This window comes from Babylonia areolata, chromosome 22 (assembly GCF_041734735.1).
Source record: "Babylonia areolata isolate BAREFJ2019XMU chromosome 22, ASM4173473v1, whole genome shotgun sequence".
NCBI classification, from domain to species: domain Eukaryota; kingdom Metazoa; phylum Mollusca; class Gastropoda; order Neogastropoda; family Buccinidae; genus Babylonia; species Babylonia areolata.
The window spans coordinates 34,716,961-34,789,049 of NC_134897.1; the positions used below are offsets into that span (position 1 = coordinate 34,716,961).

General features: G+C 40.7%; 5 protein-coding genes across 5 annotated transcripts in view; 3 read left to right on the plus strand and 2 right to left on the minus strand.

The window, feature by feature from the left end:
- LOC143296917 (ceramide transfer protein-like) overlaps positions 1-288 on the plus strand; it is a 36,200-nt gene extending 35,912 nt beyond the window's left edge. Inside the window, exon 14 of the mRNA XM_076608927.1 lies at positions 1-288. This exon is cut by the window's left edge and continues 5,650 nt beyond it. The gene's annotated coding sequence lies outside the window, so the exon portion shown is untranslated.
- A 52-nt stretch (positions 289-340) lies between these two features.
- On the minus strand, positions 341-13,435 carry LOC143297253 (putative oligoribonuclease). Its single transcript, XM_076609494.1, has 6 exons — positions 13,229-13,435; positions 8,280-8,363; positions 7,286-7,363; positions 6,377-6,597; positions 2,763-2,816; positions 341-1,672 (listed from the first exon to the last, which is right to left on the minus strand). Exons 1-6 carry the CDS (start codon positions 13,421-13,423, stop codon positions 1,585-1,587), a joined length of 720 nt encoding a protein of 239 aa, XP_076465609.1. The 5' UTR covers positions 13,424-13,435; the 3' UTR covers positions 341-1,584.
- A 9,147-nt stretch (positions 13,436-22,582) lies between these two features.
- Positions 22,583-37,724, minus strand: LOC143297357 (uncharacterized). The gene is made up of 2 exons (XM_076609664.1): positions 37,671-37,724; positions 22,583-25,274 (listed from the first exon to the last, which is right to left on the minus strand). Exon 2 carries the CDS (start codon positions 25,234-25,236, stop codon positions 24,361-24,363), a length of 876 nt encoding a protein of 291 aa, XP_076465779.1. The 5' UTR covers positions 25,237-25,274; positions 37,671-37,724; the 3' UTR covers positions 22,583-24,360.
- Positions 37,725-38,962: 1,238 nt separating this feature from the next.
- LOC143297110 (uncharacterized) lies at positions 38,963-55,623 on the plus strand. Its single transcript, XM_076609282.1, has 6 exons — positions 38,963-39,080; positions 40,932-41,106; positions 42,204-42,276; positions 46,210-46,331; positions 53,254-53,541; positions 55,524-55,623. Exons 1-6 carry the CDS (start codon positions 38,963-38,965, stop codon positions 55,621-55,623), a joined length of 876 nt encoding a protein of 291 aa, XP_076465397.1.
- A 13,263-nt stretch (positions 55,624-68,886) lies between these two features.
- LOC143297111 (uncharacterized) overlaps positions 68,887-72,089 on the plus strand; it is a 3,354-nt gene continuing 151 nt past the window's right edge. Inside the window, exons 1-2 of the mRNA XM_076609283.1 lie at positions 68,887-69,575; positions 71,512-71,638. Coding sequence (XP_076465398.1) covers positions 68,887-69,575; positions 71,512-71,638 — 816 coding nt within the window. The remainder of the gene's footprint in view (positions 69,576-71,511; positions 71,639-72,089) is intronic.

Genomic DNA, 72,089 nt, shown 5'->3' on the forward strand with positions numbered 1-72,089 from the left:
CCGTGTAGAGGAGAAGAGAGGACTGGCCGTACTGAGTGAGTTAAAAGTGATGTAAGTTGTGCTTAGTCTAAATCTCAAAGAGAAATATGAGGGGGTGGGGGGGGTAGCACTGGCTCACCCTTTCTACAACACTTATGAAAACCTAACCAGATCATTTGAAAGGACTCTAAAAGCTATGTGTATGAATTTGTTTCATCAACTAATGCCATATCAATTGATTACATCAACTGATTTTTTAACCCCCCCCCCCACACACACACACAAAAGTACACACTTTCTTCAACACTTGAGAAAGTCAACAATATATATATATATATATATATATATATATATATATATATATATATATATATGAATTGATTTACTACATCAACTGAATTCTTTTACCTAAAAAAATGTTAAGCATTTCAATTTTTCATATACAGACAGCGAACTTGACCATGGTGTTTACCCCTTTTAATTTAATATATTGGATGAAACTTTTATAGGACAGTAGGCATACTTAATATTTAGGGATGACGGTTAGTTACCTAGGAATATTCCACATTTAAAACAATTATATGGCACACATCATTGGTTGTATCATTCTCTGAGGACTGGATTTGGCAATGAAATAAAAATTCCAAATGTTTGTACATATCTATTATTTTTGTAAGGTGTCTTATGTCTATCATTGACTTTTGTACTTCAAAAACAAGACAAAGTGTACTTTTTCTTTTGACGTGAACAATATATATACATGTACATCCAGTGGCTCTGACTCCTAAGTGCTCAAACTGTACATCGTTTTGTATTCTTGTGAGTAGAGAACCAGACCACGCACAGACGTGTCATTGTTCAATATGTGGAGTATGTTCTGATTTGTTATGCTTGTCTTAATTTCCTTGTTTCTGTTTCATTGTTTTTAAAAATTATAAATTCTTCATTGTTGATGGAAAATAAAGTGTTCTATTTATGAATACAATCAAAAGGCTGGGGTTTTCTGTGCTGATTTTTATTTTATTTTTTTATATAATGAATAATTCAACAGCTGGAAAAAGGCTGGAAACAATATTTGTTGTTGCACCGACTTAATTTTTCTTCTTTCCTTCTTTTTCTGCTAAAACCAGTCCCTTCTCTCTGACCATCCATCTGTCACAGTTTTTTCTTAGATTGAATGCAAGTGCCAAAAAAAAAAAAAAAAAAAAAAAAAAAAAAAAAGAGAAAAAAGAAAAGAAAACAAAATCCAACTGGCATTTGATAAAAATACAAAGTCATGTTACAAACTGTCATGACCCGGTATTCAAGCGCTGTCCACTTTAGGAATTGAGATTATATGCAAACCACAAAATACAAAGCAATGATACCAATCTGATGGCCCAGGATTCTGCCACTGATGACTTGGTGTTTGATAGAATACAAATACAAAATTAAGTTATGTTCCCAGCCTTATGGCCCAGGATTCTTACCATATAGGCATCCTTAATCAGCATGATGATGGAATGCCACCCTTTGGCCACAGGTGTTGGGTGCAATCGCTAGAAGCAGGTAGCGAAGATCTGTGTAGGCAAAAGTCAGTCTGCTGTATGTTCCCAGTCCACTAGTTCAAGATGTCGAGGAGTCTGACAACTTGAAGATGGCTTGTCTGTAGTACTGCAGCTCCTTGATGCTCTCCCGTATGTCGTCCAAAGCTCTGAGACATCACAACAAACAACTTTGTGTGTACACAGAAGACTTAACAGTATAATCCATGAAAGGATTATCTGTTTCTGTATTTTACCAAACAATGTGCACATCTATTTCTGTACATTTCATACCGTTTTCAATTTTAAGATGAATGAATTTCTTGCCTTCCACCCCCCATCTGTTGTATCTGCCTGGTGTTTCTGCCCAATACTCCTGTTACACTCAGTATGACAGTGGTCTGCAGAAAGCAACTCCTGGTTGAAGGGTTATGTTCCTTTTTGGGAATTCCATTTTCAGGATTCTCGCTGTGAACGGTCAACCAAAAGATAGGAAATGCTGATGGTCTGAGCTGGAAGACATGCACATCAGACAAGTTTCTGTGTCTGTCGTGTTACTTTCTATCGCTAAATTCTGAGACTTTTTTTTTCTTTTCTTTCCCTTGCAATGAAGGTTATATTGGACCAGAAAACATCTATCACATTCCAGAAAAGATCATCACTATCACAAATATGGAAAAAAATAAAAAAAGCAACAGCAAAAATCACACCATGTAATCAGTTTCCATCAAAAATTAGTGAGACGTTTTTTGCACTATTTTTTTTTTTGTGAGTGTGTGTAACATTTGTGGCTTATAAACCTCTACAGCTTATGTGTGAACAAATCCACAATTAAAAAAAATTTTTTAGGGGATGCGGCTTAAAAAATGATGCTCTCAACAGCAATATATTTGAGTACAGGCATCTGTGTATGTATGTATATATGAAAGTATGAATTATGTATGTATAATAAATATAGCAAAGTGACTGTCCTAGAGCCCTCTTGGCCGAAAGAGAGGGGATGTAACTTGGGCAAGACACTCTCCACAATAATCAAATTCTGGTCCAGATAGACGGGGCAGCAGGTGCCTCCTATGCTGTTCTGTTAGTCATAGTTGGAGTTGACTATCATGCATATAGAGAGAGAGAGAGAGAAAAAGAGAAAGATACACACACACACACACACACATATATATATATATATATAATGTTTGTGTTCAGAACAATGCGTGTGCAAAATCCAACCAAAACAAAGAAACTCACTAATGATAATTAACTTACCGATGAGCCAATTCTTTCTTGGGTTTGGAATTGAATTCAGTTGGATACCACCGTCTGCAATGTAACAAAATCAATACAACTTGTAAAAGGAGGCCAGGAACATCACTAATGTAGCAGCTGATGGAAAGGGGTTATCAGCATTAGCTCGAAGTTGTGTACTTTACAGAAACACTAACAACTGACCACTGCATGCAAACACTCAAGTGGTTTGATTCAATCCTTGTTTAAAATCCCAAATGACCATGAAGGCCACATGAAGGGCTATTAATAAATACTAGTATTATTGAAAAGCCTTCACAACATTAATATTTGAACAAATCCATCCATACCCATATCACACCGGAGCCGTGAAACAATATTCAATAATCAAAACATGTAGTTAAACCCAAAAAACAAAAACAAAAAAAAACAAGAGAGGCAAGGCCTTCAAGACTCACTTGTGACACACTTAAAAAATAAAAATCGTTAAAATGTGTTCTGTATTTGTTATTATAAAGCTTCGCGTTTAAAAAAAAAAAAAAAGAAAAAAAAAAGTCCTAACCAGATTCGAACCCCACGTGTTCGGGTGAGAAGAAACTGTCTTATCCACTACACTATCGTGGCTCCTTAACTGACGTTCTAAAATTTAACATTTGAACATACTTTTTTAAAGGGCGATAAATCAATTGCGGTATTCGCAGTGAGAACGCTGTTTAAATATTATTCTGGTGTATCTTGGGCATTCAAAAAATCTTTAAGGGCAATAAAAAAAATTTTTTTAAAAAATCTTTTTAACCCTTTCGCTGCCAGGAAAATAAGATTTAAGTGAAATCTATTTGCCAGGGTTTTTTCACAAAAAACGGGTATAAATTTTCAAAAAATTCTGTGCTCTTTGTTATTGGAGAAAGACCCATAAAAGTATATATTTTCTGAAAGGGAAATGAATAAAGAATACAAAACACATGATGTTTTCCCATTTTATGCATTTTAAGTGACATGCTGTTGTTTTGAAATCAGTGTTTTGTTTTTTGCCACATTTTCAACTTGTTCATTACAAACATTAGTCTGGTAATTTGCACAAAAATATCATTTTCTGGACAAATGGATATCTGCACACACAAAAGCATACTAGAACAACCACAATATAAAAAAACTGAAAAAGAAATAGATGCATTGTGACTTCTGCAAGTGATAATATGGATGTGAGGCCACGCCCCCTCAGTCTCCACCCCCCTCCTCTTCACCCCTCTCACACCGTCACTTCATCAGACCGCGTTGGCTGAGTGCCAAGAAAATAGCTCATTCGGTGCCCTGCTAAAAATTCGTCTGCTAGAGTTGAACAGCCTGCGTCACTCACTGATAGTTGTATCTTGGCCACTCTCTTGATTGCTCCCTTTATTTTCTATCAAATCGTCCTATAAATGTTCACCACTGTCTTCTCCTTCGAATTTATGCTCCAATTCTTTCTGAGCATTAGCTGAAGAAAGTAATCTTGGTTGATTTAGTTCGCCACGAGCGCATGTCTTGAGCACGGAGTCAGTCCGACATTTTGTTGAGCGAGCGAGGAGAGGAGCCAGGCAAAGACTGCGGCCAGTAACCCAACCAAAACGTTCAAATAAAGGACTGCCTTATGACGCATATTGTTTTTCTAGCTATGAATAGAATCCAGAAAGATTCCCCAAGCTAAAGCTACCAGCATTTTTGTCAACGAACTGAATGCAAAGCAGGGAAAAGTCAGAATATTTCGATGACGAGTTATCTCGTCATGCAGGCAGCGAAGCATACATGCTTGCCATGACGAGTTATCTCGTCATGCAGGCAGCCTAGGGGTTAATGGCTATCGCGGCAATCACACTGCAACATTTAGCCGTTTTCACTAGATCTAGATAGATGTACAAGTTTAGTTACACCCGCCGGGAATGTAGTACGACACAGTCGATTCAATTTCTCTTTTATGTTCATTCTAGTTTTATAGTTTTAAAGTTGATATGAAAATTTAGTATTTTGTTAAACTAATAACATGTAGAGCCAAGTACAAGTACTTCTAAACATCGTAAGAAGTGAAAAGGACTTCATTTGGAGAAAAGTCAAGACTGGAAATTTTTTCGTTTCATCGTGATCAGTTCAAGGGTATTAACTCGCATGGTTTACAATTTTTAACTGTGAATTCCGACTGATTCTGTGGATATTTTTATGGCTGTTTGGGGCATAATCCAGTAAGTGATAAGGCGTTCACAAATCTTTCTCTGAATAAATATTTAACGGTCTCCTTCTCCAACTTTCCATCACATGTTATCGTGCATTGTCCATTGAACATAGGATTGAACGGGCAGGTCAACAACTTGAAACAAAATGGCGTCGTTCGCGTTCGTGAAGAATATGAGCACGTGCTTTGAATGTGTATAAATATGTGTAGGTAATTGATTTTTGCCCATGACCTTCAGGGCTCAGCCAACAGATCTGTAAAGTCCACTCGCCATACTGATTTTAGTATTTTCCGAAAAAGACCACTTGGGTGAATGAACATAGTGAAAGCCCTGTACACTGAGAGTAAAACACACAAGCTTTTTATGTATTGAGTATTATTTCAAAATGTAATATTTAAGATGAGAAAGATCAGTTTAAAGCAAATTAAGTCCCCTAGCATTAATTACAGAGTAATTTCCCTTTTTTTACTATCTGCACCAAAACGTTTGCAAAATAAATAGAACTTCCATGCTTAGCAAAAGAAGTTCCTGTTTGAACAAAAAATGATCATAATGACTGCTCTTGTTGTTGTGTCAGAATATCAGATCAAAGTGCCAAGTTTAGAGAATACAAAAAATATAAATATAACAGTAAATGCAGTTTGCATATAATTAGGCTTCATTTTTGACTCACTTGTGTAAACAAAGTACGTTTTAACCCGGTGTTCGGTTGTCTGTGTGTGTGTGTGTGGTAAACTTTAACATTGACATTTTCTCAGCAAATACTTTGTCAGTTGACACCAAATTAGGCATAAAAATAGGAAAAATTCAGTTCTTTCCAGTAATCTTGTTTAAAACAATATTGCACCTCTGGGATGGACACAAAAAAAAAAAAATGAAGCCTAATTATATGCAAACTGCATTTACTGTTATATTTATATTTTTTGTATTCTCTAAACTTGTGAATGTTGAATCACACTGATGTCGTGAAATGTCAAAATATAACCTTGTGTGCAAGGGGGAAAAAAAAAAAAAAAAAAATCGTCAGAAAACACACACACACACACACAAAAAACCAACAAAAAAACCACCTTCGTTCATCGTTTTCAACAAATCCATTTCGATCTGCTTCTGAAGTCAGCCAACAGTGAAGCAATTCCCCGTGTTTGTGACCTCACAACTTATACAAAATGGTGGTTTCCATGACCACTTTGATGCATCACATTTATTCAAATATTAAGACATCTTGCAAAAGTGCATATTCTTGAAGCTCTATGTGCCATATGCATGAAATAAAGCTGTTGTTTTTTTCTCAAGATACAAATTTATTGGCTTTGAAAAGTACTGGAAAAGCCATCATTAACTAGAATTTACTTATGTAATTGTAAACTAAAAAGAACCCACATTGCGTCCCCTCAAAAGGCATGACGGAAACGCTGTGCTACTGACCTGCACAGTTCCTTCACGGTGGAGACATCCACGATGCGGTAATGCAGGTGGCTGGTCAGCGAGGGCATGTAGCGCTGAAGAAACATCTTGTCCATGTGCACCGAGTTACCAGCCAGAGGCGCGCAGCCAGCGTCTGTGTGTTGGCGAACAAAGGCCAGGACCTTTTCCTCCGCTTCTGATGTGCTGATCTGGCTCTCCAGTACTGATTTGGTAAGACCTGACTGGGACAGGCATTTTTATTTTCCTATTTATATGTGTGTGTGTGTGTGTGTGTGTGTGCGCGCGGCGTGTGTGTAAGCATTGAGTGTTGTGTTACATAGTTCCAAACATAAACAAACCTCCACAGCAGCAGCATCCTTATTTGTCGCCAAATATAGAAATACTGCCCAAAATTCTGTGGATTTGTTATATCAAGCCCTGCTCTCATGACGACCTCACAGCAGTCTCAAACTTCCAATCCTTTTAAACATTTGAGGAAATTATGATGATGTGGACAGTGATGATGAAAATCTGACAATGATTCATAAGATAATCTTGAGGAAGAAGGAACAGGATTATTGCTCCTTTTTCTGTTTGTGTCAATGTCAAGTGCTTTTGAGTTTTGTTTGCGGAAATACCCCAAAAAATATTATAAACATGTAATAAATGTAATAAGTACTCAACAAATCACACAGTGAGTCCTTTTGCTTCATTTCCATGTGAAACATTTTTCTTTTATTAGCAAACGTCTGTGTAATACCATGCACAAATACTTCCAAACAAATGCTATAGTAATTTTAGAGTACAAAGTACTGACATAGCTTCTTTCTTTTTGCTGCCTTGACATGGAACACAGCTGACCTCAGTGCTGGTAGTCAAGGGGTTAACAGGAAATGTATCTGCTCTCCAAACATTTGTTTGTGAATTTACCTTTCCATGATGCTCCTGACACCAGTCGTTCATGCTGTCCATCAGTTCTTTGGACTGGTTGATCACGATGTTTGGACCCTGTCACCAGCACAAGGAACAAATGTGCTGTACAATTTAGCATTAGAAACCAACAACACAAATAATGTGACATACAAAACAATTATAAACACACAAAACCAGTTATGAGATGAATGGCATGTCACTGATGGATTCATATTATCATTAATTTCAACACTGTTTTCTGCACCCCCAAAACAATTCTAGCAGTTGCAGTAATTTCAGACACTGAAAAAAAAAAAAAAAAAAAAAAAAAAAGGGGGGGGGGGGGGGGAACATTTAAGTTTCCAGACTGCAGTCTGTCGCACACACACACACACAAATCATCCACAGTACAAATCAAAGACTAAAGAAAAAGCGTGAAAATAATGTAATGTGAAAGGAAACGGTTTGATCTGGAGTTCAAAATATATTCGAGGTACAGGACAAAATTGAAAATCTATATAACTTCAACAGGTGCTCAGGTTCTCTCTGAGTCCTAGGCCACGACTAATATATTGATCTATTGATCATACTCCATAATCATAGCCTAATCGTGCAATGGTCATTTTGTTGTTTGGGCACTTATCAGGCTTGTAATCCCTGGTATTACTGTGCTAGAGGCAATTGAACACTATCATGCACTTCACATATTGCAGCAACATGTTTTCCTTCTATTCCAAGGCAGCATTGCAGATTTTAGTCAACTGTCTTTAGAAAAAGGTCAGATTGCATGTCCTACTTAAATCACACACACACAAAAAGAAACAAACAAGAAAAGGCAAAACAAAAAATGACTCCCCAAAAGAGACAAGATATTCTGTGAACAAAATTATTTTCAAAAGTAACCCTCCCATCCCCCTTCCAAAATGATTGAACATAACTTATAGAATATGAAATATATATATATATATATATATATTTTAAAGGAAAAAGACAAAAGAGAATCAATCATCACCTCAGCAATGACCTTCAGGTTCCCCGACGTGACAATGCAGGCGATCTCGATAATTCTGTCCTTCTCCACATCCAGACCGGTCATCTAGAACAACATCCATCTCAATTTCACATCTGCAACTGTGTAAGTGTTCCAAACTTCTATGCATGACCTGAGTGTTTATTTCATAAAGTGTAGGTGTAGAGGTGTGTGTGCATGTCACTGTGTGAGTGTGCGCACTGGTTTTTTCTCCCTGTATAGAGACAAATATATTATCTTGATCTTTTCCCTGGACTCTGACATAGTAAGTCACTAGTTCAAAAGGTTAAATGACTATTTCAAAGAAAATGCTTACTTTTCAAAATTGCATAGATTTCGTTGTTTATGTGCTACTTACAGAAGTGTTCATAATTCATTTTCATTAACTCATCACATCCAACTTGGAGGTCTTCATCTTCCATATTCACATCATTGTAAGTCCTGTATAATTTTACTGAAACTGACAGTGTATCAACTGTATACTGTTGTATATAACTACTGAGATACATATATCACAGAAATTTTGAAAGGAAAATCTTAAAACTGTGATATTCAAATAATACATTATACAATGCCTTTTTTGGTCTTTAGAAATACCACAGTTTGTATAAGCAACATGTGTTTCCTTCTGCATGAGCACACACACATTTGTTGACAGAGGGAAGTGGGAGGCAGGCATGACAAATGGCTTAACAGTCAATGCAAGACAGATAAATCAACTGAGCCAATCATTTTAACCCTGTCACCACATTAGTCAACAGAGGCTGACCATTTGTGTTCAGTCCAACTGGCACTAGCTGCTAATATGGAAGGTAGGTGGCAGAATGGTTAAGATACTTATCTACCAATACAGTGTTCGTGTAGGTCTGGGTTTGATTCCAGCTCTCACCCTTTCAAGTTTGACTAGAAAATCAAACGAAGTATCTAGTCATGAGATGATACTGAGGTCCCTTGTGCAATGTGCACTTGGCACACTGAAAAAGAACCCCTGACAAAATTCTGAATAACCCCACTCTGATATATGCATTCACTTAAGGTCTGAATTGCACATTGGGTTACGTTGCTGTCAGGGATCTGCTTAGCAGATGTGGTGTAGCATATATGGATTTGTCTGAACACAGTGACTCCTGAAAAAAATTGAAATTCTGAAATATTGCACAAGTAGACAGCGAAGGCAACACGGCTGAATGTGACAAAATCACTCAAGTCATACTGACATAGGCTAACAGAATACTGTTTCATTCTTCTGAGCGAGAGCTAACACTGTGGATTTTCTTTTTCTGGTCTGAAATCATTTTCAAAATTACATTATTTCTATAGTTTTACATGTAAAACTAGTAAAGTGTTATAAATTTCCTACTTTCAAATCATCTCTACATCAGTTTAAGAATATAGTCTGAAAAATCTCACATTTGTAAGGGCTAGTCTTAGAATTAGAATAGGTACAAATTTCAATATAGCGAATCTTGCCCCCTTTCAGTTCTCATTGAAATAACCTTTGCATGCTGAGACCAATACTTTTCAAAGACTCCAAATTTAATACATTCTTCTTAGAAGCAACTACCTTAATTAAGAAAATAAATTTTTTTAATAAGGATGTGTTCCACAAGTTTACTTCAGCTAATGCCGCAAACCCAAGTAATAGTAGTATTTAGAATAGATAAGTTACTGACTTAGTGATGTTTGTCATCAACATCAACATGAGCTTTTTGAGAGCATGGAGAGTGGCCAGCAGACAGACATCCTTGTGATGGACTTCGCTAAGGCCTTTGATTAGGTAAACCATAGCCTCCTATCACACAAGCTCCACCACTATGGGATTCAAAGAGAAATCAATAGGTGGATCACCAACTTCCTAAGTGGCAGAGCGCAAGCCGTAGTTGTAAATGGAGAGTGCTCAGACATTGTGTGACATCAGGAGTCCCTCAAGGGTTAGTTTTAGGCCCATGCCGGTTTCTGGTTTACATAAATGACCTGAATGTCCAGCACACATCTGTTTGCAGATGACACTGCCGTGTACAACACGACCACTTCCCAACAGGGTCATCTGCATTTACAAGAATATCCCATCCAGCTTGCTGAGTGGGAGAAGAGATGGGACATGACCTTTCATCCTGGGAAGTACCCCACACTTCCAGTGACCCATAACAGAAGAGCTCTAACCAACGACTATGCACTGCACGGGCATACTCTGGAAACTGTCACCAGCGTCAAGCACTTAGGAGTTACTATCACCAAAGACCTGAACTTGAGCTTCCACAGTAACACCTTGTGCAAAAAAGTCAACAAGACCCTGGGCTTCCTGAAAAGAAATCTGAAGATAGGCTCCAGAAGCATCAAAGAGATGGCTTACAAGTACTATGTACTTCCCATCCTAGAGTAATGCATGTTCAGTCTGGGATCCTCATACTCAACTGAACATTGACAGACTTGAGGCCATCCAGCGGAGAGCAGCCTGCTTCGTAATAAGCGCTACAGACACACCTCAAGCCCCTGGCCTACCCTTCAGGACAGGAGATGGACAGCACGCCTTGCCATCTTTTACAAAATCCACCACAATTTGGTCCACACTGACCACTCGAGAACAAGTTAGTTCCTGCTCCACCACGACAGTGACATGGTCATACTCATAGCCAGCAATTCAAGCTCCTACAGTGCCAAACCCAGTACCTTCAGTGTTTGTTCCTTCCAAGGATCATTCGGAACAGTTTACCTGATGATGTAGTGGAGGCCAAGACCATCGACACTTTCATGTCAAGGGCCTCCAAATTTCAACTTCAACTGGACAGCATTTTTTCTTTGCCGGGACCCGGGCTCCCCTGGCTGAAAACCGGGGGTGCTTAACAGTCATGGTTCTGTTTTTTTTTTTTTTTTAATTTTTTTTTTAAGATAGATCAGACTCCCCCTCTACAAGTAATAGCCGAGACGGGCGCAACAGCTGAGTGGTTTAAGCGTTGGACTTTCAATCTGAGGGTCCAGGGTTTGAATCACGGTAACGGCACCTGGTGGATAAAGGGTGGAGATTTTTCCACCCAGGTCAACATATGTGCAGACCTGCTAGTGCCTGAACCTCCTTCATGTGTATACGCACACAGAAGATCAAATACACGTTAAAGATCCTGTAACCCCTGTCAGTGTTTGGTGGGTTATGGAGACACGAAAACACCAAGCATGCATTAAAAAAATGTTAGTAATGGTCAAAGTTATGACCGCTGAACATTAATGGAAGAAGAATGAAATTGATGATTGTGGTCGTTAATGAGGAAGAAGAACACTGAACTGGAAACATTTTACTGGTCATCAACCCAGCAATTCAACATGAATCTTGTTGACACAAGTACTAAAACTGAATGGGAAGAACTCAAGAAAAGCATGGATATCGATATTAAAATAATAATAATAATGTGAAAAAAAGACAAAAAAACAACAAAAGACAAGCCATACATGATACAATAGCTTTCAAAGGGGTGTATAGATACATTTATATTAGTAGTAGTAGTAGTCGTGGTGTATGGACTGGCATTTGACTGCCTAGGCCTTTTTTCTTTTTTTTATGTCCCCTTCAATATCAGTCTCCTTTTATTTGTGGAATACATATATGTTTTCTTTCACATGTTCTGTATATCACTCATCAAGGTCAATAAATTTTTCTTTTAAATTGATATTTATGTCAAGGAGGTTTTTGAAAACATTAGTATTTTGTGCAAGTTTAGTTTTGATTGGTAGTGCATTCCATATTTGTGCAATTCTATTAGCTAATGAATTTTTCCTTAGGTTAGTATTACAGTGCTCTTTACAAATTTTCATCATTGAATTTCTTGTACTCTCATAATCTGACATTCTAAAAATATTATTCACATTGACTTCATTATAGCAATTTAACATTTTGTATGTTTCTATTAAATCCCCTCTTAGCCTTCTTCCCTTTAATGAATGCAGATTTAAGTATATAATTCTCTGTTGATAGCTCATAGATTTGCATTCTTTTAATATTTTAATTGTTCTTTGTACCCTTTCTATAGCTATAGATTGTCTCTTGAGGTATGGGTGCCACACAATATTACCATATTCCACTTGTGATCTAACCAACTATAATGTTTTATACAGTTAAATATATCTTTATCTAAATAGGTAAATATTCTCTTATAGCTTAATCATTCCTATAATCTGGTTGGCTTTATTTATTATATTCTGTATATATATGTATGTCAAAAGATAGTTTATCATAAAAAATTATGCAAAGGTCTTTCTCACTTTGACAATGTCAATGTCCTGTGTGGTGTTTTCTAATATCATAATATGGTATTTGTTTCCTGGATTTTTTCTTCCCATGTGCATTACTTTACACTTTGATAGTTAAAATATAGATTCCATCTATCAGTCCAGTCTTGTAACTTATATAAGTCCTTTTGTTCTGTAGTATTATTTTGTGCATTGCCGTAAAGCTTAGTATATACTACTGTCAATGCGGAATGTTTTTCGTTTGGAGCGAAAACAAAATATTCAACATTTAGGTTTGTGAATATTCTCTTCAGTTACAAAAAGAAATATAACTGACAATGGAGTGGTGCTCGTCGTGACGAAAATGAAACTAGCTGATACCGTGTTTTCGGACAAGCCGTTCGCTGCTGCACACCGGGCCCACCTGTGCAATGCTCGTCCCTCAGTGCACAATGCTGGCTGGCCGCACGAGAAGTGTTGCAACTGTGGGCCAAGCACATCGCTTCAAATATGCACGAAAACTTCCGTTAACATAGGTCTCTGAATTTAGGTTACGAAAACTGGACACTATGCTATTGTATACGGATCAGTCCGCAACATTTGACACTCCCTCAAACTGAAACTGGTCAAGATGTCGACTCTTTCCTAAAGTGCGAACACATCCGCGATCCTACTTTCATGAGCTGTGTTCCAGGAACAATGAAACGCACCTCCAAATCGACCCACACAAGTCGCTCTTCCTTCTGGTCGCCGTTGTTCGGCGAGGTATCGTCTGTCTTGGCTTTTTTTGCGCTACTCATCCTTTTAAAACCGCGGTGTTGTAGGAGACTGTGAAACTGGAAGGTGTGAGCACAAAGAGAACGCGCGAAATCTCTAGTCGTCTGCAACAGGAAAAGTGCTGCCATGCTACCAAGGGAGTTAACTGCTTCTGAAATATATCTTTGTACCGAAATCTGAAAAACGAATGTTTCAATGAGAGAAACATTGATAAGCTTAACAGAGAGACGGACAGACAGAGAGAGAGAGAGAGAGAGAGAGAGAGAGAGAGAGAGAGAGATGTGAAAAAAATGCAAGAATTAAAATGAAAAAACTACTGTACTCACCATTTGCAAAATAATGATATCCAAACACACACACACACACACACACACAGTGGCACATTTAAACCTTTCTGGGTCTTCAACAGGGTGATAAGGAACTAAATAAAATTCTGCCTATAATGTCAAGAGAACTGTATAAGCAATTCTTCTTTTTGTTGTTGTTGTTGTTTCAAACCCTGTCACTGATTTGGAATGTGGGGACAAAAGTGGCAGATGTGATTAATGTATGGGAGGGTTGTGCAGCATCAACATGAGAGTAACACAATTTTCTTCCTTACCTGATGTCACTGAAGAGAGAGAGGGAGAGAGACAGACAGACAGAGACAGAGAGACAGAAAATGTGTGTGTGTGTGTGTGTGTGTGTGTGCACGCGCGCACCATCAATATCTGGGTATGGGTAAAGTTTTTGGCATTATCCTTACATTCTTTATGATACTTTTTTTTTTAGCTATCCCATCTTCCACATAATTTCAGTGGCATTACTCTCCATCTGCTTAAAACAACAACAACAATACACTCAAAGAATTGTACACGAGTTTGCTGAGTTGCGGAGTCAGTTATGAGACCACACACCAGTGGAGACTGTAGACTGCTGTTGAGATATTTTAGTTGTGTTCAGCGGCACTTATTCTGATTCAGCATACACAGGACACTACCTATACTAAGCTCCCTACTGAAGGCAATCATCACCCAGTTGCGGCTGGAACTAGACTGGGCATGCACACACCCAAACACACAAATGTCATGCACTTACGCAGTTACATGCACTCTCTCTCTCTCTCTCGTATCTGTCATACACGCACACACTATATGATGCAGTTAGAGAAACAGATGAAGTGTCTTCACCCTTTGTCTGCCTGTCCGTCTGTCAGTGTCTCTCTTTCTCCCCTCTCTCTTACACCCGCTTACATTCACCCGCCCCCACACATGTACAGACACATTAAATATAATCAAAAACACAGCATTTTATTTCACAGATCTCTGGAACTCATATCTATCAGTCTGAGAAAAAAAACAAAAAAAACAAATCGTTTCAGTGGTGTACTTGCAGAGGGGGACGAATCTGAGAAAGACCAGCTGATATGTGCAGAGCCAAAATAAATGGAAGGTAAAATGTATGTACAAGATACATAAAACAAAAGTATGTTAATAAAAAAAATAAAATAAAATGATAGCTGGCTATCTGGACAGATATTGACCATCAGGTGATCAGATCAATAATAACAATAAATAATCAAATGATAATGATAATGTTGACTCTGAAGATGATTCAAAACAAACACGCAAAAATAAACAATTCAATCATAAATATACTATTTCTACTACTACTGCTAATGACAACAACAACAAGAACAATAATAATAAGAAGAAGAAGATAAAGAAATAATATAATATATATATATATATATGTATGCATGCATTTCTATACATATTTCAGAAATACATTTAAATGAATCAATCACAACACAACACTCCTCTCTCTATTTCACACACACACAAACACATACATACAGTCCACTCCTCCCATACATTCAGTAACACATGCACGCACACACATGTATACACATATGTACATAATTATGCACACACACACACACACACTCCTCTCCCTCTCTCTCAGGTGTACTCACTCATGAATGTAACCTATACACAAATGTGCATACATGCCTCATTCATGTATTCTCAAGCTCACCCCGTTGCACACAGTCGAGACATACAGTATACACAGAGAGCACACGCAGAGATATTCTGAACATTTTCAACGATTTGAAAAACTCCCAAGATAGTATTGTTGTCTCTGTTCAAGAAGAAGATGCAATGCAACAAAACGAACGAAGGAAAGAAGGAAGGTAGGAATGAATAAAGGATGGAGGGTAACTTTATATATATATATAATTATATACTTTTTTTTTCCATTTAGAAAGGGAAAAACGAAACAAATGAAAGACAAAGAAAGAATTACGGAACAAAATACATTCTAAAAACAAACAGAAGATAAAACAGATGTAAAAATAATTATCTCTTGATAATTACATAAAGCTGAATGATATCATTAACAACCCATGACCCTTCATCATTTATTTACAAAACATGTTTGAAACAAACAAGGAAAATCAATTCACTGCGATGTCTTTTCATTGCACTCCTTGTAATCAGCGATCTCACACACTTCCCAACCCTCTCAAGGAATGAGTCAAAGTGAAAACTGAACAGAAAGACCTCCCCCCCCACTCCTGATTCCATCTCCCCCCCCCCTTCACCCCCCACCTCTCCTGAAACACATGTATCATGATTTGGTATTCTATGTTTTGCTTTTGTTTTTAGTTTTAAAAATTCTTCACAAAACAAAAAACCAAATGTTTCTTAGCTCTGTGAAGACAGCTAGATGGAGAAATTAAGAACACACTGCACAAAAGAGTCTTGTTCTCCTGACTGTGTCTGGCTGGGTAAAAAGTCAAAATAACCATCAACACAATAACAACAAAACCAAATAACCATCAATACAGAAACAATGAAACCAAATAATCTCTTTCATGTTATATGCTGTATATAATCTACAGCATATAATTACAAGCATGTTTGCCGTAATACACATCATTAAGCATTTAAACACATTATGACTTCAGGTTAGTCTAGGAAAGATAGACACTGACTAAAAACTATTCCCATTACACTGTATTGTATTGCATTGCACTTTGCTTTTTTTTCTTTTTTTTCCAAAACAGATTTCTCTGTGTGAAATTCATGCTGCTACCCCGGATGAGAGCTCATTACCACAGTACAGCAAAACATATACAGTTTCTTTTTCTTTCTTTTTTTCTGTCCTCAAGTGTATTTGTTTTACTACTCAAATGGATTTTTAACAGAATTTTTGCTGGAGATGCAACATTTGCTGCCAAAGGTTCTTTTACATGCAATAAGTACGTGCTACACATGGGACCCCGGTTTGTCATCTTATTTTAATGACTGGCAACCAGACCACAACTCAACGTCTTATCGATTCTTGGAGTAAAAATCCTGATCTGTATACGAGACTTGAAACCGTGGACACTTGCTTCCTACTTGGGCAATTACCCCTGACTCTTGGCCACATATATAAAAAATATTATTAGCAGTTTCCTCCTTGACCAGTTCAGTGCCAGAGACTTTTGTAAAAAAAAAAAAAAAAAAAAAAAAAAAGAGGAAAAGTCTCCTCTTTCCAGGGAATTTTGAGGCATTAGGGTTGATTAAAAAAAAAAAAAAAAAAAAAAAAAAATCAAACACAAATACTATAGGAGATAGAGAATGAAAGTAAACATTTTTGTGAGGGAAAATTAATGTGGATTCTGAATCTGGGCATTTTTCCTAATTATTTTGAATCTAGATAACTACTCAACATTTCAAAGTAAAGATAATAATTTGCATGCATGAAAAAGGTCTAATTCAACCTGCACAGAATGACACTCAAAAAGAAAACAAACAAAATACAGCTGGAAGTAGCATGCTTATTGTCTGATATGTACAAAGTGTGTTCAAAAAGTATCATTCCTTAATTTTGTGTGTGTAAACAAATGAAGCTAGGGAGGCATGGTTTGGTGCACGTATGCAGGCGACCCTAACGCGCATATGTGAATTTTTTTCCCACCTGCAGAAGCTGTCAGCCGACAGCAGACCGCCAATGAGTGAGGAAGTGTAAGTGAGCGCCATCGGATTTTCGTTTTTGACAAAATGACAGAAAAACTTGAACAACGCTACTGCATCAAATTTTGTGTCAAGGTTGGCGATTCCTAAGTGGAAATGATCCGCAACATTCAACAGGCCGACAGCAGACCGCTAATGAGTGAGGAAGTGTAAGTGAGCGCCATCGGATTTTCGTTTTTGACAAAATGACAGAAAAACTTGAACAACGCTACTGCATCAAATTTTGTGTCAAGGTTGGCGATTCCTAAGTGGAAATGATCCGCAACATTCAACAGGCCGACAGCAGACCGCTAATGAGTGAGGAAGTGTAAGTGAGCGCCATAGGATTTTCGTTTCTGACAAAATGACAGAAAAACTTGAACAACGCTACTGCATCAAATTTTGTGTCAAGGTTGGCGATTCCTAAGTGGAAATGATCCGCAACATTCAACAGGCCGACAGCAGACCGCTAATGAGTGAGGAAGTGTAAGTGAGCGCCATCGGATTTTCGTTTCTGACAAAATGACAGAAAAACTTGAACAACGCTACTGCATCAAATTTTGTGTCAAGGTTGGCAATTCCCAAGTGGAAATGATCCGCAACATTCAACAGGCCTTCATGGACAAAGTAATGGGCACCACACAGATAAAGGAGTGGTACAACCACTTAAAAGATGGCCGCACATCAGTGGAGAGTGAAGCACATTCTGGTAGGCCCTCAATATCCTGAAATGAGATCGTCATTGACCAATCAAGGACCTTGGTGATGCACACCTGTGCTTCATCAGGCTTCCTACTCTCCCGACATGGCTGTGTGTGACTTCTGGCTGTTCCCACAGCTGAAAATGCTTCTGAAAGGGACCCGATTTCAGTCCAGAGAAGACATCACGCAGAATGTGACGGACCAGCTGGATGCCATCCCAAAAGAGGTGCTGCTTCTGACAGTGGCAGAACCATTGGGAGAAGTGTGTGGCAGCCCAAGGGGACTACTTTGAAGGAGATTAGTGTAAGTTTGTTGTATCTGGATATGAGTAGTTTTTTATGAACAAAGGTCGGATACTTTTTGAACACACCTCGTATACCTGTAAAAGAAAATGAAACGGCTTTTAAGTTTATGGTAACAATGGCAACACATGCAGTCATGTAAGTGAATAACTGTCCCAGCAACAACGTATGTGGGTTCGGTCAAGATAAAAAGTCAATCATGCTCTCAGAGAGTGAGCCATCAAGGTTTTCTCACACCAAAGAGCATCCCCCTTTAGAGGAGAGAGCGCTTTTGTTGGTATTTCCCAACTCCTGGTTGTAACTGGTCTGAAAAAGTTTCTGCTGTGCATCTGGTTTGTCTCCTCAATAAATATACTGGTCAACTGATCAGTGACAAAAAAGGATGAAAAAGTAAAAAAACATGGGATTCCCGTCTATCGTTTATCAACTGGGTTTCGAGAAAATTGTGGATGATTGGCTGCTGCCATTCCCGGCAGTTGATCACTGTGAAAATACAATTCATTGACAGCTGGACCATGCCCACTTTACTCCGCTCTCTGTCTGGCCTTCAACCAAATGTCTTAAACCAGTCCTCGATCTCTCTTTTCACACCTATCAAATTATGTGGAAGTACAGCACCTTCACTTTCAGTCAACTTGCTCAGAAATGATGTCTGGTTGGATAAATAGACTGAAGAAAGATTGGGATGTTGTTGTTAGTTTCACCACTGCTGTTGTCATCACCTTCGAGTTGGAACCAATCATAAGGCAAGACAGATCCATCTTTCATTGTGACACTCATATAATTATAATCATCAGCACAGTTGGCAGAGGTGTGTAAATCTGTTGACTGAGACCACTGTCTTCACTTGACATAGTGTCTGGCACCTTTTGGCATGTGAGAAAAAAAGGGGTCTTGCACCTGATGAATGCTCACTTAAATAGTATGTTCCTAATCCAGACACACTGGACTAACCATTCAGTCTGTTTATGTGTATTGTACCAAACTCAGACGAAGGAAAAATTGAAAAACATCCAGGACGTCAGTGGACGTCTTATAGCCACAATGGCAACACTTTTTGCAGGACATGAGCTGACATCTTATAAGCACTCAACTGGTTAAAAACAACCAAACTTAAACATACATGTAGCGGTGTGTACAGTTAGGTAAAGCACTGTAAACAACCCCTACTCCCCTATCATCAAAAGTTTGTACTGCTCATAGTAAATCATTATACTTTCAGTAAAAAAAAAAAGGCAAGTCATGCATGATAAATTTGGTTCCACTACAAAATTGGATACACACAGACTCCCTTTGTTTACACATTAGTCAACAAAAACAAAAAAACAAAACAATGTATGTTTATCAAGACTTTAATAATCACATACAAACTCTTCCTCTCTCTGTCTCTCTCTCTCTCACAATGACAGATTTTTTTTCTTTAATTTCTGATTTATCAATTAACTCATATTTCTGCTTATTGAATAACTGCACTGTAATGATTTCCAACCAGAATATGAAGTGATGAGGTACTGTCTTCCCATCCGAACAACAGTCTTCTCTCTCTATTATCATTATTGCTTATAGTCCAGCCGACCACACAGGGCCATATCAGGACTGTCCAAGTACAGAAATGTCCAACCACGTTAGACACAAACCTGTCACATAAAACAAAGAATCATTCAGATAACCCTACAGAACACAGTTCATGAGACATTTAGCTTATTAGGGCAAATAAGATTAGGTGGTGCTGAGGACTTCAGCCCTTCTGCATAATTTTCAGCCCTTCTGACAAATTCATCATCCCAAGATTTTTAAAAAATTGTAAAAAAGGAAAAAAAAACAATACTTCAAAGCCAAACATAAATTACATAAAGGAGGCCATACAGGCAAATACCACTGGAGAATGGACAGCTAGCGCCTATCCCAGTGTTCATCTTCTTCTTTGTTCATTGGCTGCAACTCCCATGTTCATTCATATGTACATGAGTGGGGTTTTATGTGTATGACCATTGTTACCCCACCATATACTGATATAGGCAGCCATACTCTATTTTCAGAGGTATACATGCTGGGTATGTTCCAGTTTCCATAACCCACCGAACACTGACATGGATAACGGGATCTTTAACGTGCGTATTTGATCTTCTGCTTGCATATACACATGAAGGTGGTTCAGGCACAAGCAGGTCTGCACATGTTGACCTGGGAGATCAGGAAAATCTCCACCCTTTACCCATCAGGCGCCGTTACTGAGATTTGAACCCGAGACCCTCAGATTGAAAGTCCAACGCTTTAACCACTCAGCTATTGCATCTGTTGCCAGTGTTTATAATCTCACAACCTAACTGCCAGAGCAAAACAGCACAGATAATACATCATAGTCTGTGGAAAAAGAGAAAAAAAGTGTCACGACTTGCTTGAAAAATAAAGAAGAATAACTGGAGAGGCAGAAAAAGGAGACAACAGTGATGGAAGAAAAAAGACAGAAATAAAGAGAGCAACAGAAAAGAGGAAATTTCTAGCTTTCTTGTGCAGAATTTCCAGAAGGCAGGGATGCTATTTTTACTGAAATATCCCCGGCATCCCAAGGGCGCTCTCTCTCTCTCTGTCTCTCTTTTATATATATATATATATATTTTTTTTTTAACCTAGTCATGAACAGTAAACAAAATTTAAAAAATAAAAAAAATTCCAGTAGGTATTCTTCTGTTGTTGTGTGGTAGTATGTTAAAAAACAAACAAACACATTTTGCTCCTATATAATATCATTAACCTATACCTTTGATGTCATCTGGGAAGAACCGTTGAACTAAAGTAAATATGTATAATTCAAAGTATCAAATACAATATGATTTTTTTAGGGGTACCTACGTTTTTAACCTTGTCCTTCCCAGACTAGGTATATATACAGTCTGTTAAATGCACATGTGTAAACAGGAAAAACAAACAAAAAACAGTCAATAAAACTCATAACACACCCACATGAATTACACCCTGGTAAAATGAAATGAAATGAAATTATGGTGCTTAGAGCCTCGCCGACCACTAAGGCCATCTCAAGGCTATCGCCGCGTTAATAACTACTACAAGGATAAAAAAAAACCCCAAACAATTAAAACGAGTCACCACTTCAAACTTTCCACTTCAAAGTTAAAAAAAAAAACTTCCATAGTTTAAAACCTTCAAATCTGGTTAAAAATGTTCACTTCTTTTAAGAAGTCCATCAGCGCCCACGGAGGGACATCACGAAACAAAGTCTTCAAAGAAACCGCCGTGTAATGTCTGTGTCTAACGTCATGCAGATCCCAACAGTCAAGGAGCACGTGTTTCACGGTGAGAGGCTCATCACAGGGAATACATCGAGGGGCCTCTTCCCCCTTCAACAAGTAAGAATGAGTAAAATGAAACAAAACAAAATAAAAACCAAAACAAAATAAACTGGAAAAAAAAGGTATTGATTTTACCAAAACAAAACACTGAGATTTTTCTTTTAAAAAGAGAGAAGAAATGGTTGAGTTTACTATGTCAAATGACATTATTTACAACTTTGATGTATCATGATAATTATGTCTGTCCAGAACCACACAAAGTATATTATGTCTCCATATGAAATATATTTTAAATTGTTTCTCTATCAAAAGAGACTACGCCATACATTATTGCACATGGACATTGGTCATGATCTTACCCCAACACAAAACTTCATCAGTAAATTTCAACTGGAATTAGCACAGAACATATCAAATTAGTGGCACTGGTTATTAGGAATATAATATGAATTGTAGACCTCATACCAAACCAACTGGTAATCAACTTCAGACATTATAATGTCCATATACGTACTGTATGATCAGCTTCAGGATTAACATAATTAAATGCCAAGACAATGTTTTAATTATACAATTAGTTGATGAACAAAAAGTTTAAATATGCACATAATCACTGAGGACCATAGACATGAAACTCTGAATCATTTTTGCCTCAGTAATTAACACAGTATTGTTATTATGACCATGAATATACATGTATCCAAAAGTATCCAGGCAATATCATACAGATATCACTAATATAGACAATGACATGTACTCAAAATGCAATCACAAAGCCATTCCTCTATCTCCCTCGAGATATTTACACACCCACACACACATTTATCCAAAAACAATCTCATGAGGTCTGAAGCCATAATTAAAGGTCAACAATGACTTGCATGCCACTTAGAATAAAATATTTTAAAATGACAAAATGTGTATTTAATTTTTCTAAGGCAATCCACATTTCGTTTCACTGTTTAGTGATATTAGGTGGAAAAAAGTTGTGCATGTGTGTGTGTATTCACATAGGAGGTGTTGAAGGGGTATGGGGAGGTTGGGGTGGGGGTAGAATAGGGGTTGGGGAGGGGGGCAGCAGGAAGAGGTGGCGGGTTGACTGAGACAGAGAAAGTGATGAAAAAGTGAAAGAGTGGCATAAAAGGTAAAGCAATGAAGGAGTGAGACTAAGAGTAAATTAGAACATCTTAATCTAAAACATCCCTATGACAGTACAAAGTGTTCTCCATATAACAAAAACATGAACAATCAAAGGCAGATACCAACTGGACATTGATTCAAACATTCAGAAATTCATTGAAATAAGCGTTAATGATAATGTGTGCGTTAGCATGATGTTCATTGTAAACACCTTGGGTTTCTAACAGTATGCCTGAGAAACATCTAATAATCTGACAGATCAATCTTCTCAAAAGACAGATAGATTAAATGAGAAAGATAAGTGGATGAATAAGACTATAAATATATTTTAAAAAAAAGAAAAAAGTTATGTTTTCTAAAAAAAAAACTCGCTGCAAACACATGCACACACACACACCTGAGTCCAAACAATGCAGCTCAGGAAGATTAAGGAAAATATCATCTTTTGGCACAGAATGAGATCTCAAAAAACTGAAAGACACTCAGGCCAAAATTAACTTGTTTCAACAACATTTACTGTATGGAACACATAACAGCTGTGAAAACCGAGTTATGAGAAATCAGGCAAACAAATTGTGTGTTTGTGTGTGTGTGTGTGTGTGTGTGTGTGTGTGTTAGGTGTAAAACCTGCTTGTGTATGCATGGATAAGCATATGGATAATGTTACATGTCTGTCTGAGTGTGTATGTGTGTGTGCCCGAAATCTGATTGAATGACACAGAAAACGAATGATGAGCACCCAGTGACAGCTATCGGTCGGCTCTACCCAGGTAGGCAGCCTGTTGTGCAAATGACCCCATGTTTGTAAAGTGCTTAGAGGTTGTTCTCCAACCGCGGACAGGCGCTATGTAAGTATTCATATCAATCAATCAATATGTGAGCATGCATTTGCATGAAAGATTCTGTGTGGGGAGTAGGGGGGGGTAGGGGTGTGTGTGCATATCTGCATGTTTGAGGGTGTGCATGCACAAATACCTGGAAGGTTCTCTGCGTGTATGCGTGCATGTGCATGTGTGTTTATGGCCACTGCGTTAAGCTTCACGCTTGTGGATAAATAATCCACAAAACGCAAAAGACCTATGTGAATTTGATGCTGAACATACAGACTGATGCGCTCCTGAAAGAACAAAACAAGTAAAAAGACTGAGGAGTGTGGTCAGGGAAAAAACACAGACCCCTTCGGCATAAGTAAACTTGTGCATATATTCAAAAAGCTGACGAAACACACATAATTCATATGCACACACACACACACACAAGAATCAAGAAACAATATCTAAAATATCAAATGTTTCTTGCCCTGAAGGTGTTACCACACATACATACTAGTTTGCATTCGTCATGTTAAAACTAAATGGACTGACTCTGGTTAAAAACACACACCAAACAACAAACATACGCGCGCGCGCGCACACACACACACACACAGAACAACAACATATTTTCAGCACTTTCCTTGAAAACAACAACAACCGAACAAAACAAACAACCAAACAAAAGAAAAAAAATCACAGAAGGAATCATCAACAATGACCCTGAAACAAGTGTTCACAACTCAGTTAATGGAAGAATACATTATGTGCACAAAACAACACACACTATTGCACATGCAACAGCTGAGGTGGGTTCAGTACAAAAGCAACAGGTAGTCAATGAGGGAGGACGGCAGAGGCAGCTGTAGGATCTTCTTCTGCACCTGCTGCCCTTGTAGACTGCCTCGTATAGACACCCGGCACACCTGCTTCAGACTAGGGGCAGTATGGACATGCTCTTTCAGCAGTTGGAAAACCTCGCTGTCCTCCTCCACGCCTTCTACCTGCTGCTTCCAGTCCTCCGCTGACATATTGCACCCAGCTGCCAACAGCAGCTGAACGTTGGCAATGTCACCGCTGGTGGCTAGGTTACCCAATGGTGTGCCTTTGACAAAGATGGCGTTGTTGTGCACACAGCCGCCCAGAACCAGAGCCCTGACAGAAACTGGGTCACCATGGAACGCGGCGTAATGCAACGCCGTGCACCGGAGACGGTCAATGCCGTTGACGTAGGCGCCCGCCTCCACCAGTTCTCTGACAGCCTCCTGGTGACTGTGCAGGGCCGCCAGCATCACTGGCGACATGTTGTCACGGTCCAGGGCGTTCACGTCCGCCCCGCGACTGATCAGATACTTCACTACGTTTGTGCCCTGCCCCATGCTGGCCCAGTGCAGGGCGCTGCGCCGAACGCCGGGGTCTTGGAAATTGATGGAGGCCCCGGCTTCAATGAGGTAGCTGACAATCTGCAGGTTGCCATAGAAGGCAGCCGTGCTCAAGATGGTGGCAGCCTCCCAGTTTCTGGGGGAATGGAGGACAGCATTGCGGCCAATGCCACTATTGACCATACGCTTGACGGTGGGCAGGTTGCCATCGACAATGGCTTCATACAGCAGGGATTCCATGTCGTGGAGAGACGCCATCAGGACTCGTTCTAGCTGCCAGCACGGCCACCACTCACACACTGTCTGCATGTATATGATGCTGTCAGCCCCTGACCTGTCCCCCACTTCTGCACACAGACCTTCTCTATTCAGTCTCCTCATTGGGAAATACATTCTTTTAAAACATGAATTACTAAAAATAGACTTATCAGATAAATAATATACATTGGTTAAGATCACATTATGCACAAACACATGCAGACACATGTGCGCATACAGTCATTACACATGCCCTCATGCTTACAACTAAGTGAAACATTTACAAGGAAAAGATATGGCATTCAGAACAAAAGGAAATTTTCTGCACTTTTGTGTGCATGCATGTGTACATGCTTGTGTGTGTGCATGTGCATGTGTATGTGTCGATGTAATCTGGCTTTTTGCTGCATCACTGGTCATAGTGTTTCAGTGGCACTTCCCCCATACTAATCTTGACTCCACCCACATGCACAGCCACTTCAAGGCTCATCATCTGCCACAGTCCCTGAGTACAAACAGCCGTCAGTGTTAAGTTATCAACAGGCCACACACAAGAGAAGACTCTGCACTGCTGCTAAGTCACTTTGGTGGTGGTCAGTAGAATGTGTTCTGAGTCAACATGCATGGTATACCATATAGTGATCTACTAAAGCCCCTGAATAACTGCAGATAAAGTATCCATCACACTGAAAATAGCAATGGGGAACAACATTTTATGCAAAAAACAACAAGGGTCTTAAAGGAGAACCAAGAAACTGTCAGCAGAGGTATCAAATGACCACAGCGACCTAGAAGGGCAGTATAGATGGAGAAGGTCTGAAAGATACGGTGACATATTGCTGTGATAGACTCATAGAGACACTGAAAGCAGAGACAAGCTACTTTGTATTGAATTCTTGCTGTAACAGGAAGCCAGTGAAGTGTTAGTAGTGATGCTGCACTTTCATCAGTTTCATGCCTGGGTTTACAGAATACGAGTCAAGTTCAGTGAGTACGAGACCAGCAAGAAGAGAGCTGCAGTAGTCTAATCTATATAGTATGAAAGAAACAGCAATTTTGATCGCAGCAGCAGTGCAAAGGAAAAAGTTAATTTTGGCTAACCTACGTAGTTGACAGAACAGAGTGAGGCACAAGTGTTTGACATGTGCATCCATAGACAGTGTTTTATCCAAGAAGATGCCAAGGTTTCTCACACAGTCACACTCACAGACTGGGAGAAAAGTATGTCACAGCCAGAGATGGATGTATTGGTAGAAGTGACCTGATTTATCTTTGAGTTTGTGCCAAAGACAATTAACTCAGTTTTTTCCTCACACTCATCCAGTTGGCCACATCCTCAATGCAATTTTTCAAACTACTGGCAAGAGTTGAAAAATCTGGGTGAATAGTATTGTTGTGGAGCTGGGAATTACCTGCAAAAAAATGGTATGGCCTGACTGATAAATGGCAGTGCTGCGAGGCTGTGTGAACTTTGTAAAAAATAAAACTGGACCCAAGACTGAACCCTGTGGCACCCCATACTTCAACACAGATGGAGTGGATTCATGACGAACAGACTGGATACAGAAAAGCTAAGTATAATATGAACCAATCCAGGACCATTCCAGAGCAGCCAAAGTGGTACGCAACCATGTGGTAAGGATGCCATGGCCTATGGTGTCAAACGCTGCCAACAGGTCAAGCAGTGACAAAATAGACACATGACCATTGCCTAAACAGGTCACAAACATAACTATCCACAGACCAAAACAACCAAAATGTCCATCCACAAAATACCATCATGGTTTTATACTGACCGTCTCATTAAACTCAATGGATTTGAGTGATCTGTATAATATTAGGACAAGGTTATCAAGATTTTTGTTAATAGAGTCTCCAGCTGCCCACCACACTCCTACACAGTCCACCAGGTGTGAGCTTCTCCAGATGTACTGAAGGGTGCAGCAGCACACTCTGTTTAACCAGAGCCATCATTTACATTGACCAGCTATCTTTAGTTTCAAACACCTGCTGTCACCACTGCTCCTCTGCTGTAATTATCTTCAACATAAACCCACCGCTTTGTTCCTTAGTATGCATACATTAATTAGCACAGCACACATCTGCTGTGCTCAATCGACCTGGATAATGCCCTCCCCCCCACCCCCCTCCACACTCAAAACCCCCTGTATTTCAGTGTACACAACATGCTCATTTTGTGTAATGGTCTTGCTGGTTGAGATTTTTAATGCACAACTCTGCAGTTTATTTTTCTTTAAATTCCAGGGGTCTGATTAATCTCTTCAATGCCCCATGACATATTTCAATGTCACTGAAAATGCTTCACTGTTTGCCCCAGGACGTATATATATATAATTATGTCATCATTATTTCAGGTTTTTTGTTTTTTTTACAACTCTGTTATAAAGTTAAAGTGTTCCAGTAGCCACCAGTCAGTTTCAGTTTCAGTAGCTCAAGGAGGCGTCATTGCGCTCGGACAAATCCATGTACGCTACACCACATCTGCCAAGCAGATGCCTGACCAGCAGCGTACTGCGTAGCCCAACGCGCTTAGTCAGGCCTTGAGAAAAAAGAAAAAAAAAAAAAAAAGGTGAATAAATAATGGATAAGCGTACATAAATAAGTAAATAAATACATAAATAAATAAATAATAATTATAATATAAAAAAGGTAATAATAATAGTAATAATAATAATAATAATAATAAAATAAGACAACAATGATGATAAATAAGCAAATAAATGTAAAACATGAAGACACATGTTCACACATACACCCACTCATGCATAACAGATATGCACCAAACATGCAGTTTCACAGATATGAAAGCACAGTCAAATACACATAAATGTATATGAGCCCCAACACACACATTACCCTGCACCTCCTCTATCCCCCTCCTCCACACACTCATTTCTGGGCTACGTATTGCAGCTTCCATGGCACACACACACACACACACACACAAACACACACAGATGAACACTTACTTGTACAAGCACGCACACATACGCCCATATCCCCCACCCCCACACACATATATACAAAGATATATATATACACACCCGCACGCTCCAATATCCCGTTGGTCCCACAGTGTAGGCATGCATACACTCACATACCTCATCCTCCACCCCCCCTCACCCCCACATACCCCTCACACACACACATACGCACGTGCACAGAACTCTTCTGACACTTGTGTACACTTACACCCTTGCACATGCACAAACGCACTCAAACACACAGACCCACACATACACACAAACACACACATGCACAGAGGCTGCCACTGATTGGCGGCAAGAGGGATGGGAAAGGATCTCTGATGCCAAGAACGTGGCGCCTAGTGTGTTGCTCAGTCTATTGTATTTGGAAAAGCCCACAGAGACTCAATGTTGGTTTGGAAATGATGCCGATATTTGTTTGATTTGCAAAGCATCATGCTCTACCTTTCATGTTAGACTTACGGCCGCTCCCTCTCTCTGCTTTTATTTCTTTGAGGCAATCGATGGTGTGATGGCCTTGTACCTGTTCTTTTTGATATTCTTTGACTTTTCTGAGGATTTCCGATTTTCCTAGATGTAGGCCGCTCGTTGGTGTTGCGTTACCAGCAAGTCTGTCAGCTTGCTCATTTCCCTTAACACCTGAATGTCCCGGGCAGTATGACCATGTGAGTTTTTTAATCTGAAAGTTGCGCATTGCCTTATGCCACTCTGGGCTTCCCATTCTGTTTTCAATTTTCTGTATGAGGTTCAATGAGTTGGTTAGAATCATGGCATGTTGGTTTCTGGGCGTATGGATGGACAATAGCCACTGGAGGGCATGTGTCACAGCTTCAACTTCCATCGTTAGGCTGGAGGTTGTGACTTTGTAAGCAGCATTCTCTTCCCTAATTGTTTTTCCATTTTGTTTCGCAGTGAATCCCCAACCAGATTGGTCTTTAGTGACTGAGCCATCTGTGTATATGATGATGTCCTCTTCTTTACTGTTTTTTTCTATGACTAGCTTCACTTCCGCATCAGTTTTGCCCTCTGGCCATTCCGACAATGTCTTCCTAGAGTGGGTGAAATGGCTGTGTTGAATAGATGGTTGAGTTTTTCGGGGTTTTTCTCCCATTCTTTTGTTTCTTTCAGGTCTTGTAGTCGGCATACTTGCTGGATTGTGTCTTCTGCTTGCCCCATCCATGATCTTCCTCGTCCTAGACAGCTGCCTTTTGGTTCTTTGACTGCGTCATGCAGTGGGTTTTGAGGGTTTTCTAATGCTTTGAAGTAGGTCTTAACCTGTTCTAACTTGTTTCTGGCCTGCACTGAAGAAAGGTCAAGCAGGTATCGCATGGTTTCTGTGGGCGTGTCTTTTGTTGTTCCAAGGATCTGCCGCATAGCTTCATTTTGAACTCTTTCTAATTTTAGGAGGTTGCTTTGAGATGGTGTTGTTAGCCCAAGTCCGTAGTCGATCACACTGAGGACGCGTGATTGGTATAGCAGGAAGAGGTGGCGTTGTTCAATACCTTTGGTTGCCATTGCTTTTAAGACTGAAAGGCCCTTTTTGCATTTGAGAACAGTATTTTCCATATGTTTTCTGAAGGTCAGCATCCTGTCGAACTGTATTCCTAGGTAGCGTAGGCATTCAGTTTTCTCAATCTGAATCCCGTCGAATGACACAGGTGGTGGTGATTTGCTCATGGTTCTGTTGTTGAGGGTGCACAGCAACGTTTGGGCTTTCGCTGGACTGACGGAAGATCCTGTGTCTTTGCACCATTGAGCAATATTGTTTAGTTGTTTCTGGACAGCTTTAGTTCTTTCCTCAGCATCTTTCGTTGAAGACCAGGCCATCATCCGCAAGAGTCAGAAAGCATGATACATCTCCTTTTATTATCCACAAGGAGAAACAGCCAGTCACTCTCTGTATGGTAGTTACTGGATGTTATTGCCACGACCCCTTTCACAAAATTTCAAAATGTTGGACATTGAAGCACAATCTGGCTCTGGTGGCTTGAAACAGCTGTCACATTGCAAAAATCCCATGTAATTTTGCCACCAACGATGTTGCAGAAGCTTTAAGAGTAATTGAAGATGATGAAATTAGTGCTCGTTGTGACAAAATCTTGTCAGATGATCCACTTAAAGACAATACAACTGAGAGAGATGATTTGCAGATAGGGTGGGGAAAATTTTGTAGAGCTAGATGTTGCAATGAAAGAAAAGGTGGCCAAGAATAGCTCTGTAGTGACCCAGAGCTGAACTCAAATGACAAACTGTCCCTTTTGTTGGGGCAGGGAGGGAGGGAAAGAGTTATGAAGGGAGTGGAAGTGTGGTGGAATCTTGTGCGCTGCACAGATCGCTTTACCAGTATGAATTTTCGAAAACCACACTAGCTTTGATCTAAGAAAGGGAGCAATTGCCTGTAGGCAAAATGCTATAACAGTACTCCCCCCCACCTGCATTCTGTGCCAGCTGGGTCACTGTTAACCCGTTTCATGTTGTATGAAAGTAAGAAAGTAAGAATAATGTGAGTGGGTGTTGCACAGGCAGGGGTGGCACCTGAAGACTGGTTTTTGTTGTTGTTTGTTTGTTTGGTTGGTTTTTTGTTTTGTTTTGTTTTGTGTGTGTGTGTGTGTGTGTGTGTGTGTGTGTGTGTGTGTGTGTGTGTTATGAAATGTATTTCATTTTAATAACTTTTTTGTTTGATAGATTTTGAAATATAGTTTTTGATCTTCATTTGGGAACCCATTTGATGTGTTTCTTTTGTTTAATAGTTCAGTTAAGTTCTGATTATTAACTGATACCATGTTTTCAGATCATGTTTATATTAACAGGGTGATGTAAGGTGCTTTAAGCAGCACTGGTACTGGATATCACACCATAGAAAAGTTATGCACTATTGCTATCATCATTTTATATATATATATATATATATATATATATATATATATATATATATATATCAAGATGAAGAGTTTGCTGATTAAAGTAATTTATACTTCAATCAAACCAAACTACTCAATCCTTAATCTCTACTTAATCCTTACTACATTTTTAATGCAATGTTCATTCAAGAAACAAGATCAAAAACTTTCATGGCACTCTCAAAAGCAGCTGAGAAAGCTGAGAGCTAAAAAGAGAAGATTTGGGAATTCATTCATTTTCCAGACAATTTCCAGTCACAGCCAGTCCCTTAAAAACTAATTGTCCTCTGTTTCTCCCTATTTCTTCACTTCATGGCTGGTTGCACAGTATAACTTGCTCCAGTTCAAGTTATTTCCATACTGATACCCATACCACACAGCACCTACAGTGGGATCAAATTAATTATAACAGCCTGGCCCACACCTTACACGTGTTCAAGTTATTGATCACCATCAGAACTAAAACATTCTGAAGCAGTGTTAATCCTGCTCACATAACCACAGATTAATCAGTCCCAGCATTCTAAAACAGCAACTTTTCACTGACATCAAACTGGGCAAACTTCCATGTTGGGTCATGCTGGGGGAAGACAACGTAATGTCAGGTGAGTTTGTGGGAGAAGGGTGTGGGTGATGAAAGGTGGTTATGAGTAGAGTTTATCTGAAAGAACAACATAAAAATAAAACCCACTGGCATTAACACCTACAGCTGTAATCTATATAAATCTATAAATATCTGTCTATATAAATCTATATTCTATCTATATAAATCTATGAATATTCTACTTAAACTTCCTCAAGCTGACAGACAGTATACTAGAAACACCAAAGTTTGGTCAGTAAGATTTATATCCTCTGTAGTCCATGCTATTCTATCCCCTGGTAGTTCCAGGTCAGGTCAGGTCATTAGATCTGCTACTGGTAACCTGTAATCCAGTACAACCTGCTCAGGGTCGGGTTGCTGGCCGACTAAACCGGCACTCCCACCGCTCCCTTCCGGGACTGGTGAGGCGGGTGGCTAGACACCCTTATGGAGATCCATAAAAGGGCGTTGGCTCAGGAGAGCCACCGACGGCCATCTAGCTCCACTGTGCTGTGTGCATGCCATACGCAGTTGGCCCCCGGGGTCTGGAAGTCTGGATCCGGCAGAATCTGCGGAAGAAACATATCGGTTCAACGGAGAGGAAGGTTGGTTACAGCAACGCACTGTGGAGTGCAGAGAGAAAGATGAGACACCGAAAGGATATCTTGGTCATCCACTGCATCCGTGCTCATCCTCCAGTCGTCTCGACTTAGTCTTGCCACTGGAAATTGGTGGACCCGGACGAGAGAGTGAGGTTGACGTTGCGCAACTCCTCTTCACTTTAAACAAACTCATCGCGCAAGTCATCAGTCATCCAAAATGACCTTTCATCCTTCATCATTTCATCACCCCCAAGTCCTGTGGCGACAGGCGAGCGACGAAACGACAGGTGTGGGTACACTGGCAGTCGCAGTCGCAGACCTGCACGCAGGCGGCTCAGGCCATAGGGTCGTTCTTCGCCGACAGGAGCAGCGATGGAGCTCGGCAGCCGTCTGAGTGTCTGAGCAGCCCTCTTTAGGAATGCACTGCTCACCTCCCTGGCATGAGGAAGGGGCTAGAAAAGGTGCCCTAAGGTGCTCCATATCACCCTGGCCAGCATACCGCGGCTGGCGGGGACCCTACATCAGCAGTCGAAACAACAAGAAAGAAAAGAAAAAAATAAGGATCGTTCCTCTCACCATTGGTGCTTGGAACATAAGGACTCTCCTGGACAGAGATAACGCGGACAGACCCCAAAGGAGAACGGCACTAGTTGCATCCGAACTCGCCAGATACAACATTGACATCGTAGCCTTGAGTGAGACTCGGCTTGCAGGTCAAGGCGAGCTCTGTGAACGGGGAGCTGGTTACACCTTCTTCTGGAGTGGACGAGGAAACGAAGAGCGACGTGAGGCTGGCGTTGGTTTTGCAGTAAAAACAGCACTTGTCAGCAAGCTAGCTGGAATCCCAAAGGGAGTCAACGATAGGCTTATGACCATGAAACTCCCACTGGCATCTGGCCAGGAGCACCTCACCATTGTCAGTGCCTACGCCCCAACCATGACCAACCCGGATGAAGTGAAGGCAAAGTTCTATGAGGACCTTCACTCTGTCATTGCTGCTATCCCTAAAGCAGACAAGCTCATCATTCTTGGGGACTTCAATGCTAGAGTTGGCTCTGACTGCATCTCCTTGGATGGAGTGATTGGAAAGCACGGTGTGGGCCACTGCAACCCAAATGGATTGCTTTTTTCTTCAGACATGTGCAGAGCACGAACTGCTGATAACCATCACAGTTTTCTGCCTCCCTACCCGTAACAGGACGTCATGGATGCACCCTCGCTCAAAGCATTGGCATCTCATCGATTATGTCATCGTCAGGAAAAGGGATAGGCAAGATGTACGTGTAACAAAGACCATGAGCGGCGTCGAGTGTTGGACAGACCATCGCTTTGTAGTCTCGAAGCTGAATATTCGAATCCAGCCCAACAGACACCCCCAAGGCCAGAAGGCTCCAAAACGGCTCAACATCGCTAAGCTGAAAAACATCACCATCAAACAGTCCTTTGTGGAGCTGCTGGAAGATCGTCTGGAATCCGCCTCTCTGGACAACCAGAATGTGGAGTCTGACTGGAGGACCCTGCGTGAGCTGATCTATAGTACAGCTTCAGAGACCCTGGGACCCATGTCCAGAAAGCACAAAGACTGGTTTGATGAAAACTGTGATGAAATCAAGCAGCTTCTGGATGAGAAACGCCGTCTGCATCAAGCCTACCTGAGCAACCCAAAGTCCACATCAAAAAAGGATGTGTACGATGCCATCCGCAGGACTGTTCAGCAAAAGTTACGCCAGATGCAGGATAAGTGGCTGAGTGACAAAGCTGATGAGATCCAGGGATATGCTGACAGGCATGATATGAAGAGGTTCTATGATGCCTTAAAAGAAGTCTACGGCCCCACATCCTCAGGATCATCCCCCCTCCAGATGGGAATACCTTGATCACCGAGAAGGAGAAAATTCTCGAACGCTGGGCTGAGCATTTCAACAGTGTCTTAAATCGCCCCTCCTCCATAAATGATGAAGCCATAGACCATCTCCCACAAGTCCCCATCAACGAAGCACTGGACGATCCGCCAACACCTCTTGAGACCCAGAGAGCAATTCGTCTGCTATCCAGTGGCAAAGCACCTGGCTCGGACTCCATACCAGCAGAGGTCTACAAGGATGGAGGCACTGTGCTGACTGAGAAGCTCCATCAGCTGTACTCACTCATGTGGAAAGAAGAGACGATCCCCCAGGATTTCAAAGATGCATCTATCATTCACTTGTACAAGTGAAAGGGGAACCGGCAAGCCTGTGATAACCATCGGGGCATTTCCTTGCTCTCCATCGCAGGCAAGATACTTGCCAGGATCCTACTAAACCGCCTCACAGCACACCTTGACCAAGGTCATTTGCCTGAGCCAATGTGGATTCCGGAAAGAGCGTGGAACCACCGACATGGTGTTTGCTGCAAGGCAGCTGCAAGAGAAATGTCAGGAGCAAAATGCTGATCTGTTCTCCACCTATGTCGACCTCACTAAGGCCTTCGACACCGTGAGTAGAGAAGGACTGTGGAAGATCATGGCCAAGTACGGATGCCCTCGGAAATTTATTTCCTTGGTCAGCCAATTCCATGAAGGCATGTAGGCTCGAGTCCAGGACAAAGGTGAAACATCTGCTCCTTTTGCTGTCACAAATGGTGTCAAGCAAGGCTGCGTCCTGGCTCCAACACTGTTCAGCCTCATGTTCTCTGCAATGTTTACTGATGCCTTCAGAGATGGCGATGTTGGAATCGGCCTAAAGTACCGAACAGATGGTAAGTTGTTCAACCTCAGAAGGCTTCAAGCAAAAACGAAGGTCATGACTAGACATCATCAGAGACTTTTTGTTTGCTGATGATTGTGCCCTAACACTGGATCTGAAGATGACATGCAACTCAGCGTTGACAAGTTTGCCACTGCCAGCAGGAACTTCGGCCTTACCATCAGCACGAGGAAAACTGAAGTTCTCCATCAGCCAGCCCCAGGGAAACTCTACGTTGAGCCCAACATCACAGTCAACGGTCAGAGACTCAGTGCGGTGGAGCGGTTCACATACCTTGGCAGCACACTGTCATGAAATGCGACCATCGACGATGAAGTGAACGTCAGGATTGCAAGAGCAAGCGCAACTTTTGGTAGACTCAGTGCAAATGTCTGGAACAGAAGAGGCATTAGTCTTGAGACCAAGCTAAAGGTCTACAGAGCAGTAGCTCTCCCCACACTACTGTACGCCTGCGAAACTTGGACAGTGTACCAACGACATGCCAAGAAGCTGAACCACTTCCACACAACATGCCTCAGGAAGCTACTGAACATCAAGTGGCAAGACAAGACCCCAGACACAGAGGTGCTGGCAAAAGCCACCCTTCCCAGCATCTTCACCATCCTGATGCAGTCCCAGCTTCGCTGGGCTGGACACGTGGCGCGCATGCCAGACCATCGGCTGCCCAAAAGGCTCTTCTATGGCGAGCTGCAACAAGGGAAGAGATCACACGGAGGTCAGAAGAAGCGCTTCAGAGATACTCTGAAAGTCTCTCTGAAAGCGTTTGATATCAACCCTGACTCCTGGGAGGAATCTGCAGTGGACCGTGACAAATGGCGTGCTGCTGTGCACAAAGGCGCCAAGTTGTGCGAGGCCAACAGGACTGCTGCAGCTGTTCAGAAGAGGCAGGCCAGAAAGTCACGGGCAAACAAGCTCCCTGACAATGGTATGCCTGTCTTTGTCTGCCCCAACTGTCAGCAAACATTTCGTGCGCAGATTGGACTATTCAGCCATCTGCGCATTCACAGATAGATTCATGAGCATCCTCCCCCCCACCCCACCACCACCCTCCCCCCATCCCCCAGCTGGATGACAACGATGGTCATCATCGATCTCGATGGACACACACCACCACCACCAGTTCCTTTAAAAGTTTCCACTTTTATTGGTTTCGTCTTTTTCTTTCTTTCTTTTTTTTTCTGCTTTGTTTATTATTTGTTTTTTTTAGAGATAGATGCAATTGCTACAAATACTAGATTTTTCTTGTTTGACTGTGCTCTGTTTTGATAACTCCCAAATTTTGACACTGTTTACGTGGATGACACCCTTAGTGAGTGGTTGCAGTCTTGTCATTTGAGCACACAGCACTCAATAAATAAAAAAATTAAAAAATCCTATAAAAATGGATTTTCAGCACACAGTCTCCCACCTGCTAATAAAAAAAAGGTGCTACCTTTATTTTGATGTTGCTGTTGCTTTAGCATAAACAAAGTGGAACCGGGATAAACATCAGCACTGGTCAAAACTGATATTCTAATTACATCAGTTCCTGTTTGATGTACTTGTGATAAACACATTATCACTTTGCTGAATATTTTTCATCCGAATAAAATCCTAACCAAAAAATATTTTCTTTCAATGTCAGATTACAATATTTAGTTCCATTTCCTGTTAGCAGTTCTTATCTTTCTTTGAAGAAAATATCCGAATAAAATCCTAACTAAAAAATATTTTCTTTCAATGTCAGATTACAATATTTAGTTCCATTTCCTGTTAGCAGTTCTTATCTTTCTTTGAAGAAAATATGTTCATGGAAAGCAACCTAGTTTTGAGTGTATTGCAAAGGAAGTTAGAAACATGGTTTTACTGACATTCACAGACAAAACAATCTGTGTCCAAAGTTTGAGTGTGAATGTATAGACCCTAAACCTATTTCAGTATTTGCATTTTTAATTTTCTATCACAATTTCTAGTCCATAATCCGATAATAGTTTAGATTTCAGAAAAAAGGAAAAATCAAAACATTTATACATATTTCCCTCTCAGTGTCTTTCCATTGGTAGCACTATTACCAGCACCACACTGCAACTGCTCTACACCATACACATAAATGACATGATTATCTGATGATTATAACCATCAATGATGATCTTCAGTAACGATGATGAAGAAAATAAATTATAAAAAAATCTTTTGATATAATTACAACAGTAATCATGGTGATGGTAATTATCATAACAATAACTATCTCAATACTTCACAAAAAAAGGACTGGAGAGTTGGAGTAGAGGGAAGTTATTCAAACACCTTAACCTAAGGTACCTAAGACTAAGAGTAAGAACTCCACGCCCACAATAATGTAACTAAAATCAGGTAGACAGAAACCGAAAGGAGACAAAGAAAAATACAGAATAGATAAAACCTGACAATCCAATACGACCAGCGGCTGTGGTTAACATCACAATGACAGTCTGCCACAGGTGCCAGCCAAATAATTGAAATGTCATTGAAAGGAGGCCAACACACGCAGTCAAACTAAGCTGAAGAGTGAAATATTCGGAAATGTGACATTCAAAAACAATAAATGAAAAGAAACTGAAATGGAGTGACCTTAAAGCTAATACGGGCAATCTAAAGATAAACATACCCAGGTGGCGAACTAAACATACCTCACTACACCTTGTAAAGCTCGCTTGTTCTTCCAACTGCCAGGTGACTGTTTCTAAGTCGTTACCCTTGGACTGTTAGAGTTGTAGCCCCTTACAAGCGAACTTTGTAGACTTTCTGAAACAATGAGAGTCCGAATTTTGCATGGGGGTCAAGCGATTATGGGAAACAGACTGTTGTCACTGTTAAAAGGAAACCGCTTGTTTCATCTAAAAGCTGTTGAGAAATAAACAGACTTTGTTATTGTAGTTTGGTCACAGGAAGGGTGGAAATGGATCTAATCAGCGAACTTGTTCGTTGGCTAGCAGACGACACAACAAATCGCATTGAAAGGCCTGATTTCAAAGCACGGTATTTTCATTGTGCAACGACCTGCTTTAAAATCACACTGCATACGAGTCAGACTATGAAAGGCATGTGTGTGTATGCATGTGCGTGTGTGCGTGAGTGCTTGTGTGTGTCTGTGTGTATGTGAGGCGTCCACTTGTTTCCAACACTGACAAACACCAGAACAGTCAGCAAGTCCGATCTTCGACTGAGTTACTCTTTTAATTTGATTTCGCACAGTCTGCAATGAGGTGTACACACCAGTTTCTATAATATTTTTTGCTTTATTTTTCACAAAGTTTTTTCTTTCTTTTCTGGTCGGACATAATATAGGGTCTATAAGGCCCCTTCTACGTCTCACTGAGTGGCGATACACTGACACAACACTGACACACGCACGCACACACACACACACACACACACCGATTGATCACCCGGCTAGCTGACCGCGCCGACCGACCGCCACTGAGACAGACAGACACAATAAAGTGGCGTATCCTTCATTGCCGTCGATCAGTAACGCGATATCCATGCAGAACGCAACGCAGATTTCACATGGGAAACTATTATTAAATTGCAAAGTAAGCTGCAAACAAGCCCTTGAACTGCCGTCCACAAATCAGTAAAATCCACACCATACGGATGACTGATACTCTCAGTGAAAGATCTGTTCCAACCAAGACACAGCAGGCAATGATGTACGAACACAATCCTGTCACCGCCTAACACGTCAGTCCCTGGGTAAACTGTGACAGAGCGAAACTGGTATTGCTTTCTTTCTTTCGTCTTGGCTGCGCGCGAGTCGCTTCGAGGCACACGGGCAATCCGGAAATCATTTCTGGTAGCAAACGGCCATCACATTAATCTCCGGCATCGAGCGACAGCCGGCTAGGATGCTATCCCCCCTCCCCCCCCCTTTTTTTCTCGACATTCTCATCAGTCCCCCAGCCATGCCAGGTACCACGTGATGACAGCCCTGCAGTCGGAGGTATGGTGGCTGAGACCGTCACTTATCTGCTGGCGTCAGGTGGTTCCAGACGTGGTACCTGTCCAGCTGCCCCAAGCGTTCACGGCATCGGGAAAAAGTAAGTAGACTTAGCGGGGTTGGAAGGTAAACTGAAACGCGAGCACAAAATGCTAGACGGAGAAAACATATACCACGTTTGAACTTGAATCATGGTGATAAATTATAGAAAAATTAAGATGAAATTAAGATACAAAGTATGATGAAAACAAACAAAACAAAAATAAACTGATATCATGTAGGATATCAGTATCACTCGGAGTAGCTCAAGGAGGCGTCACTGCGTTCGGTCAAATCCATATACACTACACCACATCTGCCAAGCAGATGCCTGACCAGCAGCGTAACCCAATGCGCTCATGTATGAGAAAGAAGCATAATTATGGTCGGATAGGATAAGACAAGTATGTGTTGGAATATGTATCAAACAGCCACAGAGAACAGAACATGGAACAATTGCAATGGCCAGTCCGAATTTAAACACAGACACAGACACAGAGCTGTATGACAGATGATGCAGCCTCAATAGCCTCATGAATTCAAGACAACTTGTTTTCGATCCTGTGCACGACGACAGCCCACAAATAGCACGTAGGCTCCATCATTGGCAGATATGACCTAATTTCATTGTTAGCTGGCAAACATGGAGATCTTTTCATAAACAGTTTTGTGCATAGTTGTGTTTTTATGTATCAATGAATCTGTTTTATGTTTCTACTACTTTTTGTGTGCTTTCTTGTTTCACTTTAGGTACTGGATTGTAAATCACTTAGAGATTGTTCATGCTTGAGTTATAGGGCTATGTAAAAAATTATTATCATTATTAGTATTACAGTATTATTATTATTATTATTATTATTACCTCGCCGCAGAGGCCGTTCTGCTTTAGTCTTTGAATTCGATCTTAAAATATTGTTTTAATTTTGAGTCAAATGCTTCTGATCAAATTATTCTTCGCAGGCACCTGTTCCTTTCTTTCCCAGTTTTTCCCCACTCCTGAAAAAGACGAAATGACGTCACTCAACATCACAGCGAACACCACGTCATCGGCCTCAAGCGAGCTGTCGCAACTGGGAAAGTCGAATATAGCAGAATGGTTGGATTTGATGGAGATACTGAACAGTACGTAAAAGATTGCCTTGTCTTAATATTCACATTGATTTACGACAAAATCAGCATTATAAGCAAACACACACACACACACACACACACACACACACACACACACATACACACACACACACCCTTGTTGATTCAGTCAAGGGACGGTTAGGGAGTGGTCGGAACTCATAACTCAAAACGTTTTTTTTTTTTTTTACTGAAGGATTAAGGATTTTAGGCATGACCTATTCTTCCAATCTGTCTTGCTAATTTACATCCATTATTAAAATATATATATATATAAAATAAGAAATAAAAAATTATATATAAAAAAAAGCGCAAAGGAAAGGGGAAAGTCTTCAACGCAGAAGGGCATTCAAAATGAAAAACACCACCCAGCCCACGAAGAATAACAGATAGGAAAGTGAGAGAGCGAGAGAGAGAGAGAGAGAGAGAGAGAGAGAGAGATGTCATCGGAACAGAAATACCACAAACATCTGGATATCTAAAGGCACACTATTGTTACTGTCTGAAATCCACGTATGAAAAGTGCAACATACTGCAACATACTGTACACACACACACACACACACACACACACACATACACACACACACACACACACACACACACACACACACACACATACATACATACAGACACACACACACACATCCATATGTACACACACACACACACACACACACACACACAAATACATTATATATATATGTGTGTGTGTGTGTGTGTGTGTACATTCTGGTACGATGATGGGTCTAACGCTTCCAATGCGTTTACTTTGTGGAGTCAGCTTTGAGCAGGGACAATGTCACGTGGTACAGCAAGCCCACCGTTGTGGTAAAGAGCACGACGATACCCGAGGTGGTGTATCCGGCCACAGCGGTGCTGCTGGCACCTGGGCTCCTAGGCAACGTCCTTCTCGTCTTCATGTCTCTTGGAGATGAACTCAAGATGTTTTCCTACAGGTATATCTGTGTGTGTGTGTGTGTGTGTGTGTGTGTGTGTGTGTGTGTGTGTGTGTGTGAGAATAGGATGGGGGTGGTAGAACGGAAAGTAGGGGAGGGGGTATCTCTGTTTCTAACATGTTTTCATTTTTAGGCTACGGATCTACCTGTATACTTGAATAAATGTTTTTCCCTGGATGCTTTTGTTTGTATGCGGGGGACCTGGCGACGCATGCGGCTTGGTGTGTGTGTGTGTGTGCGCGCGCGCGCGCCGCCACCACCATGTTTGAGTGCATTTCTTGCACATATGCGCGTTGGCGATGAATGATATTGTGAAAAATAATCTGAGGGTATTTTTTCTGCCATAGAGCATCGTTACAGTCATAATAATTACAAACGAACTGAACACAACAGACTACGTTTACAGTGATTTAAAGAAAGAAAGAAAGAAAAAGAATTGTCTGAATGCCAAACAACATTGCTGTCTTTGTCCAACACGAATACATTCGCTTGTCATCTAGCCGATCGACGACGAATCCTTTCCCATGGCTATTAAAATCAAAATCAAATTTCAAAATGACTGTTTTCAAAACAAACTTCAGTCAGCTTCAGAATAAGTTAATAGGCTGAATGTGAATCCTCCTGGAAAGGTATTTGGCCGATTAAGCTGTTCTCAGCCTCCCCCACCCCACCCCCACCCACCTCCCCCTGAGCCCACCCCATAGCCTCAGTGTCTGTCTCTTTCTCCTTCTATCTACCCCCCCCCCCCCCTCTCGCTCTGTCATGCTATCTATTAAGTGTATGCTCATATCATTGCTATGGTATTCGTGTGATGCTTGTAATTCCAACATTACATTGTACATGTGACACACCCCTTCATAATTTCGAATTATTATGTCATACCCCATCAATTATTCATCGCAGTGTTATGCGTCATATCACCGTTGCAGATCACACCGCATTTCATGCCATGCAGCGTATCCTGACTTCTGCTGGCAACCTCTCTTCCTATCTGTCAGTATCGCTGGTACGGCTTACTCCCGATTCAGGAAAACAGTGCTTTCCACACTCGTTTTAATGATACTGTACAGTGTGTATTGGATCACGTTATGTTGCAGTGTGTACCTCGTCTGTGCCAGCATCACAGATTCTGTGTCTCTTACGTTCATCTATGTCGACATGATACTACAGGTAAACCACAAACACACACACACACACACACACACACGCGCGCGCGCGCGCACACACGCACACTTACATGCACACATGCACGCACCCATACACACCCACACAAACACGTCTAGAACGACCAATAATGCACTGCTTGTAAATAAGCAGAGTTTTGATAATTTATCCAGAAATGAAAGGATCTGTGACATATGTTCCACAAACGCCATTGCTGATGAGTTTCACTGTTTGTATGTGTGACAGGTTCAGCCAAAAATGTTAACCCAGGTACTATGTAACTCGCCCAAAACCCGTTTGATTCCAGTTATCTTAAAAAAGAATCCCTAACAAACGTTATGTATGTATGTATTGTTAAAACGTGAACCCTTTGTCTCTTCCGTACGTTTCTCTTTTCAATAGAATTTTGTCAACTGATAGGAAAATAATTGTAACAGAATTCACTTTAAATACTGGACAAATGTATTTCTGGTTAGAGATGATGAAAATGGATACTTCCTCAGCTACACATGCTTTACAGAAAAATATAACATCAGTGTAAATTATTTAGTGCATATGGATTAATACGTTCGATAAAAAGTTTTCTTTAGTCACTCATAATATTCACCTTAGCGATAAAACCTGCAAAGAAAAACGGAAAGCACTACAAATAATATCCCACATCAAGAAAAACTCGAACAGTAAAATTTAAAAAAAAAAAAAAGATTATACTTCTTGAACCATTTTTATTTACAACATAAATTCTTTTGTGAAATGGGAGCATAATTTAGATACTATCGTTAATTGGGAAACGACCATGAAACAAAAAAAAAATAAAATAAAAGATGAAATTGAAATGGTTTCAAATTAGAATTTATCCTAACATTTTAGTCACAAACAAAATTCTGAAGAAAATGGGCTTTACAAACAGTGAAATGTGCAATTTCTGTAAAATGAGATAGATTCAGTTCAGCATTATCTATGGTTCTGGAGGTTCTCTCAATTGTTTTGCAAGGAACTGGAGGAAGATTTGAAGGAAAGATGTGATATTGCTCATACATTAAGTTAAACATAGAATTAGTACTCTTTGGCAATGATGAAATTACAAAAGTAGATGAAACTTTCAACGACATTCTTTTTTGCAAAATATTTTGTCTATAAATGCAGAACAAATAAAATCAAACCATGCATAGAGCACTTACTGGATGATTTAAGGAATAACCATAAAGGAGAAAGATAATATACATTCAATGGAAATATTAAACACGTCTTTACTTGAAAATGGTGTCCATATTTAAAACTTCTTGAAAACAATAACCCATAACAAAATGAGGTGAAAGATCAACAATAATGAAAGCTCAACGATATATTATTATATTTGAAGTGTAGATATATGTGAATATGTGAGTACGCGAGTATGTAAATGTATATGTACGTGTATTTATATGCATGCATGTATCTGCATTAATAATGTTTATCATGACTATGTAATGGGTGTATTATGTCTTCGTATATGGATAACTAGAGGAAATGTGTTGATACATATGATACTCCAAATGTATTTTAGAAACCAATACATGGATTGTATTCCTATCACAATACGTTGCTGGACCCATATTAATTCAGAAAAATGCCCTTGATTCTATGCTGATGCTAGATATAATGTCTACTACTTGTCATACCATTACACTGCTATCAACACCTGATGAAAATGTGTCCACCTTGACCTCGAAAAAATGATAAAAAAAGGACAGAATTGTGTCTATAGCAAGGGAAAGACAACTAGTTTACTCGAGTGGGCCTTTTTGTTTGTTTTGTTGTTGTTGTTGTTTTACATCACTCAATTTTGTTTGTATGAGGCGTGTAAAGGATACCTGTGTGCAATGTTTGAGTACCCTAAGTGTGCACATGAAATAAACAAAATACACAATGCTGTATCTATAGAAGAGAAGTTCACATTTGATGTATGCTACACAGGCAATGCAAAAGAATCACAAATTTATTAAATACGAATACCTAAAAGACATGAAAATGCTCTAAATGCTAAGTTGATGTCAGCATCACATACAATAGTCACAATCATCCACACGAAATAATATCAATAAGAGAACAGGCATAAATTTCACACTATATGTCGCGTGCAACTTTTCAAACAAAAGTTAAGGCCAACTCTCAAAGCCTGGAATAAACAGATAGAAAAGATTTACTCCAAATACTTTTAACACGAATCACAGACACGATACAATAGGACACTGATACTTAACGATTAGACACCACAAAGAAGAAGTCTGTTCGCTTTCCTCTTCAGCATGGGGAACACCCAAAATTTTCCCTTCGTCACCCTCTTCTGTGACAGTTTGTCTTTTTTCAGTAATACTCAACTTAGGAGGTGTTGGGGGGGAGGGGGGGGGATAGAAACTGGCACCACACCGTTTGTAGTTCGTTGTCCTGGAAGGTGGACTCTGGTGTTGCGCTTGGGGAAACCCGTCCACCAGCGACGCTCGAGCTCCCCAGGCGGAAGACGGCCACTCAAACAGCGGGGATGAAGTCGGGTCTCCACACAGGGAGAATGGAGTTCCCTAGACAACAACCTAGAATCCGCGGCTAAGTTCTAGTTCTAGTTCGGCTAAGTTCTAGTGAACTATCCACGATTTTGGTAGGATTCCGCCGCCGTCCATCTCGGGGCGGAAGGGGAATCACAATAGCACTACGTTCCATTATCATGGACAGTGACTCATTCACTCCCATTAAATCTCATCATGGTCTACTGGCAAAGCAATCTGAACAAATAATTGAACGGTTTTCCAATCTTTCTACGAAATATTAATTCCCGAAGTAGTTTACAAATCCACTGAAAATAATCTCACAAATGTAGGCTAGACCTGTACTTCACTGTTTCCACATTCAGAACTGGGAGAAATAGATTGAGTAATTTTAGCACATCAAACAGAATACGTGAGGTAATTTGAAATTGTAAATTTAGAGTGAAAGTAATACCGAAATAGAGAATAATCAAACACTCAAGCAAAAAACCACGTGTCAGTTTCAAGCAAACTCGTAACGTTCCAGACTAGGAAATAACTGTCTACGACAAAAATGAGAGATTAAGCACATGTAACGTCAGACAGTAAAAATTCAGGTAACAAACACATGAAGAGCAAAAGCGACTAATAATACAGATACGTATATTTTCGGACGGCTGTACAACAAATACTACAAACTGCAATATCATTTTACCAATGCAACGACTCTAAAATAAATGAATGAATACCTCAACGGTTTCTGAGCTCCGGCCAAAATACCGGCTGAGCGTCCCTCTCTATAGGACCCTACACTTGTAGACCTGGCCAAGTGTCTTGCTCTACTGACTAATGGTGCCGGTTTTCCAAATGAAGAAAACTTCCCATAGCTCACAAATCTGAAATTTGCACGTCATGCTTTCCAGTGCAACACGTGCATTCCATAGGAGAGGGATCTACCATAAGTGGCAGCGTTCACACACACGCACACACAACCCTCCTTGTCCGTGACAATCGAAAACATAGACACACGTGATTAATGCCAAACTTCTTGCCTTCTTAGTTTGCTTTGCCCTAAGGCTTAGGGACAACATATGAAACTTCTTGCCTTCCTGCTTTGCTTTCTTGCCAAAGGTTCAGAATTGATACATGAAACTTGTAAACCTCTTGTCGTATCTTGCCTTGCCCTACCCTAAGGATGAGGGACAACACATGAAATGAATTTCTTGCCTTCTTACTGTGCCCTAAGGTTCAGCGGCAACACACGAAATAAACTCTTTGCCTTTTAACCTAAGGTTCAGTGACAGCACACCAAATAAAACCTCTTGCCTGCTTGCCTAAGGTTCAGGGACAGCACATGAAATGAATTCCTTGCCTTCTTGCCTAAAGTTCAGCGACAGTATATGAAATAAAACTTCTTGCCTTGCCTTCTTGCCTAAAGGTTCAGGGATCGGGTTTGAACGCCATTCTCAACAACCTGGCCTCTTGCCTGGTCACCAACTTAGTCTTCCAGATTGCTGTCAGCATGTCACCCTGGATCATGGTGGGATTCAGTCTGGACAGGTCAGTGCCCGCCCTCCCCCTCCCCTCCCACACACACACACACATCTACCCACCCTCTGCTTCCCTCACCGCATCATTCCCCTATCCGCCAGCTCCCTTTTTTGACTCACTTGTGTAAACAAAATATGTCCGTGTGATAAGCTGGTGTTCAATTCTCTCTCTCTCTCTCTCTCTCTGTCTGTGGTAAACTTTAACATCGTCATTTTCAATGTAAATACTTTGTCTGCCAATACCAAATGATGGGGAAAAAATCTTCAGTAGTCATATCAGCAATAGGTTGTAAGTCTTCCGGATTGAATTGTATCTCCGGATCACTGACACGTTAACGGTTTATTTCGTTGTGGTTCCGAATCCTGAAAATGGTTGGGTTTGAAACCAGCATGACCTCAAATTTTCTTGTTCGCAATTAAAAGGAAAAAAAAAAGAGAGCAAATTCTGACAGAACACGTACAGTGACACTAACTACATCATCGACGTGTTTACTGCACATGAATATTTTTAAGTGGATACTGAATTAACAAGAATGTACTATAAACAGAGAAATTGAATGGACCTTGTGTGTAGTTTCTGCCGGAAACTGACCCTGTCCAAAACGATCTCCACACATGTGAAGAAAGCGGATACATGCAGTGTTCTTGAGGTGATGGGGGGGGGGGGGGGGGGGGGGGGTGATGTTTTAGTTCAACAGAAAATAATCAGGTTGGTTGGTTGGATGAGTATTGTAGTCTGTTCACATGATTTGTTGCTGTTGTTCTGGTTGTTTTTGACAAGCTGGTGTTCTTTCCCTCAGTGTGCACGGAGCAGTGGCCTAGTGGTAATGCACCCGACCAGGAAGTGTTCACGGGTTCGATTCCCACATACAGACCTGGAATTTTACTCGACTTTCCACTGGACTGACTTGTGGTATGGGTGCTAGTCATTCAGATGAGTCAGTAAACAAGGGTCCCGTGTGCAGCATGCCTTCAGCGCACGTTAGAAAACCCTCGGCAGCAAGAGGGTTGTCAATGGGGCGGAGGGGGGTGGGGGGGGGGGGGGAGAATGAAAAAAGGAGAAGAAAAATTCACTTGTACAGTGAAACAAATATACTTGCAGACAGAAAAAAAAGAAAAAGAAGAGGGTGATGCTGCATTGTGGCGACGCACTCACGCTGGGGAGAGCAGCCCAAGTTTCTCACAAAAAAATCTGCTGAAACAATTATACAACACAATACATACTATATACAATATAATGGTAATATTGATAATGAATGACATTTGTATTGCGCATTTAGCTAAGTAACGTTAAACTCAATGCACTGGCACTTGCCCATTTACACACAGCCACACCTGAAAATGACAAACCACACACACACACACACACACACACACACACACACACACAGAGCTCGAATTAACAGTTGGGAAATATATGTGACGCAGCACGCGAAAACCCCGCTAAAGTCGGAATTTATCATTTTTTACACTTGTATACCTTCTAAAAGTTTAAGAACCACAGATTAAAAAACAAAACAAAAGCAGAATGGATCTATCTGTCATAGTTTTTTTTAATGATTTTTTTTCTACGTTCTTGTGCCCCAGGAATAGAAATGGAGAAATCGGCTCATGAAAACCCCCCCACATGTTTGTGTGCCTGTGACTTAAAAAAACAACAAGAATTATCCATAATATCTATGTGGTGTCAAAACATTCAGAACTGAATAAACTTTAAATTTCCATATGAAAGAGGCACACGAAAATTCGTCTTTTCACTCTGCACTACTCAAACGAAGACAATTTTGGTAAGTGGAGGAGTGACGTCATGCAATACATGGAAAAACCCACACATTTGTCTGCCTGTAACTTTAAAACAAGAATTTTCCTGGACATAATATGTGGTGTCAGACGATTCAGAATTAAGTGAATTTTAGATTTCGATTTGTCAATTTTTTAAAAATATTATATATATATATATATGTATGTATATATATATATATATATTTTTTTTTTTTTTTTTTAATTTTATTTTTTTTTTTGTTGTTGTCAAAGGCACAGGGAGAATCGTACTTTCTCTCTGTACTCAAACAAAGACAAGAATGGCAATTGGAGGAGTGACGTCATGCAATACAGATTGTACAGTCACAAGAGAGCCGACGTCGACAGTGATTATTCAGATATTTGACGCCCATAAGCTGATACATGAACCTTTCGAACTTTGGTTTAGATCCAGATCAAACTAACGTTTACTAACTGCAGTCATGATGTGTATTGCCACATAATCAGCCGACGTGAAATCAGCCTGGAACATAGACTCAATGATTAGTCTCTATTATGGTATGGAAGCGCAAATCCACTGAATGTTACAACTGAAGTGATGATCATGTCGTTTGTATGCAGCATTACAAACAGTTCCAGTGTCTTGACAAAGATTGAGATGATGTGTGAGAGTAGTTGAGGGAGTGAGAGCACGTGCATTCGTGCGTATGTGCTTGTGTGCGCGCGCGCATGTACACTATATGTGCGCGTTTATGTTTTGTGCATGCTCGCATGTGTACGTGTGCGTATGTGCGCGTGTGTACGCGTGTGTATGTGTGTGTGCCCACATGTACGTGTGCAGTTTATGAACGTTTGTGTGTATATGTTTGTGAATGTGAGTGATGGTAAAGTGTGAGTGTTCGCGCGCCCACGTGTTTTTCCTGTAAGTGTGAAAAACATGGCGAGTGTGCGCATGAACGCATGCGCGCGCACACACACACATACAAACACATACATAGGTCTGTGGGCAAATCCGCACGCTCCCGAACACAAGAAAATCTTGCATTGTTCGGATTGGAAATGCGCGTTTGATCCGCCAATCAGAAATTGTCGAAAGAAATGGACTTGCCCGGTGTGACTGCCGAAAATATTTCACCAGAATTTGCTTATGGCATGTTTGTTACAAGTTAGTAAAGTCGGAAAGTCGCGACAACAGAGGAAGTCTGAAACTTTGACGGATGATTTAAAACAATGAAATAAAGATGGATGTGGGTGATGAAGATAGGATCGTTTCGTTTGCAGAACACAACATGACTTCGAAAAACACTAGTATCGGATGATGATACAAAAATATATGTATCAGATTCATATCAGTTCTGTTAACCCCCGCCCCCCTCCCAACACCAACGCCCCCTCCCTTCCCTTTGTCATATTTGATTCGTTGTTGTTCTGCAGGAATCGCGCATAAACCATAGCTTTGTTGGCAGAAGCAAAGGAATAGCACGAGAACATGAACTGTGTAAGCAAACTACTAATGCTTTCCTGATGATGATGGATAACCAGTGTAAATCCCTGAGTACATCGTTGAGCAGTGTATTGCCCTCTTGTTTGATTGTCTGAGCAAGCTGCGTGTCGTCAGCATGGTCACAGCCTCTCCTCGCCATGGAAAAGAAAACTTTGGAAAATACTCCACCCACATCAGCTGCTCTTGAACGGCACACACAGAGAGCAGTTTACCCGAGAGCGTGCTTACATCTGGAGGTAGAACGGTGGAGATTGCCAAAAGGAGAGGGGAATACCGACATTTGTGGACCATTTTACAAAGCTCAAGAAACTTGATGTGAACTGATTCACTGCTCCTGCACAGTGGTGTGCAGAGAAAGGTGCAAATGGTGCTGGACCAACTTTAGGTGCACATTCTTGTGTACATATGACAGGGATTGTCACAAAGACTAAACATTGCCCAGTTGGAAAGAGACAACCCAACCAGTCGAGAAGGGTTTTTCAGTAACTTTGTGATACCAGCTTGATGTTTTAGTTTTTCAGTCAAGCTGAAACTATCAAAATTGTTTATTTGGCTTTATAGATTATGTACTTTGTAATTCTTGTAACCACACATCCGATGACATGCATGTGGGATTTTCATATCAAGAAACCGTCCCCCACCCCAACCCCCAAACTCTTCATCATGCCTCCTTTTTCATTGCCCTTTGATGTCTCGTGAGAGTGATGACTGAATCAACGCCCGACAACCCCACTGTGACACTTGTTCAGAGCCATTAGTCTCTGCTACAAATCTCCTTAACAATTTCCGAGATATGGCCTGGTGTCCTAATGGTAGATGCAAGCATGCAGCAACCGATCTGGTGCTGTGATTGGAATGGACTAGTCACTTTTGTAATTCTTATGAGATTGTGCCAGCCAGTCATGATCCTGTAAGTGTGTTATTGTATCAGTAGTTTACAGTAAAAATCAGCTACCATACCAGAGCACAATCTGGAAGAACAGGACCTTGGCTGATGGGTAAAAGCAGATTTACAAGTTTTTAAACTTCTGAGGACTGCTGTTAAACATTCATTTTATGTGCTTTTTAGTACCACAGCAAATATGATTTGAAACGAAGAGAATGGTCTCACTGTATTTCCCACATTATAAAATATACAATAGCACGACCTAATAGAATACGTGTTGTTGTTCAGGCATTAGAGATATCTTCCAGGCCTAATTATGGCTGCTGACCTTATTGCAGATTTAATTAATCTCCTGACGTGTGGCTGATAGACTTTAAACAACACAAATTCAAATAGATTCTAGGTAATCAGAGTGTTTATGAATATAGCTAATACAGATCTAGCGCAGCACAGTATTTGTGTGAATGGTTACAAGTAGCGCGATAAACAAACACTGTTTTGAACAGTAGTCACCGTAATGTAGTCAGTACGTGTAGTGACCTAATTTCAAGACAAAATTTAGCAATCTTAAGAAAGTGATGGTAGGTCTATGTGCCTCAAAATGTTCAGATAGTATCACAGTACATGCGTGCAACACATATTTTCATTCAGTTGTCTCTGGCTACAAATTATATATTTGTCTTCAAAACATTTTAAGTGAAAGGGTTTGCCGGTCAAGGTAATCTGGTTTTACTGTGACCAAATTACATGTTCAGTGCTAAATCTATTAAGCAAGTGTCTGAAACGAATAATATAGATAACACAACACACTGATTGTTTGAAAATCAAAGTGATGCTCAAAGGAAAGTCAACATTTAGATCTGCAGTAAGTGACGTGACCAGTGCGTGAAGGGTAACCTACTTTCATAGCTATTTGTAGCCAAACGAGGAAAGTGTCAAGATGCCTATTGCCTGTATCTCGGGTGTCCCCAAAAAAGTGAACCGCTTTTTGACAAGTATATAAAAGCAGTTAACTTTTTTTTGGATGTTCAGATTGAGTCACAGTTCATGTGTGCAATAGGTCCTGCTTTCACTTCACTACCTAACTGTTGGGATATGTTGAGAATTGCTGCAATCCGCTTAGAAGATGTTGTTTCCGAAGACGCCATATTTGTTTACTTCACGTTAAGTCCAGGGCAGATACAAAAATGGTCCAAATGTGAGCAACAAAACCGTTCTTTTTACGATAAAATAGAAGAAATCATACTCATCACACTGATGTAAAGTTTACCGCTGTAGGTGGGCGGGAACATAAATTTTGATTTTCAATAATTATTGTTCACACTTCTGGCCGTGAGAGAGCGCCTTACAAATAGTCGCAAGGTAAGAGCATGCAAGAGTTACGAAAGCGTCGTATAAAGGGTCACCAGAGAAAAGCGTTTAGCGCTGTGCAGTACATGTGACTGATTGCTGCCGCGCTGATGTTGTCCTATACCTCCGTTAGTAGGACACTGCGGCAGACGACAGATACCGTACAGAAAATAATAGAACTCTTTGGGGTCAAAAGAAAAGAAACATTTTTAATTTCATGTACTTTATACTAAATTGGTAGAAGACGCAAATTTGGTTTTATGAATGTTTTCCAGTTTCTTACCAGTCACGACATTTCATAAAGAATGAAAACAGTATTATTCTGACTGCAAAGGTGAATTTTCGAAGGCAGCACGGGATCATTTAGTTCGTAAGTACAATTTTGTTGACATTTTACGCGATGCACAAGAAATACTTCATGTTCTGCTTATTAACGCGTAGAATACAAATACCTAAATACGTGTTAACCATGTTTGTTTGGATGAACTTTGTCCGCGGAACACTGTCCAAACAATTAATTCAGAAAGCATGGAAGGCAGATGATGGCAAAATCGACCAACATCATGTCTTGATGTGAAAAGGACGGTATGAAATACATCTTTTTCTTGGGAAATGAACCAATGTTTGCAAATGTGACTCATGAACCTTGGCGCTGTAGACACGTCAGTTTAGCGTGGGAAAGAGAATGCATGTGGCTGGAGTATGAAGGTGGCAAAATGAAGTGCATCAGATAGTCATGAAGAGCAAAGACTGCCTGGAAGATGAAAATGGGTCAGTCTCCAGAACTTTGTTGGAAATCGGGGTCTCTCAGTCTGAAGTGTTTACAATGATTATTCAATTTTTTCACATGTTATCAAGATTTCAATTGAATAGAGAAATGTCTGCAACAATTTTGTGAGAAACTGTTTTGTTCTTGTGTCTTAAATGTGTTGAAAATTATTAAAAACATCCAAAATTTCAGCGCCATTTTGTGACATGTCTTTGTGTCTGAACTTGAAGTGGTCAGAAACAAATAAGTACAAATCTGATTAAAATCCAGTACATACAGACACGATCTATATTCATTTGGTGTTATGATAAAGCATTGATCATCAATAAAAATGGTATATATTAAGTTTGAAATATTACGCAAAAAACCCGCGTAACAGACGTAAACAACCCGTTCCACTTGACATGTTTTTCATTCATTCAAATGCAAGCAGATTCATGAATACACTACACGTTCTTTACTTGCAGCAGGTGGTCAACACATCTATTTTCGACAGGGCATACTCATTTTCTGGTAAAAAGAAATAAGAAACACAATACCTTGCTGTTTTATCAATGCTGTTCTGCCATACCGCAGAGGGAAAGCCTTAGTGTACCCCTTTACGCGGAAGTTATACAGTACAATACCTTGTTGTATTATCAGTTCTGTTCTGCCACCTACAGATGGGTAGCCATAGTGTACCCCTTGAAGCGGAAGACGTTCTGCACGGTGCGTAACGCTCGCATTGCCTGCAGCCTGGTGCTGGTCTTCTGCCTGGCCTGCGAGCTGCCTGCAGCCTTCGACATTGCCATGTTAAACGTGGGGCGAGAGTGGTTGTGCGGGATGGAAGACAGTGACATTCTGGTGTGGATGTCTGTGGAGACAGTCTTGAACAACATCCTCCCCTGTTTCTTCCTCCTCTGCTTCAACACCCACAGTCTGATCACTATCAAGCAAAAGATGAATGAGAGGTGGGTGATACTACTTTGTGTTGGTGGTATATACATATATATTTTTAACCCAGTATCATATGGAATGGTGGTTTAGTGGTAAAGCGTTCGCCTGGGAAGCTGGAGAGTCGAATCCTGCACCCACCAGTATTTTCTCCCCACTCCACCAGACAATTAGTGGTGGTGGTGGTGGCCTGGACGCTAATATTTCCAAACAGAGGTCCCGTGTGTAGCATGCATTTAGTGTACATAAAAGAACCCACGGCAACAGAAGGGTTGTCCCTGGCAAAATTCCGTAGCAAAAACACACACTTTGATAGGAAGAACATATACACTTACAGACAGAAAAAGTAAAATGAGCGGCGCGGGCTGCAAGCCCCAGGGACTATTCCACTGGTGGGTTGTAATTATTTTTTTCTCAATCACCTCCTCTTCCCCCTCTTCTCGTCCAGTCTCTCACCCTTTTCCATCCCCTTTGCATGACTGTGCATGTGCGTGCTAACAGAAGCGTACATCAGAATCAATGCTAAAAGGAAGAAGAAGAAGTTTACACTTAGACTGTGGGCACTGGTTCATAAGGCATACGTTTTATCGATAACATCATTATGTTCAAATTAAAACGATGGTCATTGAATTGTATTGTATTACTTTTTTTGTCCCATCGGGTTTCTCGGTGTGAAATCCGGGCTTCTCTCCCCGCGGAAAGCGCCTCACCACAGTGCAACGCCACCCTTTTTTCTGCCTGCACGCGCATTCGTTTTCCCATCAAAGTGGGTTTTTTAAAAGAAATTTCCAGGGGTAACGCTTTTGTTGTCGTGGGTTCTTTTATGTGCGCTAAGCGCATGCTACACATGGGACCTCGGTTTATCACCTCATTCGAACGACTAGCATCCGGCCGGCCACTCAATGTCTAGTGGAAGGGGAGAAAATTCTGGCGAGTGTGGAAATAGATCCAGTGTGCTCAGAAAAAAAGTTCTCTCGCTTCCTAAGAAAACGCATTACCACTAGGCCATCACTCTACTATTGTACTAACCGACATACTGTTCATCACTAACCAACGTTCACACCAAGACAGTATGCAAGCGGTGGGATAGTAAGGTGTATTTGTGGGCTGGTGACGAAGATTATTGGCTGGCTGTGATGTTAAGGATTGGTGGGATGATCACCCCCGAAAGCGGAGTATGGCTGCCTACATGGCGGGGTAAAAAACGGTCATACACGTAAAACCCCACTCGCGTTTATACGTGTGAACGTGGGAGTTGCAGCCCGCGATTACAGAAGAAGAAGAAGAGGTGGGATGATCGTGATAAAAATCAGAATTGGAAGGATGATGAGGATGATGCTACTAAACATGAAGTGGTAAACACTGATGACAGCAATACTGGTGATGACAACAACAGCAGCAGCAAGAAAGCTGATGGTGACAAGAAAGATAAAGAAAAAAAGAAAAGAAAGAAAGAAAAAGGAAATAGATAAAAGAATAAAAAGAATTAAAAGCAAACTATGACAACTAAAATGATAATGAAGGTTCAGACTATGTGACTAACGGAATGTATGATAGTCAGCTGTTTCCAGCTGTGACTACCAGAGGCATCTGCTGTCCTGATTAGATGGCTAGAATTTGATTATAGTTGAGAGTGTCTTGCCCAAGTTACATCCCCACTCCTTCGGCCAAGAGGGTTTCAGGACAATTGGCGTTGGGATGGTTCCCAAAGGCCAACTAGCCCCCAGGGCTGCAGCAGAAAGAGCCAGTGCAATGTTGACTCCTATTTCAGGATCATAGTCCTTCACAAAAGACTAAGCTGTAAATGACTTCCGACAGCAGAGGAGAAACCACTGATAGTATTGGAATGAGCAATATAAAAAAAGACAATTACGTCAACGATGACACAGTATTCTGAGGAGTTAAAACAGGGAAGTCTGTCACATCATTAATTTTCTTATTCTTCTTCTCGTTCGATGGACACCCCATTCTCCGCGATGAAGGCAGCTGTACACTGCAGGTCCTCCACACAACTGTGGAGCTTCCGGGTCACAGTAGTTGAGTCGGGCCAGTACCTCTTCTTGATTACCTCATGGACGGGGCAGGACTGCGGCAAATGATCTGTTGTCTGGTTGTCAGTCCCACAGGAGCACCTTGCTGAGTGACCAATGCAGAATTTAGTGTGTGAGTGGCTGGTTTAGGCGGTTGTGGCCTGTCCTGAGTCTGAAAACTGACATCTGTTCCCACCTAGTCAGCAGGTAATAGGGTCTGTCCTTTTGTGGTGTAATGTGTTCCATCCACTTCTCCTGTTGCTTTCCTTCTCGAGGGAGTCTGCAATCACATTGCCCAGCACATTGCAGTTAGAGTGAATCCATTGTAGGATGACAGCGTGGTTCTTGCAAAGAGAGGCAAGAGCAGAGAAAAGTTCGTTTAGATGACTGTTTTTGATGGACTGTAAGGCCTACAGGATAAACTGGTCATCAGTCAGGAAAACGTGAGCGGTTACCTCGATTTGGACTGCTGCTGTTTTCAGGGCTGCTGCCTCAGCTCTATTGTTGGTGGAGTACAGGACGATAGGGAAGCAGATCTTTTCTTCTCTGCCTGGGAACTGAATGTAGATTCCTGCCCCACCATTTCGAACAGCTTCTTCGGCAGAGCTGTCAGTATAATCATGAGTCCAGGAGTCTTTTTGGCAGTGGGTTTGGAGGTGCCGGAGGGTTAGGGACGTTTTCTCAGTGCCACTGTGAGATCCTCTGGGGCCAACAAAAGGGATGCTGAATTGAACATGGCTGAGTATTCCCTCTGCGTATGCAGGGTCAGCCCGACACCAAGGAATTTCTTTGAGGTCATGGTCAAGGTTGTCTGATTTGGCTGGGACAGTCGGTATTTTATGGGATGATCCTGCAAATCTTTAATTTGGCAGCTTAGGTGAGGAGCTGGGCATCTCTGTAATCATCAGCAGGCTGGAGCCCAGTGACGGTTTCAAGCTCCAGTATTGGCACTGACTTCATGGCCCCGGTGATGATGTGGCTCTGCGTCTTGCTGACTCAAGGTTGGACTTGGCTGTGGTTCCCCATACTGTCACACCATACTCAAGCACTGGTTTAACTCTTCCAGTTTAGAGCCTCCTGAGTCTCGTGGTGTCTGTGCACCAAGTAGTTCCTGCCAGCTTTTTCATAACGGTAAGTCGCACCTTGGCTCTTGCTTCTGCCTTCTCTGCTTGCTTCTTCCATGTCAGGCGCCTGTCGAAAGTTACTCCAGGTACGTGGAATTGTCCTTAGCAAGTACATTTTGTCCCTTAATGCGCAGCGTGGCCTTCTGTTCTTTTGATGAGAGACGAAAGACAGAGTAGGTGGTCTTCAGAAGCCACTGCTTTGTCCAGCCTTTAAGAATGCTCAGCACCTGGTCCAACCTGTAGTTGGCTGTTGTGAGGTGTTCCTCCAAGTACCAAAGACCAGATCGTCAGCATATAAGGCTTTCTGGACTTTGTGTGGCAGATCTCTGACGGTGTCGTTGATGAAAATCAGGAAGAAGGTTGGGCTGAAGACGCCTCCTTGGGGAATTCCTTCTTGCACCATTCACATGGATTTGGGTTCTCGTCTTGTTCAGGTACTGGGAGATCCGCTGGTACATACAGCCGGTCACACCACTCTGTTGGAGTTTCAGCAAGAGCCCATTTTCCACGCTTTATTGAAAGTCATTTCCGTGTCTAACCACACCGTCAGAGCTTGCTGTTTTTCCTAAAAGCCACCCTTGATCCTTTGGGCAATGTAGGTCACCTGGTATTCAGTGGAACGGTGTTGCCTGCAGTATGCCTGCTCTGGAGTGATGATATTGTTCTTGTCTAGGCGCCGTACTACGTGCATGTTTATCAATCACTCCATTAGCTTGCCAACACAGCTGGTGAGGCTGATGGGACGGTAACTATCCGCTTTCGTTGAGTACTTGCCCTTCTTGTGGATGGGCACTATATCAGCTTCTCACTAGTTATCTGAAACATGCCTATTTTCCAGCTGTTATTGAAGACAATGAGGAGTTTGAATTTTGCTTTGGTGCTTAGGTGTTCAAGTATTTTGTTGGTAACTTTGTGTGGGCCAGATTTCTTGTCGTTCAGTGTCTTTAATACTTCCTCCAACCCGTTTTTGTTGAAAGGCTTGTGTACGTATTCTAGTAGATCTTGTTCTCCCTGTTGGTTCTTGAGCTTTTCATGAACTTACTATTTCCAGTCTTCTGGAATCTGGATGTTGCTGACCTGCTCATAGCTGTTGAAAAAACAGTTTGCTGCTTCTTTCCCTGTCACTATCTCCTGGTCTTTTTCAATCGTAACAGGGGCTGACCTTGTGTCCTCATCATTCATTGCCTTGGTAAGCTTTCAAAGCTTATTTCTATCTCTGTCAAGGTTGAACTTTTCTGTTTTCTCCTTCCAACTCGTTCTTACAGCTTGAATTGGACTTTTGATATTTGTCAGAACAGGCTTTGAGGGCAATATTGATCTGGAATTGGGTTGTTCGCTACCTCCACTCTAATTCTGGCTACTGCCTTTTCTAGTTCCTGTAATTCCTCAGTCCAGAAAGGCCTGTAGTTATTGCAAGCGCCGCATGAAAATGTTTCTGATGCTGGTTTCTGGGTGGCCTGGTTGAAACGACTGGAGGCTTTGTTAGCGTTGAAGTCATTCACCTTGATGCCTTTGCAGTACTCGTTTGAGAGGCATGTGAACATTCCCCAGTCTGCTTTCTGGAAATTCCATCTGTGGTAGGACTATGGGCTGCTGGGCCTGGACTGCAGATTGATGGCCAGTGACACTGGTCTGTGGTCACTGCCTGCCAACTGGCTCTGCACCTTCCTGCTGATTTTTCGGGAAAGGTTTGAGGGCAAGGTCCTGGGTAGAATTCGAAATGCATTGACCAGAGAAAAAAATGCTGGTGGGTCTTCTGGGTCATTAAGCAGAAGCATATTGTTCTAAGTCTGCTAGTCCTCCACTTAATCTTCTCTGTGGTCAGTTTCGTCGTAACTCCAGCAAGTAGGGTGACTGTTGAGGTCACCAACAGCCAGGCAGTTTTCAGGTGGTAAGTGCATCATCTGCAGTGAGAGATCATTATCTGTCAGGCAGGTGATCAGGTTGAGGATGGTGATAACCGATTTGTCCATGGTGATCTTGACTCCATCGATTTCAGCTTGTTGGTTTGTGTCCACTTTGAAGTCTGTGGCTGGAATGTTATTCCTGACGAGTATCAGCACTCATCCTTTGTGTCTTTCTTCCCTATCCATCCTGAAGGTTTAGTATCCTCTAACAGTGAACCTGTGACTGGTGTTCAGGTATGTCTCTTGGATATAGGTCAAGTCAATGCTCTCTGCATGCAATCTCTGTAAGTGTAGTCTTCTTATTGTAGACACCCTCTGCATTCCACTGGAGCTCTTCTCACTGATCACCTCCTGTCTCTTTATATAAACACATTATGTTTCTGGTATGGTGACTTGCTGGCAACATTGAAACATTCATGTTTAAAACGTTCTTTCTCACCCTCTCTAAGACTGTTCTCTTTATGTTTTTCAAACTATGACATTCACTTGTTCAATAAACATTTCTGTAAGAAACCAAAAAATCACCCCCACCCCTCAAAAAACAACAACAACAAACAAACAAACAACAACAACAAAAAACAACAACCACACAACAAAAACAACCCAACCAACCAAATGGAAAGGACAATCTTGACTGTTGACCAAAGCGGTGTCACCAGCTTGTACGAAATGTGTAAAGACTGGGTAGGTGAGTGTGTGGGAATTTCAGAAGAGATCCTTAGAGTGTTTATTTTGCAAGGCTGACAGCATACATCACTCTTTCTTTTTCACAGAATGAAAATGACAGCCACTGCAAGGAATTCAATTCGTCGCGAGACGAACAGCCAACAAGAACCAAGAACCCAGCAGAGGCAGCAGCCAGCAGAGAGAGGCCCAGAGAACAGCATGGAGGCAGAAGCCAACAGCAGACAGAGGAAGATGAACAAGATGACCCGTGCGCTCCTCAGCATCCCTCTCTTCACCTTCATCACCCTCGTCCCCCATGCCTTTGTCTCAAACATCGAAAGCATGCGGATTTTAATCGCATGGTTGAATGGCACGGTGAGCGCTGTTTTCAACGTTTTTGTGGTATTCGGTGAAAACAGGTTATACCTATTTCTGGGTAAACAATTTAGTACATAGACATGAAGGAAACAGACCATACGCCAAGCATTCTTGCAGACATTCGCAAGAAGGGGGTTGTAGATAAAAAGAAAAATTCATTTTTCCAAGACTGCTCAAGGCTCATTTTGTCCAAAAATACGCCACATACAGAACAGAGGCAAAGTGAAGATAGATATTTACTGAGAAATACGCATTGTTACTCTGTAAAACCAAGGCATGAAATTCCTACCTTTGTCGTTTGCGCTGCTAATCTAGCATACATGCTGATAAGTTACAGAAAATAAACGCAGAGATCCCCCCTCTCCCCCCAAAAAAAGCCATACCGACCAAAGACCCTTCATGTATACATTCATTTATCATGAACACTGAGTATTACTGGCAGACAAAGTATGAAACTCGAACAGCAATAATTCCAGACTGGCCAAGGACCTTTTGTCCAGAATGTGCCCAACACACAACAGTCTGAACGACGAAACACTTAGTAACATGAGCACATGCCAAATGAAGAGTATACGAATGGGGCTTGAAGCTTCTTTTGTGTGTGTGTGTGTGGGGGTGGGGTGGGGGGGGGGAGTCTATTTCTCTGTACTTTTTATTCGTCTGGATGAAAGGCGCTGGGTGGGTAGTCGAAAGCAACAATAGATTATCATGGTCTGAATGTGTCTTTATCTTCTGCATTCTGATTCCTCATAATAATAATAATAACAATATAACAATGATAATAATGATAGTAATGAATGAATGATGAATGATAAGGATACTATCATAGCGCCTATCCTCGGTCGAAGACCAAGCTCTAAACGCTTTACAAACAAGGGATTATTTTCACAAAAGGTTGCCTACCAGGGTAACAGTTTATTTCTATTGCGCCTCTTATTAAAATACAATAATGCTCAAGGTACAGCACATGAGTAAGATACAACAAAAGAAATATCTTACTGGAAAATCATAATCCCATTCTCTCTCTCTCTCTCTCTCTTTTTTTTTTTTTTTTCAGAAGCCAAATCTGCAAGTTTTTCAATACGAGATCTACCTTCGCATAATATATACCATGAGCTTCGCTGCCACCTTCTATCTTCTGATGGTCACCTCATCGTCCTACCGCCGCATTGCCCGCAACATAGTCCGCTGCAAAGCGGCAACCCAATAGCGCGAATAGTTCTAAAGTACGAACTCTGGATAGTCCGAAAGCGCGAACGAACGTTGAATAGTCCGAAAACGCGAACATAGGAAAGTTCAAAAGGGTGACACGACACAAACCAAACCCTAATCTCATAATCATTTTCCAAAAGCGCACTGATCGAGTGAGCTGATGAATGAATACCATTTCTTCCAGCTCTTTTCACCTGCGATTTTCGTGGTGCAGTAGTTGATGTGTTAGTTGTTTTTTTTTTTTCATTATCAAATATTTGTGAAGTACGAGAACCAGCTGTCAGATCAATTGTCAGATACCCCTCCATGTGGGTATCAAATCATTATGTTAAAAAGTTATTGTGCCAGAAAGTCACACAGCATGTAATACCGACAATTCATTTATTAATCTATTTTACAAACTTAAAAAAAGTCCATTTTGATAGGTCAACATTTTACTACAACAACTTAACTGACATTTACAAAAAGAAAAAAAAGAAGAAAAAGAAGAAAAAGATTGACAGACAGAAACAGCCAAACATTTTGATTAAACATAGGTTGGTTATTATCATGGAGTGTTGTCATTCACTTCTAAGGATCTGTCAGGTATCTTAAAGTATGTTCACAGTAAGTGAACATCACACTCATTTCTTACGAATATCAAACAACAACAAAAAAATGTGCGTGGTTAATTTTCGTTAATCATGAACAGATGACTAATCATTTGTGATCACTAATTTGTAAGGCAACCATTTGGTGAAAAAAGTGGCATAGCTGAAGTTAATATATGCAATATATTCTTCAATTCTATATCGAATCTTTAAATTGTTAAAAAAAACCCGATATTTGTGGAAAGTTGTCTTCAATTTTACATAAATATAAGTAATACTTTGCAGATAATACCATAAACACAAAACACCATCGGTTGTTATTGTCGCATCATATCCAAAATAACACAAGTGATCCTGTTGACTTCAGATTTGCAGGGTTTACCAAATTTGTTAAAGTGTTTCAAAACATTTGCACATAATTACACTTCCAAAAAGAATGATCAGTACTGTCTCTGCGTTCTCTACAAAAAAAAAAAAAAAAAAAAAAAAAAATTACATTTGTTATTATCAGTAACACCAGTTTCTTTTAAAATAATGTTTGTACATAAACATCTGTGTTCTGTTAGCAGAAACCATTTCAGTTTTACATCAACTATCTTGTGTGCATACGGAAAAAACAATTTCCAGTTATGATGCATCAAAAACATCAAGTCCCAATTGTTGCAACATTTTGGTTTCATATCATTTTCAATCAACACATCATAACATGGTCTTGAGTCTTCAGAGACAGAAAACAAGTGTTTGAAGCAGAGCGAAGTATTTGTGTGTCTGTTGCTCTCCACAATAATACTATATTTTTTAACCAATTCTTTTATTGTCGATTTATATCCAGCAAAAGTAAGGAAACCAATGTGCAAATTATATTTTTCTTTGAAGCGTACATATGATGAAAGAACTTGACCATCATTATCGAAAAACTGGGCAAGACAATAGACTTCATGATTACTGAGCAGTCTGTATATAATATACTTTTTTTTTTTAACCAATAATTAGCACATGAATGTCATAACACAATGGCTTAGCGAACAGTTCGGCTGAATTCTTGGGTTCACATTTATAGAAGAAAATCTTATAACTTTCAAGAACATTTGTCCAGTTATATTTCGTAAGATATGAGATTGACTCAGGACCATTGGGGGAAGTTACATAACAGAAGGTGCTTCCATTTGTGATTCGATTTTTCAGCTTTACGAATCCAGGAAAGCTTTAAAGATAAGGCAAACAATTTTAACACCAGGAAGACCAGTGCCACCATTAAAAAAAACAACAACACTTGAATGAGCAGTTGTACGACTAATTTTTTATCTGGTTTCTTGTTCCAAACAAATTTATTACAAATCTGTTGACATGTATAAAAAAATGCATCTGGTGGGTTTGGCAAAAGCAACCACAGGTGAGTAAGTTTAGAAAGAATAATATATTTTAGAACTGCTATTCTGCCTAGTGGCGCTAACTGGCGTTTTAACCATATCTTATACAAATATTTTAGTCTACTAATATCTGAATAATTCATATTTGCAATTTTCTTTTAAATCATTAGTGAACCAAAGCCTCAACATTCGGAATTTTGTAGGATTCCAGTCCATACGTAAATGTTCCATATAACGAGTCTTGAATTTTTCTTGCTTCCTAACCAAATAGCACCCGTTTTGCTTGAATTCAAATAAAGAGTTGAGACACAGCCAAATCTATTAAGAGCTGTAACACAACATTCAAAAGACTTCCTATCCCCAGCAAGTAAAAATTGCGTATCGTCAGCATATTGGGTCAGTTTATTCTCGACATCATCAATTGTTATTCCTCAGATATCCGAATTTTCCCTTACCGTAATAGCTAATATTACCGCACACAGTACAAACACATAGGGTGATATAGGGTCTCCTTGTCTACAACCTCTCTTAATTTCGAACCAGTCAGAGACCTGACCATTTACAATTACACATGACTTAATACCTGTGAAAAATACACAAATCCATTTACACATATTTTCTTTGAACCCAAATGCGTTTAATACCTTAAACATTAACTCCCAGTTTATTGAGTCAAAAGTCTTTTTGAAATCTATGTTTAGTAATAAACCAGGTAAATTATGTTTATCTAAACAGGCAGTGGTATCATATATTATCTCAAATCATCTCCAATGTATCTATTTCTAATAAACCCTGTTTGATCTTCGTTAATGATAATAGGTAATACGGGCTTTAAACAATTAGCAATATAAGATGACCCAATCTTATAAACCACATTTAAAAGAGAGATGGGTCTCCTATTTTTCTATTGTCTTAGCTTATCACCTTTAGGGATACATGTAATCATTCATTATTGTCTTGGCTTATCACCTTTAGGGATACATGTAATCATTCATTCCTTTTGCACAGAAGACATTTTTCCTTTTATGAAACTATCATGAAGTGCTCTAACAACAAATATTCCTATTTTCTTTCAAAAGACTTTAAAAGAATTCTGCACTAAAGCCATCTGTGCCTGCACTTTTATCATTTTCATATTTCTAAGAGCTTGCGTCACTTCCTCCATTTTAATCATACCCTCCAGAACACTTGCTTCTGACTCACTCAAACATGGAATATCCTTCACTAAAATTAATCTTTAATTTCACAATGTTGCACCCCAACATTTACATACAAGGATCTATAAAAATTCTGTACTTCACTTAAGATATACTTTTGGTTTGTCAGAACACTGTTGTATTGATAAATAAATTTGGCCATGTGTTTGTTAATATAGTGACGTGTTTTTTGTGTGTTTTTTTTCTTCTAATTTACAACAAAAAAACAACAACAAAAAACAACAACAAAAACTTACTAACTTTCTCTCCCTCAGCTACCAATCTAGCTCTAGATCTTAAACAACGCCCCTTTCATCCGTTTCTCTTGAATATCTTGTAACTGTTTTTGTCTAATTTCTATAACTCTGATATATTCTACATTTTCATTTTGACATTTATGTAATTTACAGATGTCTTCTTTCTTCTAACTTTCTTCTTCTGTCATTTTTTTCTTTTTTCATTGAAGCAGAAGAGATTGTTCTTGATCGTATTTTCATCAAAAGGAAATCAAGAAAAATGTCATCAGGAACGAAGAACACCAGTTCATCATCTGGTGTGTCATCTGAATACATATCAATAGCTTTTTTTTTAACATTATTAATTTCCATATTTATTTCATTCACATATACTTTATCATTCAGAAGGGATGTACCTAATTTCCAAAAGGTGTTGCTTTTTTACATTCTTGCTGAATTTCATTTTCAGCGAAATGGCTGAATGATCTGTTCTGTACCCATTTTCTCTATCTGCATCATCTGTCAAGGATACTACAGTATATGAAATAAAAAAAGAAATCTAATCCAGCCTGTTGGAAACGATTAATTTTCCGTGTGTAATGAGGGCAGTCTGGGTTTATTTCCAGCCAAATGTCATTTAAATCTAATTGTTCTATCATTTTCAGCTACTTCTTTTGCTTCAAGATTATTCATATGCTTATAATAATAGTAAACTATTGTTGAATTAAGAACTACATTGAAATCCCTAGCTGTTATAACATTTTCTACATTATTTTCACCTATTTTTTGTTTGAAGTTGACATAAAAATCGGGTTCATCTTTATTTGGTCCATATACATTACCAATGAGGAAGCTAATTTTATGTATTTCAGCAAGTAGAATAATGTAATTTCCTGAACTATCTTTCATTGTCCGTTTCACTTCAAATTCGAAATTATTGTTAAACATTTTGCGACCCCTCTTGCATTTGATGTATAGCTTGAAAAATAGCTAATATATTCCCATTCCGCTGAAACATATTTCTTCATCTTTTCCTTTGAAAGGAGTGCTTCTTATTTCTCAAGTAATGGAAAATATCACGTCTTTCCTGTAAACTGTTCAGACCTTGACAATTAATTGAAATAATAGATATATTACAATTCATTTTTGTCCATAAAGAAGCATGACAAATATATGAATCCAACCCAACAAAAAAATATATCCAAATGCACCGTACTTGGCAATACAAACCACAAAATACACCCAGACATGTTCATACAAATAACATGAAAAATCTTGGAAGTTGTGAACGTGATAGTTACATACATGGTCGAAAGACCCAAAAAATAATAATATATAATTATGTATGAAAACACTGGCAATGATATAAATATGTTACAAAAAAGCAAAATAATCTGGACTATGACTCCTGTTGTTTTACAAATCATATACCTGAAAGAAGGGATCTTAATGGTGTGATATGCGGGCGGGGGGTTATGTTAGCATGTATATGTATGTATGTATGTAAATATGTATGTATGTATGCATGCATGTATGTCGACAATTATTTTACTATGTATGTCGGCCATTACATATACAATGCATGTACGCAGGAAACGGTATAGGGTACAATCATTGGTATCATTGCGTCCGCTAGGATCAGACCATTTGTGGCTTGGAGACGCAAGCATTCGCTTTTGAGCTTTCTCAGGGCGCGTTTTTGAGCTACCGCCGTCTTGCGTACAAGTGCTTTTGAGTAAAAAAAGTTCGCGCTTTGGTTTTTTACAAGTCACCAGTCCACATGGGGTCAGGAGTGACAGGTGCATGTCACAAGCCAGTGCTCCACAAGTGTCTGTATAGTTATGCATGGATAAGTTATTTCAGTCTTTTTTGTGTGCCGCAGATTTTGGGACGTTTTGCTTTCTATATTCCGATGATGATGAATGATGATGGGTATGATGAAGATGTTGTTGCTTAACAACTATGGTGGTCTGTTTAGATTCGGGCCTACTTGACAAGGCTGTACTCTCATCGACAATAACCTTTAGCCATCGTGGGTGGACTGAATTAATATAGTTTAATGATTAGTGTTTTCTAAAAAGCGAAGGTTTCCCTGCATATTTACTTGAGCTTGTTATAGTGTCGAAATCCTCCATGCTCCAGTCGGAATTACGGTATTTAAAAAAAACTCGAAGCACTGAGTCTTCTCAATGAACCACAAGAAAAGAATAAAAAAAACAACAACAGAAAATCAAACAAAATAACAAAAAACAACAACAAAAAACAACAAAAAACAAAACAAAAAAAACAAAGAAAAAAAGAAAAGAAAAAAAAGAAAAAAAAAAGATAAAAAAAAAGAAAAGAAGAAGAAAAACGACAAAAAACCCAAAAACACACACACACACACAAAAAAAACAAAGAAAAAAAGAAGAAAAAAAACACACCAAACAAACAAAAAAAAACCCCCAAACCAACAGAAGAAAACAATTGTTTAGATTTGTGTAAACTGTCCACTAGGATAAGTGTTGTGTATCATAAACATTCGTTTTTGTGAAGTCTTTGTTGTCTGGGATAAAAGAGCAATTTGCCAAATTTACCACTTGTCATGTGTCGGGCAATGTATTTCCAGGAAAGACTGTGTTTATATACCTGGGAGTAGCATCTCTCTCTCTCTTGCTCTCTTTTATTTATGATAGTTTGTAATTTATTATTGTTTGCATTCCCCTTCCCCAGCACCTGAAGTGAATGAATATTATTGAGTCTCTCTCTCTCTCTCTCTCTCTCTCTTGTCTGGTGGGTACTTGACCCCACAACCTTCTGATATCGAGGTCGGCATTTGATCAACTGACTGAAGGCACCCCAATTACAACCAAAAGGACATTACTGATATCACATTATCATTGACATGAACTGTGCACAGAACGCATGAACTGAAACCTAAACTACAATGAATGAGAAGAATGCGAAGGAGAAGGATGGGGATATGGAGGGGAAGGAAAGAGAAAAGGAAAAATAAGTGAGAGGGAATTAGGGAGTAAGAGAGGCAGGTTGAGCGAAGGAGGGGACAGGAAAAGAAAAACAGAATGTAGGGAAGGAAGGAAAGAAAGGAGAAAAATGAAGGAAGGCGGAAAAAACAAAACAAAAAAAGAGATGAGAGAAAAAATTTCAAGTGATTATGGGGACTTGTGAAGAAATGGATTCTGTTTTTCAGTTGAAGTTGAAGGGAGGGTACCGTGGTAGTAGCGATAGCAGGATGTTTTATTTCGATAGCCTCCCATACATGCATTTCTTATGTACGTCCCATGAATTGGTTCTCCGTCTCTCTCACTCTGTCTCCCTCCTCTCTCTCTCTTTGTATCTCCCTTTATATCTGTTTCTCTCACTGTGACTGTGATAGCCCGCGTGCACACAAACACATACAGTGTGACTAGCAGGGCCGCCAGTGTCCCTGGCAACATGTTGTCACGATCCACGGCCTTCACGTCCGCCCCGTGGCTGATCAGATACTTCACCACGTTTGTGTCCTGCCCCATGCTAGTCCAGTGCAGGGCGCTGCGCCAAACGCCGGGGTCTTGGAAATTGATGGAGGCCCCGGCTTCAGTGAGGTAGCTGACAATCTAGGGACGTATTCAAGACAAAATTCGTTTTGCCTTTAAGGCAAGTTACCCTTGACATGGTAGGGACCACGCGGGTACAGTTTACCTTGGAGGTTAAGTTAACTTCGTATTTAAGACACGCGCGGTGCACTCACGCAGCCAGCCCAACAAAAAGACAAACAAAAAACATAACAGATAGAACCTGACAATCCAATACGACCAGTGGCTTTGGTTAACATGTCACAATGACAGACTGCCACTGGTACCAGCCAAATAACCCGGAATGGCATTGGGAGTATGCTAATGACATGCAGTCAAACAAAGCTGAAAAGTTAGATATTCGGAAATATTCCATTCAAAAAAAATACAAAAAAAGAAAAGACACTAAATGGAGTGACCTTAGAGCTAATATGGTCAATTTAAAGATAGACATACCCAGGTGGCGAAACTAAACTTACTTCACTACACCTTGTAAAGGTTGCTTGTTCTTCCAGCTACCAGCTGAGCAAAGATTCCACCAGAAAGTACACTGCCCACCTGACCAAACTACTGCAAGGCCTATAAAAGTCAGGGGAACTCTCTGTAGAACAGTACCGGAGATTGTACCCCTCAGCCACGGATGTGCCAAAGTTCTACGGACTGCCGAAGGTGCATAGAGAGATGTGCCCCTCCGTCCGATTGTCGCCTCCAGGGGATCCATGATGTATGAGACGGCCCGCTTTGTTGCAGACATCCTCTCACCTTTGGTAGGAAAGACGGAACATTCCATCGCCAGCAGTGCAGACCTGGTGAAGAAGCTGTCTAAATTCATACCACAGCCTGATGAGATTCTGGTGTCCTATGACGTCACAGCCCTGTTCACCAGTGTCCCTGTGAAGGACAGCATTGACATCATCAGAAGGAGGTTACAGGATGACAACAGCCTTCAGCAGCGCACCAACCTGTCAGCGGAACAAATTTGTGATCTACTATCCTGCTGCCTCAACACACCTACTTCACCTTCGAAGGACAGTTTTTCCAACAGACCGAGGGTGCAGCCATGGGGTCCCCGGTGAGTCCCATTGTCGCCAACCTCTTCATGGAAGACTTTGAGGAGAAAGCCCTGGCGTCGTTCCACACTCCTCCACGATACTGGGGCCGCTACATGGACGACACCATGACCGTGCTCAAGAGATCAGTGGTCGAAGACTTCACGACCCACCTCGACAACCAACACCCTGCCATCAAGTTTACCTACGAGGTAGAAGAGAACGGCAGCATCGCGAAGTTGGATACCCGCATCACCCGGACAGAGACAGGCCTCGCCTTCTCTGTCTATAGGAAGCCGACCCACACGGACCAGTACTTACAATTCAACAGTCACCAGCCCCTGGAACACAAGCTTGGAGTAATACACACCCTCACCCACCGAGCAAAGACCATCTGCTCCACCGACACCACTAGGGAAGAAGAGTTGCAGCACATCAAGAAAGTGCTCAGTGTGGCGGGATACCAGAAGTGGGCCTGGGACATCCCGGGGGGCAAGAAAACCATACCCCACCCCTCGACTCAACGCCAAACTCCGTCGAGAGGACACGTTTCCATGTCATATGTCAGCGGCGTCTACCAGGTAGACTGCCAGGACTGTGACCAAAGTTACATTGGTGAAACCGAGCTCAACTTGCACAAAAGACTGAAAGAACACAAACGAGAGTCCTCCCCAGTGGGCGAACATCTGACCCACAATGGAAAGGACAATGTGCAAGTTCTCGACAGAGAAGCAAGATGGTTCCTGAGGGGAGTAAAGGAGGCAGTCCACATCACCGCCAGGAACCCCACCCTCAACCGTGACCGGGGCCGACACAACCTGCCGTCGGTGTACTCCTCACTCGTCAAGTCACTTTGTCGTGAGTTCGCTCAAGGCGATGCATACAGCTGCTAATTCTCTACCCAGCAGTTGCGCTGAAGAAGCCGGCCGGATCGCCGACGAAAGCTACGCAAGTGAGTAGCCTTCTTTGACTGAGAGATCGGTATAACTTGGTAGTCATTATGTTTCGAAGTCGTTACCCTTGGACTGGGAGAGTTATAGCCCCTTACAAGCGAACTTCGCAGTCTTTCAGAAACAATGAGATCAGAGTTCGAATTTAGCTTTGGGGGTCAAGCAGACTGTTATCACTATAAAAAGGAAACCGTTGGCTTCTTTTAAATACTGTTGAGAAATGAACAGACTTTGCTGTTGTATTTTGGTCATGGGAAGGGTGGGAATGGACCTGATCATTGGCAAGCACACGACACAAGAAATCGCAGGGAAAGGCCTGATTTCAGAGCATGGCATTTTTGTGTACACGACTTGCTATAAAACTATACTACATGCGAATTAGACAATGACAGGCATGTGGGTGTGTGAGTGTTTGTGCATGCTTGTGTGTGAGTGCGTGCGCGCTCACGTGTGTGTGTGTGTGTGTGTGTGTGTGCATGCGTACATCCGAGCATCAGTGCGCGCGCACTGGACATGGCCGCTGGTCCTGTTCGCTTTTTCCTGGACAAACACAAGAAAGTGAGCGATTCTTGTCTCCGAGTAACTACCTCTTGCTTGTGTGTGTGTGTGTGTGTGTGTGTCCGGTGTTTGCTTGTTTCCTACACAAACACAAGACCAGCGAGCAAGTCCTGTCTCCGAGATACTCTTTTATTTTCGCACTGTGTGCAACGAGGTGTATACACCATCAGGTTCTACAATTTTTTTTTCCGATCGGACATTGGTTTTAAATTTTTATCCAGACATTCGATGTCTGCTCATCGATTGAAGTATACATGCATTTTTCATTTCCTGTAGTGTCGTGTGTGTCAGTCACTGATCCTAACCTGTCTTCTATGTGCTGGAAATTAATCAAATCATTTTTTTTTCTCTTTTCTTTCTTTCTTCCATTTATGGATTCGTTACAAAGTCCAGTTAAATATAAAAGTTGGAAGGATTTTCTACCACCCCTCATTTCCTTGAAATGTGAAACGAAAGTCCACATTAACTCACACACATACGCAGAAGATACACGGATACATCTTCACACACATACACGGCGCACACGCACACATGCAGGCGCGAGCGTGCGAAACACACACACACACACACAACCACACACACACACTTCCAAGTTCAGCACCCTGAACATCCATTTTCCCACTCAGTTTTTCCTTAGCCGTTTGGGAAAGGCCCGTACGTCTGGCCACACACACACACACAAACACACACACACATACACACACACTGACCGATTGATCGACCAACTGATCACGGACCGACAGACAGACAAACACAATTAAGTGGCGTATCTTTGCCGTGACACGATATCCATGCAGAACGCAACACTGATTTCACATGGGAAATTAAATTGTAAAGAAAGCTGTAAACAAGCCCCTGAACTGTCCACAAATTAAAATCCCACACCATATAGATGATTGATACTCTAAATGAAATCTGTTCCAATCAAGACATGCACGGCATATGATACTAACACAGTCCTATCACCTAACACGTCTAAACTGTGACAGAGCGAAACTGATATAGCTTTCTTCCTTCGTCTTGGCTGTGCGCGAGTCGCTTCGAGACAAACGGACAATCCGGAAATCATTTCTGGTATCAAACCGTCATCTTAATCTCACCGAGCAATCAGGATGCTGTCCCCTCACCCCCTCTCGGCGTTCTCCCCTCATCCTCCAACCATGCCAGGTACCACGTGATGACAGCCCTGCAGTCGGAGGTAGGATTAGAAGACCGTCACTTGTCTGCTGGCTTCAGGTGGTTCCAGACGTGGTACCTGTCCAGCTGTCCCAAGCGTTCACGGCATCGGGAAAAGGTGAGTAGAAAAGTGGTCTTGGAAGGTAAACTGAAGTGCAAGCACAAAATGCTAGAGAGAAAACATACCACGTTTGAACTTGAATCATGGTGAATAGGAAAAAAAAAAGATACACAAAGGAATGCAAAGTATGACTAGATAAAAAACAACAACAAAAACAAACCAATATCATGTGGGATAAAGAAGCAGGGTCGGATAGGATAAAACATGATGTAATATTTATCATAGTCACAGAGAATATAACTTGGAACAATTATTATAGCCAGTCCGAATTTAAGTATACACATACACAAACACATACACACAGATGATGCAGTTCCTATAGCCTCACGAATTCAGGACAACCTGACTCTCGATCCTATGCACGGCGTAAGCCCGCAAATATCTGTTTTAATTTTGAAATGCTTCTGATCACACTATTCTTCGCTCACACATGTTCCATACTTCTTCC

Coding starts and splice junctions, on each gene's coding strand:
- LOC143297253 (XM_076609494.1), bottom strand. CDS start 13,423: ATGGCAGCACTTTTCCTGTTGCAGACGACTAGAGATTTCGCGCGTTCT. Junction 7,364..8,279: donor ACCTGAAGGTCATTGCTGAG/GTGATGATTGAT, acceptor TGCTGGTGACAG/GGTCCAAACATCGTGATCAA. Junction 1,673..2,762: donor AAGAAAGAATTGGCTCATCG/GTAAGTTAATTA, acceptor GTGATGTCTCAG/AGCTTTGGACGACATACGGG.
- LOC143297357 (XM_076609664.1), bottom strand. CDS start 25,236: ATGCAGACAGTGTGTGAGTGGTGGCCGTGCTGGCAGCTAGAACGAGTC.
- LOC143297110 (XM_076609282.1), top strand. CDS start 38,963: ATGACAGCCCTGCAGTCGGAGGTATGGTGGCTGAGACCGTCACTTATC. Junction 41,107..42,203: donor CTCAAGATGTTTTCCTACAG/GTATATCTGTGT, acceptor GTTATGTTGCAG/TGTGTACCTCGTCTGTGCCA. Junction 53,542..55,523: donor AAGCAAAAGATGAATGAGAG/GTGGGTGATACT, acceptor TGTACACTGCAG/GTCCTCCACACAACTGTGGA.